This window comes from Sus scrofa, chromosome 12 (genome assembly GCF_054392235.1).
Source record: "Sus scrofa isolate SSC_HxYL_T2T_F1_AM1 chromosome 12, Sscrofa_HxYL_maternal_Yorkshire_Landrace_v2.0, whole genome shotgun sequence".
In the NCBI taxonomy this organism is placed as follows: Eukaryota; Metazoa; Chordata; class Mammalia; order Artiodactyla; family Suidae; genus Sus; species Sus scrofa.
The window spans coordinates 23,281,746-23,338,242 of record NC_139394.1 but is presented as its reverse complement, the minus strand read 5'-3'; the positions used below and the strand labels follow the sequence as shown (position 1 = coordinate 23,338,242).

The 56,497-nt window shown below is 54.8% G+C and overlaps 3 protein-coding genes and 1 pseudogene across 21 annotated transcripts; 2 read left to right on the top strand and 2 right to left on the bottom strand.

The window, feature by feature from the left end:
- Positions 1-319: 319 nt before the first annotated feature.
- On the bottom strand, positions 320-23,008 carry CACNB1 (calcium voltage-gated channel auxiliary subunit beta 1). Of its 12 annotated transcripts, none has more exons than XM_084984626.1 (15): positions 22,871-23,008; positions 22,335-22,465; positions 19,865-19,951; positions 16,744-16,863; positions 13,852-13,974; positions 13,141-13,277; positions 12,831-12,907; positions 12,273-12,427; positions 10,891-10,971; positions 10,382-10,440; positions 10,071-10,180; positions 9,756-9,907; positions 4,554-4,649; positions 3,939-4,124; positions 320-2,214 (listed from the first exon to the last, which is right to left on the bottom strand). In XM_084984626.1, the coding sequence occupies exons 2-15, from the start codon at positions 22,416-22,418 to the stop codon at positions 1,750-1,752; spliced, it is 1,932 nt and encodes a 643-aa protein (XP_084840752.1). In that variant the 5' UTR covers positions 22,419-22,465; positions 22,871-23,008; the 3' UTR covers positions 320-1,749. The 12 variants fall into 12 exon arrangements, with proteins under 12 accessions (XP_084840752.1, XP_084840755.1, XP_084840751.1 ...); XM_084984629.1 differs by lacking the exon at positions 12,273-12,427 and adding an exon at positions 11,237-11,256; XM_084984625.1 differs by having other exon boundaries at positions 22,878-23,008.
- Positions 23,009-26,585: 3,577 nt separating this feature from the next.
- On the top strand, positions 26,586-31,435 carry RPL19 (ribosomal protein L19). Of its 2 annotated transcripts, none has more exons than XM_003131509.6 (6): positions 26,586-26,623; positions 27,562-27,668; positions 28,985-29,107; positions 29,972-30,092; positions 30,897-31,007; positions 31,240-31,435. In XM_003131509.6, the coding sequence occupies exons 1-6, from the start codon at positions 26,619-26,621 to the stop codon at positions 31,361-31,363; spliced, it is 591 nt and encodes a 196-aa protein (XP_003131557.1). In that variant the 5' UTR covers positions 26,586-26,618; the 3' UTR covers positions 31,364-31,435. The 2 variants fall into 2 exon arrangements, with proteins under 2 accessions (XP_003131557.1, XP_084840811.1); XM_084984685.1 differs by having other exon boundaries at positions 26,586-26,752.
- Positions 31,436-38,062: 6,627 nt separating this feature from the next.
- Positions 38,063-43,075, top strand: LOC146398139 (uncharacterized; annotated as a pseudogene). Its single transcript, XR_014821170.1, has one exon. The product of XR_014821170.1 is annotated as an uncharacterized LOC146398139 (transcript).
- On the bottom strand, positions 38,606-56,021 carry STAC2 (SH3 and cysteine rich domain 2). 6 transcript variants are annotated; one of them, XM_013979853.3, is made up of 12 exons: positions 55,936-56,021; positions 55,626-55,764; positions 46,115-46,616; positions 45,109-45,206; positions 44,842-44,932; positions 42,529-42,641; positions 42,367-42,439; positions 42,212-42,273; positions 41,708-41,805; positions 41,266-41,317; positions 40,753-40,890; positions 38,606-40,193 (listed from the first exon to the last, which is right to left on the bottom strand). In XM_013979853.3, the coding sequence occupies exons 2-12, from the start codon at positions 55,713-55,715 to the stop codon at positions 40,089-40,091; spliced, it is 1,422 nt and encodes a 473-aa protein (XP_013835307.1). In that variant the 5' UTR covers positions 55,716-55,764; positions 55,936-56,021; the 3' UTR covers positions 38,606-40,088. The 6 variants fall into 6 exon arrangements, with proteins under 6 accessions (XP_013835307.1, XP_084840797.1, XP_013835310.1 ...); XM_084984671.1 differs by having other exon boundaries at positions 46,115-46,421; XM_013979856.3 differs by having other exon boundaries at positions 55,626-55,761.
- Between the last annotated feature and the right edge of the window lie 476 nt (positions 56,022-56,497).

Below are 56,497 nucleotides of genomic sequence, written 5' to 3'. Positions count from 1 at the left end.
GTGTACTAACTGGGTCTGGATCTCACCCATGGAGTGACGCCCAAGACACCCCACATCCCCGCCTCAGCTTCCTGCCTTCCCTGGCTTTTACCTACCTGGAAGAAGGGCCAGGCAGGGGGCTGGGGGCTGAGTGGAGCCGGGCCTGGCCAGCCAGCTCCTGTGGGGCTTGACCGTAAGGCATCAGAGAGCCGTGGCACAAGTGAGGGGCCATCTTCCTCCTGCGCCCACCCCTTCCCTCTGCCCCCTTCCTGTGGGCAGCTTCCACAGGCCTAGGCAGCCGTGTGGCCGGGAACAAAGAAGCAGGCTCAGAAGGCGGTCGCAAAGGACAGGACGGCAATTTTATATGTGGCAAAATACTTCTCCTAGGGGAGTACAGACAGACAGACAGACAGATGGGGGCACAGGACACCAGATGGGGAAGGGGAAGGGTTGGGCAGTGGTATCTTCTAACCAGTAAGTGGAAGCTGCACCCCACCCCCCAGGTGAGGGGGGGTGGGAGGGACAACATTGGCACAGGAGGTGGCGAGACAGGCATGAAGTGCCCATCCCTGAGGCGGGCAGCCGGGCAGGGCCCAGTCCTCGTTGGCACAATCGGCTCTCTCTGGCCCAGCTGGGTGCTGGGGGGGGGACGGGGGCAGGGCTGCTGGGCTATGGGGATGCCAGGCAGAAGGACACTCCAGGGCAGAGGAAGTACCAAGGCCTCTCCTTGGTGGGGGAGGGGGGGCATGGGTAAAGGACAGGATCACAAGAGGCAAATACAGAGCAGCAGCAGCAGCAGCAGCAGCCAAGCCCCCCAGGGGAGATCCGAGGTCCCGAGGTAACCTCTGTGGTGGCCATTACCTCTGGGGCACCAACGCACAGGGCCTCCCCCCTGGGGCCTCAGGGTGAGAGTGAAAGAGCAGGTGTTTTTTTGTGGTTTTTTTTTGGTTTCAAAATGAGGCGGATCGGAGTGTTCTATGGACTCCAAATCCAGGTGACAAGGGGATGGCGGGGGGCTCAGATGCAGAGAGGCCCCCTCTTCGGATGGCAGCAGGCAAGGGATACTGTAGGCGAAGCTCATTCCTGGGGGGAGGGGCAAAGCCTGAGGCATGGAGGTGATAGGGCAGGTAGCAGCATCTCTGGTTGTCCCCTCCTCAGGGTTCTAGGTCCTGGGCAGGTACAGGGCACTACATCAGATGCCTGCCAGCTTCTCTCCAAACCACTGCCCAGGACAAGCTCCGCAGATAGCTTCAATGCTGTGGCTTTCACCTCCCAGATAATGCTGCCAGGAAGCGGGGGGGGGGGGCACCGTGAGGGACCCTGGATCTGGGGTTTAGGGAAGAGAGCCCTCATGAGAAAGAGTTTGTGGTCTCCCTTCTCCAGGAAAAGCCCCCATACCCTTCCCAAATACTCCAGATTGGAAAAAGAAAGGGCCACCTCATTTGGAGCCCGGGGTAGTTCAGGAAGTGCACCTTTTCTCTGGGTGAGGGGAGAGAGCCCCCTGAGGTGGGGAAGGGGACACTGCAGAAAGGTGGGCATCCCCCCATCCATCCACAGTAGGTAGGTAAAAACCTACCCTTGAGGCTTGAGGGACTCCCAGGAGCTGGATGGGATGCTACCACCAAAGAAACCCCGAACATTGAGCAAAGGCATCTGAAGGGGGGAGACAGCGCCCCCTGGAGGCAAGACACAACCCCAGTGGTTGCGCCCCTCCGCCCCTCCCCTCTCCTGGGCTCAGAGCCCTTCCTCCCGCTGCGTGGCCCCTGCCTCTCAGCGGATGTAGACACCCCGCCCCCAGCCCTCCAGCTCATTCTTGTTGCGCCCCAGAACCGGACCCCCGCCCTCTGCGCAGTAGCGGGCCTTATTCCGGCCGCGGTTCCGGTTGTCGGGCAGCTCCTCTTCATAGTCTTCTTCCTCGTCCTCCCAGGATCCCTGTCGGGCTGGTGGGGTACTGCCCCCGGCAGGGTCTCCAAGCCCTGGCCCCTCGGAGGGATCAGTCTCCATGTCCACACACGAGTCTCCCGGCTCCGTGTAGGCAGAGTTTCGGTTGCCAGGAGTGTCAGCATCAAACGTGTCTTGGCGGGACAGTGCCCGCAGGGTGCCCGCCCGGCCTGGCGGGTGGCTGCTGGAGTAAAGGCCTGGGGGCTGGCCCAGCTCTCCCGGGTACTCGTGCACGCTGGCGTGCTCCCCGGTGGCCCGTTCCAGCGACTGGTCCCCGGAAGCAAGGTAGGGTCCCTGGTTAGCAGACAGACGGCACACACCATGCAGATCAGGCAGGGGTAAGAGAAACACAACAAAGCAAGGCAGGTTAGTGATGGCACCATGACACCCAGCCTGGCCGAAGGAGGGTGCTGGTCCTAGGGGGTGGGCAGCCAGCAAACGGGGACAGAACTCAAGGCATTTGCTCCTCCATGAGGACAGGGGGCGCCCAACCTTCCTAAGGTGTGAGGGGGTGTGGAACTCTCCTGCTAACCATGGCAGAGAGCCCATGAACAATCAGTCCTCACTTCCTCAAGGAAGTGAGTTAATGCGGTCTTGAGGTGAACTGTCATTAACAGCTCATTAGTACTGCCACTTGTTAGTGGTTGATTGGGTTAGCATTGCCTCAGTTTCCCAGATATACTAAGGGGGGATTTCAGCTCCTGTTCACTAATCCCAGCTCCTTCAGCCCAACCCTGATCACAAGCTTCCAGAACCCCACACTTCCCCCTACTCCATTCCCTAGTCAGGTGAGAGCCTCCGAGGTTGATGGGCTCCCTCCCCTGCCCCCAACAAAGACTCAACGCTGCAGGCTGGGGAAGGCTGATGGGTCACTCTGCCCCACTGGCAATGATGAGAGGGCCCAAGGTCCTCGGCACCAAACGCCATATGAAGGTGACCTGATGGTCACTGCCACCATGGAGGATGCCGGGTGGGGTGCAAAGAAGCCTGGGTTCTAGTCCCATCCTCTGCCACTTCAAGCTATGGGATCCTGAGCAAGTGACTCCCTTCTCTGTGGTGGTGTAATGGGGCTTTGACTAGAGCAGCAGTTGCCAAACTCTTCCCAGGCAGACAGGGCACAGAGTGCTCCAGGGGTCCCTGTGGAGGTGAAGTGGAGGCCAGGGCACTAGCTCCCTCTGAGCAGAGCAAGGATGCCTTGTCGACATACTGAGCTTCCACATAAGATTCAAGAAACAAATGGGCTCTGCTGCTGAAAACTAGTTTAAAAAGCAATGGTCTAGAATGATTTCACAGGTTTCTTCTGGCTCTCATGTAGAACCCAGTACTTAATGGTGTGACCTCAGAGACAGGCCATGGCTCCCACTGGAAGAGATCAAGACTGGGAGAGGCACCCACGGAAGGGTCTTTCCTAGAATCTGGTTTAACTGGGAGAAGGGCGGAAGGTTTTGCATCAACTCATACATGACTCATTTTGGGTCCCTTCCCAGAAGCCTCCTGGGACTGGGGCTCTGGAGGAAGGAGCAGTCTCTGGTTCTAATGGCCCTGCTCTGTGGATTCCATGGGCCTGAAGGCCCTTGTTCTGTCGCAACTAAAATGTGTGACCTATGTTGGGTCTAAAATGAGTGTAGAGTCTAGCGAATGAATATATCGGTCTTCCTCTGTTTCTTCCACTTATAAGGCCCCCAATCAGGCCTCATATCCAAAAGCCCCCAAGGCAGCAGATGTAAGCCTATGGAACTAGGCCCAGGGAGGCACCACCAGCCAGCCCCAATCCCATCAAAAACCACAGACACCAGAAGCTGCCACTCACCACATTTTTTACAAAATAAAACTCTTCCCTTCCTTCCCCATGTTCCCTGCGCTCCGGGGCTCCAGTTCTGAGCCCTGGGCGGGAGGGGGGTTGGGCGGGGCCCCTACATGGTGTGCTCCTGCTGCTGGGGCACCGCCCTGGCCCGCTGCGACGCCTCCAGCCCTCCCCAGAAGCTGAGATTCCTCCTGAGTGAGGTGAGCACCTGTACCTGGAGGTTGGAGACAGGGGCAGGGCTGGCAGCCAGGGCTGCAGTAGCCATGGTGCGGTTCAGCAGCGGATTGGGCGGAGTGCTGCTGGGCGGGTGTGTAGCCTTCCAATAGGCTTCCAAGTACTCGGCCAAGTGCTCGCAGGCATCCTCCAATTGGTTCTCGTCCAGGATGATGTCAAACATTTCCTGTGGAGGCGGGGTTAAGGGCGGGGCTGGGATGAGCTGGGCGTGGTCGGGGTGAGGGTGTGGCCTGGGGACAGTAGGTGGAGTCAAGGGGTTGAAGGACAAAGTTAAAAAGAAACCTCTGGAGGTTCAGGAAGTGGAGTGCTCTCAGATATATAAATTGACAGAATTACAAAAGGTCTTGGCACTCAGACAGTCCTACTCCCTCATTCTAGATATAAGGCAACCAAGACGTGGAAGGGGGCTAAACTCCCCACAGAGGAGATGGTGCTTCCAGGGCTTGAACTGCTTGTCCTGTATGCTTTTCCCGGAAAACCTGTCTGCACCTAAGGACCCGGGCCAGGTGTTCCTGGTCACTCTCTCATGCAGGCCAGAGGAAACCAGGAGAACCCAAACGTCCCCCCTTCCCTTCCCCCGGGTCTGAGCACTCACAGGGGGACACTGCGCCAGCTTCTCCGAGGCCGCTATTTGGACATTGAGGTGTTTGGACTGAGACTTCCCTCGAGACTTGATGAGCCTCTGAAGTACCTGGTTCGTGGGGGGAGAAGAGGAGCTAGAGGGACCCCACAATGCACCGAGCCAGAGAGCCATTGTGCAGAGACTGTCGCAGGGCCGGGGGATGTTCCAGGACCCTCAGCCCTGGCCACCTCTTCAGAGATGACCTCACCAGCCCTGTGTCCATGCTACACAGGGCCCCACTCTCTCCTGGGTCTCATGCCAGCCTGCCCTGGGAAGGTGTAGCAGGGGCTGCATGAAGGGCAGTGATTCTCCTTCCCAACCCCTCTAACCACCTTTATAGGCTTCATTCTCTGGGCCAACTTCCCCTCCATGTTAACAATAGCTGCCATCCTTTCCAGGGACACTTGCTATGATGTACTGCCACTATTCCGTGCTTTTTACACGCTCAATTCATTTAGTCCTGACAATAAGACCATTATACAGCCCCTATCCTTCTTCACATCTCAATAATAACATAATAATGATAATAATAGCTAAACATAAAGCCACAACCTTAACTCAGTGATCAAAGTCAACAGCACCAATGATACAATTAAGTGACATCCTATGTTCCCAGATGCAACGCATGCAGAAGGACACACAGCTATGGTGCTATTCCTACCCGAAACGCACAACCTAAATCTAGTCATGGGGAAACATCAGACAAACCCACACCAAGGAGCAATCCACAAAGTAAGTGATCTCTTTAAAAATGTCAGTGTCATGAAAATCCAAGAAAGGCTGAGGAACCGTTACAGCTTAAAGACTACCAAAGGAGGAGTTCCCATCGTGGCGCAGCAGTTAACGAATCTGACTAGGAACCATGAGGTTGCAGGTTCCATCCCTGGCCTTGCTTAGTGGGTTAGGGATCTGACGTTGCTGTGAGATGTGGTGTAGGCTGCAGACGTGGCTCGGATCCTGCATTGCTGCGGCTCTGGCGTACGCCGGTGGCTACAGCTCCGATTTGACCCCTAGCCTGGGAATCTCCATATGCCATGGGAGTGGCCTTAGAAAAGGCAAAAAGACAAAAAAATTAAAAATAAAAAAAAACAAAGACTACCAAAGGGATAAAAGAGGGAGTTCCCTGGTGGCCTAGTGGTTAAGGACTCGGCATTGTCACTGCTGGGGCTTGGGTTGCTGCTGTGGCTTAGGTTCAATCCCTGGCCTAAGAACTTCTGCTTGCTGTGGGCGCAGCCACATAAATAAATAAATAAACAAATAAGAGATATAACAACTAAATGCAACATGGGATCCTGGATTGAAGGGGAAGCTACAAGGGGCATTACTGGGACAAGTGGTAAAAACTGAAGATGGACTATATTTTAGATATGATTCCTTTTTTTTTTTTTTTTTTTTCTTTTTAGGGCCACACCTGAGGCACATGGATGGAAGTTCCTGGGCGAGGGGTTAAATCAGAGCTGCAGCTGCCAGCTTCTGCCACAGCCACAGCAACGCCAGATCCGAGCTGCTTCTGTGACCTACACCACAGCTCATGGCAACTCCAGATCCTTAATCCACTGAGTGAGGCCAGAGATGGAACCCACATCCTCATGGTTACTAATCAGATTCGGTGCTGCTGCGCCACGACAGGAAATCCCTAGATAAGATTTCTTGAATTTGACAACTGTACTGTGGTTACGTAAGTTAATGTCCTTGTTTTTTGTGTGTGGTTTTTTTGGGGGGTGGGGAGCCACACCCCAACATATGGGAGTTCCTGGGCCAGGGACAGAATCCAAGCTGCAGTTATGACCTTGTCCCACTGTGTCACAGCAGGAACTCCCAATGTCTTTGTTCTTAAGAAATACATATTGAGGAGTTTCTATGTGGCGCAGTGGTTAACAAATCCAACTAGGAACCATGAGGTTGTGGGTTCAATCCCTGCCCTTGCTCAGTGGGTTAATGATCCGGCGTTGCCGTGAGCTGTGGTGTAGGTTGCAGACGCAGCTTGGATCCCGAGTTGCTGTGGCTGTGGTGTAGGCCATGGGCTACAGCTCCGATTCGACCCCTGGCCTGGGAACCTCCATGTGCCACGGGAGCGGCCCAAGAAATGGCAAAAGGACACACACACAAAAAAAAAAAAAAAAAAAAAAAAGAAATACATGTTGAGGAGTTCCCGTCGTGGCACAGAGGAAACGAATCTGACTAGGAACCATGAGGCTGGGGGTCAGATCCCTGGCCTCGCTCGATGGGTTAAGGATCCAGCATTGCTGTGAGCTGTGGTGTAAGTCGCAGACGCAGCTCAGATCTGGCGTTGCTGTGGCTGTGGTGTAGGCCGGCAGCAACAGCTCCAATTAGACCCCCTAGCCTGGGAACCTCCATGTGCTGAGGTGGGGCCCTAAAAGAACAAAAGACAAAAAAAAAAAAAAAAAAAAGAAATATATGTTCAAACATTTAGGGATAAAGGCATATGATATCTACAAATGGTTCATGAAAAAATATACATATATATAAATACAAATATCCACAATAATACATAAAGTAAATGTAGCAAAATGCTCAAAATTAGTGAGTCTGAAATAAATTATGCATTTTAAATGGCTGAATTGAATGGCATATGAACTTTATTTCAATAAAGTTAAAAACATTAAAAAACATTAGTGAATCTGAGTGAAGGGTATTCAAAGACTGAGAGTCCTTTGTACAAATCTTGCAATTTTCTGTAAGTGAAATTCTTTCAAGATAAAAAATCTTTTTTTTTTCTTTTTTTGGGCTGCATCCGTGGCATATGGAAGTGCCCAGGCTAGGGGTTGAATTGGAGTTGCAGCTGCTGGCCTACCCCACAGCCACAGCAACCCAGCATCCAAGTTGTGTTTGCGACCTACACCACAGCTCACAGCCATGCTGGATCCCTAACCCACTGAGTGAAGCCAGGGATCAAACCCGCATTCTCGGAGTTCCCGTCGTGGCGCAGTGGTTAACGAATCCGACTAGGAACCATGAGGTTACGGGTTCGGTCCCTGCCCTTGCTCAGTGGGTTAACAGTCTGGCGTTGCCGTGAGCTGTGGTGTAGGTTGCAGAAGCGGCTCAGATCCCGTGTTGCTGTGGCTCTGGTGTAGGCTAGTGGCTACAGCTCTGATTCGACCCCTAGCCTGGGAACCTCCATATGCCGCGGTTTCGGCCCAAGAAATAGCAAAAAAAAAAAGACAAAAAAAAAACCCGCATTCTCATGGATACTAGTCGGGTTCGTTACCACTGAGCCACAACAGAACTCCCTAAGATAAAAATCTTAAAAAAAAATAGAATAGATATCGTGTTTCGTAGATGCCAGGCACTTTGCACGGTTAATTTGTTTATTTAGAAGTTCCTGTCATGGCGCAGCGGAAACGAATCTGACTAAGACAGTGAGGTTGTGGGTTTGATCCCTGGCCTTGTTCAGTGGGTTGAGGACCCAGCGTTGCCATAAGCTGTGGTGTAGACGGCAGACGAGGCTCAGATCTGGCATTGCTGTGGTGTGGGCTGGCAGCTGTAGCTCTGATTCGACCCCTAGTCTGGGAACTTCCACATGCCCTGGGTGCAGCCCTAAAAAGAAAAAAAAAAAAAATGTCTATTTAATCTTCACAAGCACCACTTGATGAGGATCCCTATTTTGCAAATGAGAAAATCAAGGCCTGGAGAAGTTAGGTGACTCGCCAGAGGTGCCCAGAGCTGGTAAGTGGCAGCACTGGTACATTACCTCAGGCCAGCTGGCTCCTGTCCCCACCCTGAGCCTCGGTGAGTGCTCAGGGAGGGAAATAGACGTGTCTGTTACTTTCTAGTTCGCAGAGTGTTTTGCATCCATTATCTCATCTGATCCTTTCCACCATCCCAGGAAGTACTTACATCCCGCCATCCTCTTTATGCTCATTAGAAACATAGGACTCAGAAAGGTGAAGGAATTGGATGCTCAGCCCATAGGGTGCTAGAGTGAGATGATAACAGTTACCAGCCCTGGTTGCTTTTGTGAACCAGACAAAACTGTGGGTTCTTTTTTTTTTGTCTTTTTGCCTTTTCTAGGGCCCATGGCATATGGAGGTTCCCAGGCTAGGGGTCTAATCGGAGCTGTAGCCACCTGCCTACGCCAGAGCCACAGCAACTCGGGATCCGAGCCGTGTCTGCGACCTCCACCACAGGTCACGGCAACACCAGATCCTTGACCCACTGAGCAAGAGCAGGGATCGAACCCGCAACCTCATGGTTCCTAGTCGGATTGGTTAACCACTGCGCCACGACAGGAACTCCAGAATTGTGGGTTCTTTACATTGTTACTTCCAATCTTCCCAATAATAACATAAAAGAGGGATTATAATTCCCATTTTGAAGGTGAAGAAACCGAGGTGCAAAAGCTAAATAATCTTCTCAAGATCCCAGCTTAATAAAATACAACCCAAAAAACCAACAAAGAAATTTAGTTAATTAAAAATAAGCCAATCAATCAGAGCTACGATTTGAACCCCATACGGTCTTTTTTTTTTGGTTGTTCCCACATGCAGAAGATCCCAGGCCATGGACTGAACCTGCACCACAGCAGTGGCAACTGCCAGCTCCTTAACCCACTGAGCCTCCAGGGAACTCCCCCATGCTGTCTTCTAACTTCAAATCCTTCACCTCAACTCCTCCTCCACGTTTCTCAAACCCCCACTAATGTCTCGGATGGAACACTGAAGACATAGCTGCTCTATGACGAACAAGCAAATCAGCCTTCCTACCAACTTCACCTTTACCAAGCCTTAAATGAGGACAATGCAGCAAAAACGGCTGAAATCAAAAAGACGAGAAAGGTCTATTCCCAAGTAGCTAGGTGAGACTGGGGAAAACAAAAACAAAACGAAACAAAAAGAACAGAATTCCTTCTGTTTTCTAGCCTCAGGTTGGGAAGCCAATCAAAGCAGAGACAGGGGACTACCCTGAATGACCCTAATAATTATATTTATAATAGTTAATACATGATGAGGTACGTGATCCCAGGCCCTCTGCTAAGTGCTAGGTGTTCCCATCAGGATGCCTCTTCCAATATCCATAACCATGGAGCGTGGCAGAGAAGGGGACTAAGGCTTGAAGGGATTGAGTCACACCATTAGGAAGGAGCACCTGGGGTTTAACCCAGGCAGCCCAGCCAGAGCGCGCCTGTCCGCCTTGGGGTCAGCCTCCTGCACCCACCTTGGGAGAGGTGATCTTGATGTAAACAATGATGGGGGCCAGTGAGGTCTTGGAGAGCTGGGCTGGGTGGTTGATGGTGTCGGCATCCAGAGCAACCAACTGAAGGGTCCGGGCCAGCTCGAAGATTCGCTCGATCTCGCTCTGAACCTCGGCTGCGGGAGCAGGAGCGGCGGCGTGGGGGAAGGGGGAAATGTAAGAGGGCCTCCGCGGAGGCGGCTGGGGAAAGAACCCTTCCGGAGATGCCCCCTCTCCTCCCTCCTTCCCACATCCGGCCCCAGAGCAGGGCTGGGCCACGGAGCTAAGGGGTGGGCTCACCCAGGCTGGAGCGTGTGTTGGAGCGCTCGATGATGATGTGTTTGCTGGGGTTGTTGAGGACCGAGCGCTTAGCCAGGGAAATGTCTGCCGTCACGCGAGTGATGGAGATCCTGGGGGTGGGGGAACGGGGGGGGGGAGAGTCAGGGGCCGGGAGGGGGGGGGCTAGAATGCCCTGTCTGTTCCCCAGGCTCCAGGCCTGCCCCCTTTTCCCTCAGTCCAGGTGTTCCAGGACTGTCGTTCCGGCCACCCTGCCCATCCTCGGCAGCAGCGAAACCCTGCTGGGCGTGGAGAGCCACCTCCCGGGGTCTTACCTGCCATCAAACCGATGCTTCAAGAAGTCAAATAAAGCTTTCTGCATCATGTCTGTAACCTGAGGTTGGGGGGTGGGGGGGGAGGAGTCAGGTGTTTAAAGCCCCTCGGGAAGGGTGGACTGCTGGGTATCTTCCCCCTGATGTTCCATTTGCTTCTTAAATCCCTGAGATGAATCGGTCCCTGTTGGGTGGAGGGGGCTCCATCTGATTCTGCGGGGCCTCCGCTGGGGTCTCTGATTCCAAAGGTCCTTTAAGGTGAGATCTCTGGGAGGACTTTTCGGGGGCAGCGGGGGAGGGGGGGGCAGGTGGGTTTGAGAGGACTAGACCCTTTTGAGTGGGTCTCCCTGTGGGTTGGGGCCCCCTGGGGGTCTCCGAAGGTCTGTAGCCCTCTGGGGAGGAAACCCTGAAGGGCCCTGCTGGGGGGTCTCTCTGGGACCCAAAGACATTTCTATGGAGTCTCTCTGGAGGTCTGGGCCCCCCTGAGTCCGCTCCCCTCTAGGGGCTCCTACCTCATAGCCCTTGAGCGACGGTCCCACCAGGATGATGGGCCTCATGGAAGGTACCACGTCATAGGGGGGTACATGCTCTGTCTGGGGGGGAAGCAGGGAGGGGAAACCCCAGAGTGGAGATGGCATTAGCCCTTCTTCCCCCACCTCCAGGCTCCCCCATGCATCCTTTCCTCCCCCTGGTCCCAAAGCCCAGATGTGGGGATCAGGGTGGTGGTGGGGAGCTACGGCGAAGGAGAACCAGGACGGGTGGGGGAAATAGGGGGCAGATAAGGGGATGGGTGTTAGAAGGTCCCCCTAGCTCATCCCGGGGGTGGGAGGGGGGGACACAGAAAGCTGTGATACTCACCGACTTCTGCTTCTGTTTGGCTGTGTCCAGAGATTGCCAAGAGGGGCGGGGGTTGGGGGGAGAAAAGGGAGGGTACCCAGGCCGGGGCAGAGGTCAAGGGAGGAGCCAGGACAAGAGGGGGAGGGAGAGCGGGCAGACGAGGAGAGATAACAGGGCATGCGTGTTAGTGACAGACAGAGCCAGAGAGAGGCGACGGGACCCCATGCCAAGGGGAGTCAGGGATGGCCCTGGATCAGGGCTGGGAGTGGGACTGAGAGCCAGTCCAGTGAACGTGGGACTATTCAGACTTCCTCTGCCCCCTTCCTGGGTCTTAGGAAAGAGCTGGGAGGAGTGACGGCCCCTAGGTTGGTGCCCATCTCCTGGCCCCAGTGCAAGCCAGCCTGCCCATTTTAAGGGTTCCCTTAACTGTCTTGCTCTGCAGCCAGGTGATCTCCATGTGCCCACCCTGGCCCCATGGAGTCTGTGAAGGGCAAAGAAGGGTCCCCATTCAGCTTTCCCCCTTCACCTGCGGGGGTGTGGGCACCCATGGTCTATCCCACTGGTAGTCAGGGAAAGGTCAGGTTGTGTCACCACCAGACCCTGCTTTCAGCTGGGGGGGCGGGAGCAGCCTTCCAAGAGAAGGGGTGCCTCCATCACAAGAACCAGCCCACCTGAGGAAGTTAGCCTGGTGGGGTTGTGTGTGGAGACAGATGTGCCCATTCTTTTTTTCTCTTATGGAGGTTCCCAGGATAGGGGTCCAATCGGAGCTACAGCTGCCAGCCTACACCACAGCCACAGCAACACCAGATCTTTAACCCACTGAGCCAAGTCAGGGATCAAACCCGCAACCCCATGGTTCCTAGTCGGATTCGTGTCTGCTGCGCCATAACGGGAACTCCCCAATGTGCCCGTTCTCAGTGCCACTCCTCGGAGGAAAGGCCTGATCCCCACCGAATCGGGCGGGTACCACATCTAAATCCATCCCAGCCCCCTAGTCCCACCCCGCCAAAGAGCTGGGCCCTGGCCTCCCCTCTTGCAAGAGCCCAGCGAGAATTACCTTCTTGAAGAAGGGGATGCGTGTGCCGTGGGGTGGCGGGGTGGTGACACTGCTAACACTAGTCTTGGCCGAGCCGCTCTGCTCGCCAAGCTCTGCTTCCTCATCCTCTAACTCTAGGGGGTCTAGTTCAAAGGCTAAGTTAGTCATTTCGTTACCTGGACCGGAGAGTCAGGATTGAGGGAGGAAGGAGGCGAGGTGGGGAGGAGTGAGATGGACATGGAGACACAAGTACAGAACGCAGGGGTGGGATGGGGAAAAAAGAAAGAAGAAGAGGTGAATGGAACAGGACTGGGAGAAATGAATGGGGGGTGGGGGGAGGGGAGGCAGGCAGAGAGATGGCACTACCAAAGAAATGGGGAGCAGAGTCATGAGCGAATGGGCGCTGCCAGGCCCAGCTTGTGGGGTGTCCTGCTCTTCAGGGAGGGGGGACCACTGGATGTGTTTGGAGGTCACAGGATCGGGGTGCTCCCTACCGCAGGGAAAGGAGGGGACAGGCCGTGGGGAGACCAGCCCGCCCAGGAGCTCCATCCCACCCCGTGGGGTGACGGCAGCTCTTACCACTGACAGGGGGCGTGGGGCGGCGGGTGCCAGTCACCACATCTCCCAGACTGGAGCTGGAGTTGTCACCTGATTTGCTGTGTGGGCAGAGAGGCAAATGGAGCCGTGAGCAGAGAGGTAGGCGGGAGGGTGGGGGCTCTGATTCTCTCTCCCGCCCCAGCCCCCAGCCCCACCCCAGGGATTCTCCAGCTCCACTGGTGATGCCACAGGCAGCTCTTTGTCCTCAGGGCAGCGGGTCAACCCTTGGGGCCCACTCCTGGCTAGACAGCCTCTCCCGGGGGTGGGGGCGCCCTGCCCCCCAGCCGGACACCTGGAGCTGAGGCGGTTCTGGCGCAGCTTCTGTTCCTGCAGCAGGCGCAGGCTGTCCAGTTTGACAGGGCTGGGGATGAAGCCGACCTCACAGCCCTCCTTCACCAGCCGCCCGATCCACCAGTCGTTATTGTATTTCTGCAAACAACAACAGCAGGTGGGGTGGGAGAGACCAAGAGGGACATGAGAGGTACCAGCCAGCAGCCAGCTTCAAGGGACCGCATCCCCCGCCTTGCCTACCCTGCCCAGGGGGTAGCACCCTCAAAGAGCCCAGGCCTGGCTCCAGCCTCTGAGTACAGCCCCCAATTCTCAGGCTCCTCTGGAACCAGCATCCTCGTGTGCCACGGACCACCCTGTCCCCAAGCACGTCCCTGCCCTGAGAGACCTTCCTCCCCACGTGTGCCAGCTCTACCCTGGAAAGGCAGGGAGAGAAGGAAATGCTGACACCTCCTTGTGCCTGGCACACTGCCACTCTGCTGACAGGTCTCGTCGCAATCCCTCCCAACAACCGGGCGACCTAGGCATCACCATCCTGTTCTACCAATGAAAAATCTGAAGCTCAGAGAGGTGGAAAGATTTGTCTAAGGTCACACAGCAGATTTAGCCCAGCTCTGCTTGGCTCAGAAGTCCTATTCCACCAGAGCTCTGGCTGCCCCTCTCCTAGCACCCACTACCCTGCTCTCCCCCCAGATGCCAAGTGGTCTCTCCCCACCTCTTTGATGTGCAGGAAGTCCTTGGGCTCGAAGGTGATGGCCACTCCCTGCACAGGCACCTCATCCCCTGGAGATGGGTTGTAGCCAACATTTGTCCTCACAGCAAATGCCACTGGCTTGGTCTGGAGGAGGACCACAACCAGAGGGTTAAATCACGACACGATGCACAACGTCCTGACTGGGGTGGTGATTATGGAGATGTTTGTTTGGTAACTTGCTTATTAAAACATATACTGTACACACTATCATACATAAAATAGATAGGACCTACTATACAGAACAAGAAACCATATTCAGGAGTCCCCGTCATGGCTCAATGGTTAACAAATCCGACTAGGAACCGTGAGGTTGCGGGTTCGATCCCTGGCCTTGCTCAGTGGGTTAAGGATCCGGCGTTGCCATGAGCTGTGGTGTAGGTTGCAGACACAGCTCGGATCCCTCGTTGCTGTGGCTCTAGTGTAGGCTGGGGGCTACAGCTCCGATTGGACTCCTAGCCTGGGAACCTCCATATGTCGCGGGAGCGGCCCAAGAAATGGCAAAAAAAAAAAAAAAAAAAAAAAAAAAAAGACCAAAAAAGAAACTATATTCAAAATCTTGTAATAGGAGTTCCCGTCGTGGCTCAGTGGTTAATGAACCTGACTAGCATTCATGAGGACATGGGTTCGATCCCTGGCCTCGCTCAGTGGGTTAAGGATCTGGCGTTGCTGTGAGCTGTGGTGTAGGTTGCAGACACAGCTCAGATCCCACGTTGCTATGGCTCTGGTGTAGGCCGGCAGCTACAGCTCCGATTAGACCCCTAGCCTAGGAACCTCCCATATGCCGCGGGAGCGGCCCAAGAAAAGGCAAAAAGACAAAAAATAAATAAATTTAAAAAGAAAAATTTTTGAAAGAAAAACATATACTGAATGGCTTTTTATGTGTATATTAAATTTCACAATTAAAAAAAGAAAGCAAAAAATTCCCATTGTGGTGCCATGGAAACAAACCAAACTAGCATCCATGAAGGTGCAGGTTCTATTCCTGCCCTCGCTCAGTGGATTAAGGACCCGGCGTTGCCATGAGCTGCCGTGTAGGTCGCAGACGCGGCTCGGATCTGATGTTGCTGTGGCTGTGGCTGTGGTGTAGGCTGGCAGCTCTGATTCGACCCCTAGCCTGGGAACCTCCATATGCCTCTGGTGCGGCCCTAAAAAAACAAAAAGAAAGCAAAAACTAGAACTCAGTCCTTTGAAGGTAGAGGAGGGCATCAGGGAATGATCAAGTACAGGGGGTGGAGGAGCCCAGAACGACACCAAGAAGGAAGAATAACAATACGAATAAATAACAGTAATAATAATGATAGCCGCTACTGTTTAGAGTGCCAGGTATTTTTTTTCAATGTGTATGTATATGTTCTTTTTTCTTCCTTTTTTTATTAGAGTATAGTCGATTTACAATGTTCTGTCAATTTCTGCTATATAGCAAGGTAACCCAATCATCCATATATATACATTCTTTTTCTCATATTATTTTCCATCATGTTCTATCACAAGTGATTGGATGTAGTTCCCTGGGCTGTACAGCAGGACCTCATTGCTTACCCATTCTACCAACCCCAAACTCCCCATCCATCCCACCCCCACCTCTCTCCCACTTTCGCAACCACGAGTCTGTTCTCTATGATAGGTTGTAGATAGGTTGATTTGTGCCATATTTTTTTTGATAGGCAAGAAATACATTTATTAAGATGAGATACTTATGAGAGATGCAAGCGGGCAGGCAAAAAGGCTGCCCTGAGGATTAGGTGGGCTACATTTTTACAATCCAAGGGAAATCCACTGTGCTATATTTTATTTTATTATTTATTTATTTATCTAGTCTTTTTGCCTTTTCTAGGGCCGCTTCCCATGGCATATGGAGGTTCCCAGGCTAGGGGTCGAATCGGATCTGCAGCCAACGGCCTACACCAGAGCCACAGCAATGCGGGATCCGAGCCGTGTCTGCGACCTCCACCACAGGTCACAGCAACACCAGATCCTTAACCCACTGAGCAAGGCCAGGGATCGAACCCACAACCTCATGGTTCCTAGTTGGATTCGTTAACCACTGCGCCACGACAGGAACTCCCCATTGTGGCATATTTTAGATTCTACATACAAGTGATATCTTATGGTATTTGTCTTTCTTTCTGACTTACTTCACTTAGAATGAGAATCTCTAGTTGCATCCATGTTGTGTGCCAGGTTTTATATGTTTCACATCCATTATCTCATTTATCTATCATCAAAACCCTATGAAGGGCTTCATTTTATTAATTAATTTATTTATTTAGTCTTTTTTAGGGCCACACCCACAGTATATGGAAGTTCTCAGGCTAGGGGTCAAATTCAAGCTGCAGCTACTGACCTACATCGCAGCCACAACAGCACCAGATCTGAGTCATGTCTGTGACCTACACCACAGCTCATGCACCACCGGATCCTTACCCTGCGTGAGGCCAGGGATCGAACCCGCATCCTCATAGATACTAGCCAGGTGCGTTGCCACTGAGGCATGATGGGAACTCCCACCATCTTCATTTTAATGAAGAGACTAGAGATCAGAAAGGTTAAGTGACTTGCCTAAGATCACACAGCTTAAGAGTCAGCCCAGAAGGAAAGTCTGACTCCAGGAATGAATGGGAAATTTTAGCTCCTAGTATGTGTAGAAACAGTATTAAGCACTTATTATGCTTTATAACGAGACAGGTATTAAAGCTCACATTTTACAGGTGAAAGATAGAGACACATTTGAGCCTATGGGTACACCAGCTAGGAAGTGGCTGGGCCAAGACGTGACCCTCGGTCTATCTGGGCTGCCTCTATGGCACGGGGTAAGGGAAATAATGCCAGCACAGCCCCTTTCATCTTTCTCACCTTGGCCTTTTCAAGCTGGGCTAATGCCTGGCGCTCTGCCTCCTTCCTTAAGGCCTCCCGGTCCTCCTCCAGAGACACATCGGAGTCCGACGGACGGCTGGTGTAGGACTCTGCTGAGCCCTGAAAACAGACAGGGCCAGCTCAGGGCCAAGGCTGCCTCCCCAGCTCCTGGGCCTCAGAAGGCACCCACCGTGGACACCTCAAGCCCCAGCCAGCCCAGAACAATGTCACAAGGGCTAGGAGAAGGCGGCACGAGCTGGGAAGAGCCAGAGAGTGAGGTCTGCAGGTCCCTCGGAAGACTGTGGCCCTAGGAAGGGTGACAGCGGCAAGCAGGGGATTATGGCAGGTCCAAGGACAGCTGCTGGGGGCCCAGGGAGGAGTGGGAACCTGATAGGGGCACAGCGCAGGGGAAGAGCGCCAGGGGCCGAGTCTCCACTGCCCGCTCCTTCTTCCCTCCCCTGCCCCCAGCACTGCCTGAGACAGACTCAGCAGAGGCCCAGGGAGTCCTCCCAGGGGCTGTAGCCACCAGCCTGGGCCTGGGCTTCTTGCACCGTTAGCAAGGGACTCCCTACGACAGGACCACACAAAATTTCACTCTCTTCTGCTCCAGGGTGAGGGAAGAGAGAATCCTACCGCCTCTGCCAGAAGTAGGGGAGCCCCAGCCCTCAGGCTTTCACCAGATACAGAAAAGAACCCAAGATTTCTGGGGTGGTACAGGCAGAAGAGGGGAGTTAAGAGAAGAACACAGCAGGCCTTTCCCCAATACTAGGGCGGCCAGCTGCCAGGGTTAAGGCAGACTCAGAAGTCCGACTGTGCCAGGAAGCTGGCCTCGACCACACCGACCAGCCCAGGGCACAAGGAACTCCCTCAGCGATGCAGGCACATGTGTAAGACACACAGAGCCTGTCCAGACCCATAGGGTGACAGCCCATGCTCATTCATGGATGTGCTTGGACGTGCCATTTCCACTGTGTGTGGCATGTCCTGGTGTGCCTGACTGAAGGCATACAGGGGGGCGCCCTCGGGGTCTGGGTCCCTGAGGGCACATGGGGGGCAGAAGCCAGGAGGTGTGGATTTGTGGGACCGTGAGGTGGGGAGGGGTCGCTACAAAGGGTAGGGGGTGACGTGAAGAAAGAACGAGCCTGCCAAGGTCGGGGGGGAGGTCTTTCTTGAGGACATGAAAGGGCCACCGGGCCAGGGATGCCCAAGGGCTTGGGGCGGCGGGAACCTGGGGAAGAGAGACAAGGCCCACTTTCCCAGAGCACCCAGTGAGCTAAGTGCAGCTGCCCATCCCCTTTGGGGCCAAATCATGAAAATGGAGGGGGAGGGGGGAGGGGGGTGGGCTGGCTCCTAGAAGCTGGAAAAGAGACACAAAGGAAAGAGAATGGAAAGCGGTTAATCGTCGCCTCCCCACCCCACCAGAAGGGAGCACTGAGAGTCAGGGAGGCGGACACTGGGAGAGCCAGAGAAACAGCCCCAGAGAAGGAGTGGCAGAGAGGCCCTTACTGACCCCAACACAGACACACACACACACACACACACACACACACAGAAATGGCGGGAGACAAGGAGACAGTGAAGAGGCAAGGAGATAGGCTGCAGTGAAGGCCCCCCACCAGCTTTCTGGAGGGGCCACCCCCCAACCCCTCCCCTGCCCCATGCCCTGCTCACCACTACGAGGGTCTGGTGGTGGGGCGCCTCCATCCCCGCGCCCTCAGTGCCTGGCCCTGCTGGCCTAGGGGGTGGCCCAAATGGGCCCGTTCCCCCAGGGGGCTCAGGTTACAAGCAGAGTTGCTACATGTGCAAACTGCTGGGGTATATTTAGCTCAGAGATGTGGCAAGGACTGCCCCCCCTCTCCCTGCCACCTCCTGGGGGTCAGAGCTGGGGAGCCGAGAGGAGGAAGGACTGGAGGCTGGGGCCTGATGCCCTGAGTTGGCAAACCCTGGAGGAATGAGGCACTTTTCCGTCCAGGGGGGCTCCGCTGAGCACAATTTCATTCTTCCTAGCCCTGGCCCAGGCCTGCAGCACGAGGGATGAGGGAACGGTCCAAGAAAGGACTTCCTGTTTGTTTGTGTACTTAGGAGATGCTGGGATGAACGGCCCCTTCCTGACACTCTCAAGTCAAGCTTGGGCTCACATGTGCCACGTGTTATGGAGACGGAAGAATTAACAAGAAGGGCCTCGTTCCAATCTGCCATGGATCAGCCTGACAGCACCTTCTCTCTCCTGGCCCCGGGGGGCTGACTTCCTTACTGTCCTCTTCCCTCACACGCCTGCCCATTTTTTGTTCTTCAATAGATGCCTTTCCTCATCTGATCCTAAGCCCCTCTCGCCTTTTTTGGGTACCAGGCTTTGTTGAGATGCTCCGTCGTCATAGCAACCACATGGCTCCCTCTCATTGCTTCTCCCTAAGCCTGAGATGGCCTGGGGTTGAGAGTTAGAACAGAGATGAGAATTGGCATCCTCCTGACTGAGAGCAAAAGACCCTAGAAAGCTACGCAGTTACCCCACCCCTGCCGCCGCCTTCCACCTTCCGTCAGGGGTGCTGGGCTAAAGTCCTCTCTAAAATCAACTTCCTCCAGTCCCCCTCTACCTCCCTCAACACACTTTCTCTCTGCATATTAAAGAACAGTCGCCTCTGGATGTGAGGAGGGTGTTGCCCTGATCCAGACCTACTCAGGGCTCCAGGCACCCAAAGGTCCTGGCTCCTCATGTCTTAGGACCTGCCTCTACCCTACGCTGTCACAGATCCTGGGGGAGGCTGTGGAAGGAGACAGCCGGCAGGGGGAGTGGGTGACAGCCCGAAGCAAGCTTAGAGGGAGGCAGGCCAGGCTGTCCCTGAATGAGATGACGCAGGCAGGCAGGCAGGCAGGCAGGCAGGCAGGCAGCAGGGGCTGGTGCCCGGTGCTGGGGGAGGGGCTGGGCGGGGGCTGAGGGAGTGGGTGCAGCTGACAGTATATGCAGAGGAGGTCATGGGGTGGAAGGAGGATGGGGCGGGGTTCCTAGCAGGTGACAAACGACATGGGGGAGGGTGCCTGGAGAAAGCTTCAGACCCAGCTCACCAATCCTGGTCTCCACCAACCAGCCACCTCCCTCCTCGCAGCCCAGTCGCCCCGTTACCTGGCGGACAAAGCTGTTGGATGTTGTGTCCGAGGACGTGCTCCCATCCGACCTTTTGAACCGCCCTTTCCTCTTGCTGTATTTGCCCTGGAGATGCCGGGAAGGGACAAGAGTAGAATCAGAAAGGCCCTTTCCCAACCCTCAGCCCATCAGGCCCAGAACCACAGCCAAGCCTTGGAAATATCATTCCCTGATCTGAACAGGCCGCCCCTCCACCTTCTTCCAGAGATGGTACAGCCCGAGGGGGAGGGAGGGCCCAGACCACAGCCATGGGGTGGGGGGCAGTGCAAGAGAACCCTAGGAAGCGCACAAGAAACCCCCAAACCGAGCCAGAGAGGTTGGGAAGGGGGAGGCGCTGAGAAGCTGGAGGCTCATTAGGCAGCAAAGCTAATTAAGATGCTGGGCAGGCTGCAGAGGCCTCAGGGGGAAGGGAGAGGCTGCCTGCAGTGCTGGGGGTGCGGAGGGAGCCCAGGGAAAGTCCCCCCCCACCTCAGCTGGAGCAGAGGGGGGCTGAGCGTGCCTGTGGCCCCAGAGAGAAGAGGAATCACCAACCCAGGCCCAGTGTGCCTTTCCCCAGGGCCCAACTCTTGCCTTGTTTTTTGCAGAGTGGGGAGGGGAGTTGGCGCTCTCAGCTCTTGGAGACCCCAGACTGGATTCCCAGGGGGAGGGGAGGGAGTGTGGAACTGTATTTGGAAAGTAAACATCTAACCCCAATCCTGAGCCAGTGGGGTGGATTTAGCCCCCCACCCATGGTGACAGGAGTTTTTCTCAGCCCCCTTTCTCACAATCACAGTGATCATACCTCTTCCCAAGAGGGCATGATGGATCAAGCCCTCTAACCCCCCAGCCCCTGCCCACATCCTGACCCCATGATATCCACCTCAATACCAATCTAAATGCCTCTAGGCCCTGCCCCCGAAATGAGCCTAGGACCCGGCCCCCACAGGCCCTCAGGGAAGCCTGGCTCAGTCCTACTGGCTGAGCACCTCACTTGTGTAGAGTGGACATGCCCGGACCTCTCAAGCAGGCACAGAGTCAGATGTTTCCAAGCCTCCTATAAAGGGGGCTGCATCTTTGCCCTCCCCAACCCACATATCCACAACTGGCCCCCAGCCAATCTGGAGTAGGGCTCAGGCCCTCCAAGCCCCAGTCCCCACCTTCCATCCTAGAGTTTCTTTGCCAAAGAAGCTGACCCGACTAGAGGCTCTGGTTCCTTGGGCCTGAGTACACGAAGGAGGATGGACAGATGGGAGAGAAGGGCATTTGGGAACCTTTCAAGGGTCCTCTCTCCCAGCACCTTCTCTCGAACCACACATCCAACCACCCTCTAGGACTGAGGATCCCAACAAATGTAAGAGGATCCCCCAGCAAGCCCCAGACTCTCTTTCACACCACCACCACCATCCCAGGCTAGGAAAAGGGAGTGGCACCCAGAGGGACAAGGGACAGCTGAAAGGAAGGCCCCAGTCAGCTGCCTCCCAGGCTCCAAGGGGCCTAGGGTGGAAAAAGGAGGTATTTTTAGGTCTGACCTGACCCCCCCCACCCCACGTGCCCATCAACCACATTATCATGGTGGCTACAGCTGCTCCAGGCTGGCCACAGCAAGAAAAGAGTTAATGCTCTCCTAGCCTTGGGGTGTTGCCAGATTGGAAAAGGACGGTGTCCTAGAGAAATCCCCTGGCAAGACCACTCTAGCCCCTGCTGGTCACTCCACCGGCACCCACCACACCCAGGAATACCCCTTCCAGGGGGTAACTCAGGAGCATAGGAAAAGTGAGTGGGGGGGGGCGGCAGACACCACCCCCCATTCCCCCAGGTAACACAGTTTCTTCCCTCCAGGACAGTGAGTTGGCATCCATCCAACTTTCCAAACTTTGGAGGCGTTTTCCGGGGCTGGGGGGATGGGGTGGAGGAGGGAGAACGTGAGTGTTGGGGGAGGGAAGCCAATCTAGCTGTGGAGCAGAAGTGGCTGGAACGGGGGCCTGGCCTTATCCTCAAGGGCCAGTGTCTGCGGCTCTGAAGGCCTGTTGGCACCGCCCTCTGACCACCGCCTCGGCCATCTCCCAGTGCCACCCCCGCCCCACCCACACCCGCCCGGCGCCCCTGAGCGTGCTCTGCGTCGCCCCCTTTGCCGGAGCTAGTCTCTCTCAACTCAACCCCCGGAGCCCCTCGCCAGCACCACACTCTCAACCCACTGGAGCCGGTACCCAAGCAGCAGAGACCCTGACGCGGGGGAGACGAGGAGGCAAGGGTGACAGGCGGTCCAACTGTCCCCTCCCTGCTCCGCAAGACCGCAGCACAACTCCGGGCCAAGCGCCCATCAATCATTCACCTGCAGGAATGGGGGGCGCGCAGCCCTCTCCCCTCCACACCAGGCGTATAACCCCTTGCTCCCCGGCCCGCCTCGATCCGACCCCGCAAGGTCCCCCAGAGCGGCCCCCTTCCCTCGAGCCCGGCCACCACGCCTCACCTGTGGGCTGGGGTCGAAGACCTCCATGGGGATCTCCTGGGAGGATGGGTAAGGGCCCCGGGACATGCTGGTCTTCTGGACCATGGAGAGGAGCCTCCCCTCCGGCCGCTGGCCCGGCCCAGCCGGGCGCCCTCAACGCATGAGAGAGGCCGTCGGAACCGAGAGCAGCGCAGCGCAGCCGGCACCCGGTCCAGCCACCTGGCCCGGCCTTCGGTTGCCCTCTTCCTGCCTTCTCTCCCTCCTCCCGCTCTCTCCTCTGCCGCCGCCGCCTCCTCCGCCCCTGAAGGCTCAGCATCTCCCCCCGCCCCCTCCGCTCCCACCCGCCCCTCCCTTCCCCCCTCCCTCCGCCGGCCCCGGCCCCGCCCCTCGCAGCCCCTCCGCCGGCTCCGCGCAGACAATGGGAGGGCGGCGGGAGGATCGCACGGCTCGCCGGCGAGCGCTGGCCTCCGAGCGGCCTAGGGCGAGGGTGGTCCATTCTGGGGGGGTTGGGAGGGGGAGGATTAGAAACCCGCTCAGGGGCTGCGGGCGGGGGGTACGGTTTACCCGTGGATGCCTAGCGCGGATGGAGCCGAAGCGCGGATGAGCATGGCTGGCACCGCCCCCCCTTGCGTCCCAAACCGCTCTTCCTAGCGGGTCTCCCCATTCCACTCTCAGCTTGGGCTACCGGAACTTCCCCGCCCTGGTGATCCTGGGACCTGGCTTTAACTCCTTTCTCCCCATCGTGGTCTCAGGCCGCCTTGAAACCAAACAGAAAGGCCCCTCCCTCGCCAACATGGTGGTGCAGGCCGGCTGGAAGCAGACGCTGGGTCGGGATTGCAAAGGGAGTCTCAGTAGAGACAGAGCAGATACCAGGGACCCCAGGAGTCCTATTACTCTAGCGCTAATGTCCCCACAGGCCCTTCCAAAAGGCCAGGGCTGGGCCCGAGTGAGGTCTGTGTTCCTCGGAAGAGAGCAAAGAGTAGGAAGGCATGTGGAGCTGAGAGACAAGGCGGGCGAAAAATCACTTCTAATGACCTTTGACCTAGAACTGCTCCTGCTTCATCCTTCCCCCTCCCACTTCATCCTTGATCTGGGGACAGATGTCCAAAGCCTGGACCCACTTCCCATGATTTGTGGAGAGAAAAGGAGTAGGGGATTCTGGCAAGAGACCTTAGTAACAATTTGGCTGAGGTGCTTTCCAGGGGCGTGGGCCTGGGCAAATGAGCACACCTCTGTAAAATGGGTTTGCTGGTACTTTGTCGCTTGGGATTATTGGGAGGAAGGAGAATGAAATTAAATGATGAGTTGCTGGGATGTTTGGAGACGCTGTAAGGTGCTGTGCAGCTGTCAGTCATAACAGGAGGACCTGTTACCTCCCTACTCTACCCTTTCCCCTGCTCCGCAAGAGGAGAGATGAGTAGAAGAGAGAATTGCCTAGGTTCAGGGAACCTAAAACAAACCAACCTGCTGTCTTCTGCTGGAGGGGAGGCTGTGGAATACTCTGACTACTCCTCACCCTGGGTTCTGCAACAAGTGATGGCCAGCCTTAGTCGTTTCTCTGGTCACATCACCTTGACCTAGAGTGAAGATGAAGCATATTAGCATTGTTCCATGAACAGATCCATCTCTGAGCAGGGCTCCCATCTTCCCCTGTGCACAAGCAAGCCTGGCATGAAAGAACTCATGGGGTTTTTAATCAGAAGGACCTGGGAGTTCCCGTCGTGGCGCAGTGGTTAACGAATCCGACTAGGAACCATGAGGTTGTGGGTTCGGTCCCTGCCCTGCTCAGTGGGTTAACGATCCGGCGTTGCCGTGACCTGTGGTGTAGGTCGCAGACGCGGCTCGGATCTCGCGTTGCTGTGGCTCTGGCGTAAGCCGGGGACTACAGCTCCGATTGGACCCCTAGCCGGGGAACCTCCATATGCCGCGGGAGCGGCCCAAGAAATAGCAAAACAAAAAAAAAAGACAAAAAAAAAAAAAAAAAAGAAGGACCTGAATTTTCAATCTCTGCTACTTCAGTCAGCTGTAAAATGACCATGACACTAATTGCGTTGTTGTGAGAAAGGGGCATAAATTTTGCTTTCCTTCCCTCTCTTTGATCTTCTAAGCTCTATTTAGCAGCCAGGAAAGTTCAGATGATAGATACGGGGTTATCAGCTGAAGCAAAGCAAGGAGATGGAGGCAGAACTCAGATCTGTGTTTCTTGAGCCCCAGAATATTCTTAGTTTTTTTAAAAAATATATATAGTTGATACAATGTTTTGCCAGTTTCTGCTGTACTCAGCAAAGTGACTCTGTCATACATATTACACATTTTTAAATATTATTTTACCCTAGAAAAACAAAACAAAAAGGGCGTCCCCATGGCGCAGTGGAAATGAATCTGACTGGAACTATAAGGTTTCCGGTTCCATCCTTGGCCCCTCTCAGTTAGTTAAGGATCTGGCGTTGCTGTGAGCTGTGGTGTAGGTCACAGACATGGCTGGGATCCTGCATTGCTGTGGCCGTGGCGTAGGTCCACAGCTACAGCTCCGATTAGACCCCTAGCCTGGGAATCTCCATATGCCATGGGTGCGGCCCTAGAAAGATAAATAATATATATATGTATATATATTATTTTTCATAGTGGTCTATCCCAGGAGATTGAATATAGTTGCCTGTGCTATACAATAAGACCTTGTTTATCCATTCTTTTTTTTTTTTTTTTTTTTGTCTTTTAGGGCTGCATCCGCAGCATATGGAGGTTCTCAGGCTAGGGATCCAATCAGAATTGAAGCGGGGGGCCTACACCACAGCCTCAGCAATGCAAGATCTGATCCGCAGTTCACAGTAATGCCAGATGGATCCTTAACCCACTGAGCGAGTCTAGGGATGGAACCTGCATCCTCATGGATACTAGTCAGATTCGTTTCTTCTGAGCCAAGACGGAAACGCCTTGTTTATCCATTCTAAATGCCATGGTTTGCATCTACTAATTCCAAACTCCTAGTCCATTCCCCCCACCCCCCGCCCCGTGGCAACCACAAGTCTGTTTTCTGTGAGTCTCTGTTTTGTAGATAGATTCATTTGCACTATATTTTATTTATTTATTTTGCTTTTTTTATGGTCTCTACCTGTGGCATGTGGAGATTCCCAGGCTCCGGTGGAATCTGAGCTGCAGCTGCCACCAGTCTACATCACAGCTACAGCAACACCAGATCTGAGCGCGGACTGGGACCTACACCACAGCTCTCGGCAACACTGTATCCCTAACCCACTGAGTGAGGCCAGGGATCTAACCAGCGTCCCCATGGATACTGAGCCACAATGGGGATCTCCCATTTGTGCCATATTTTAGATTCCACATATGAGTGATATTATAAGGTTTTTGTCTTTCTGACTTAGTACGATAATCTCTAGTTGCACTTCCTTAGGTTTTTGCATTGGGAACTCCAGAGCAAGAGGAAAGAACTATGAGAGGTTCTAGCAACCAGGTTTAAGACTTTCACAGCTATTCATTCGCTCCTTATTTCTCAAGTGCTTACTATGTGCAAAGCTCCATGGCTGCCGGCATACAGTATGAGCCAAACAAAAGACTGGTTCCTGTCATAAGGAGCATGCCTTTTTACTTATTTATTTTTAAAGAGGAGCTGGTCTTAATGCCTGCCTTCGCAAGCTGCAAACGTTAACTCATGCGATTTTCACAACTGAACAACGGATATATCACGTACACTATACGGAGAAGGAAACTGAGGCACTAAGAGATCAAGGACCATAGGGGTGCAAAAACATCAGCTAGTATCTTTGGTGGTTTATTCTGACCTCCAGGGTCTCCCAATAATTAAGAGAGTGAATACAGGGCTGCTTTTGTCTGAAATCCGCCCTCATTATTCCCTCTTGCTTCACCTTCCACACCCGCCCCGCGCCAATAAAACACCCAAAGAACCCAACGCGACTGCGAGAAACGGGCCACTCTAGCAAAATTCCCTCAACCCGCCTGCGCAACCCAGCTGACTTCCGGCTTCCGCCATCCACGTGACCAGACACCCTTGCCACGCATGCCTAATAGGAAGTCGGACTATACCACTTTGCCATGCCGAAGGGGTATATTTTCTATGTTTTTAAGTTTAAAACCGATTTCTGATATTAGGCTTCGAGTATCCCGGATCTTTACAGAAGATATAAGTACGTTTATGGTGGCAGAAGATGAAAAGACTGGAGGGGAATACGGGCGAAAGCGGAGCCAGGGATGAGCTCTCCCCTGCACAGATAATGGGAGGAGCCTGGCGAGAGCAAGTTCTTTCCTTTCGCCGCTGCGGCAGCAGCCATGAGGTAAGGGCTCCAGGGTCTCCGATTTTGGTTGATTCCGGCTGCCAGGGCACTCGACGGCTCGATACCTCAGCCCCTGGTGGGAGAGTTGAGGTGGAGACGGCCCTGAAGCGGCCGGCCTTGGAGCTTAGGGTAGGCCGGAGCACACTAGCTCTTGGCCTGGAGAGGATGGGGGTGGGAGAGCGTCCTGGGCACTCTTACGCAGGAGGAAGGGCGAGCCCTGCGCCCCACACGTGTCCGAGGCTACTCCTGCGGGCAGAAGAGAGGCGGTGGCGGGAACCGGGCTATGGCTTCCTTACTCGCTGGGTCAATCTGTGGCTCCGAGCCCATGTCTGCTTGCATGTGACGTAGGACGGGGCCTCGCGTAGGTCTCGAGCCTCCGACTGTCCGGGATGAAGCAATCCCTGGTTCTTTGATGCCTTTTATTCGGTGGAGCCATCATAAGAAAATCCTTAAGGCTAGTATATTACTGTGATAAGATGAGAAAAACGAGCCCAGGAATCAGAAGACTGACTAGCGAATCGGCTCCGCTGGCCTCAGATTCTTCGCGTTAAATAAATTCATTTTCACTGGTGCATGTCAGAGTATTAGCTCCCTCTATAAATTTCAATTTCATCCGTTCATCTTATTTTCCAGAGGAGAAAACTGAGGCGCAAATACGTCAAGATATAGCTTGGGCTTTGTCTACATTATGGGATGGGTAGTTGCCAAGGCATTAACAAAAATCTGGATACAGGGGAGATTTTTAATTTGGAGGTGCCATTGTGGGTGGCAAAAGCCTGGGGCGGGAGAGACATGTTTGTCCTTAGTACTAAATGCACATACATCCATATCCTGTGGTATATTTCACATTAGAAGGCTTTGGAGGGCAGGTCTTGCTGGGGATGCTCCTTGCCCAGGAATGGTTTCCAGGGCCTGATAGTGTTTTCTGTTTGTTACAGTATGCTCAGGCTTCAGAAGAGGCTTGCCTCCAGTGTCCTCCGCTGTGGCAAAAAGAAAGTCTGGTTGGACCCCAATGAGACTAATGAAATCGCCAACGCCAACTCCCGTGAGTTCTTGGGTTCTGCGACCTTTCTTTGCCCTATCACCTGCTCAACCCTTGAGGGATGAAAGGTGGCACAATTGTGTTAACTTGAATGTGCAGATTTAGGAGAGCTCATAAGTCGGACATTGGGGGGTGGGCATCCTTAGGAAATGGAAGGAATCAAAGAAATAGGAAATGCCAGGGGTTCTTCTCTTCCTGCCATTTGCCAGAATGAGAGAATGGAGGTTAATGGAACTACCCAGTGTTATATTAGTAAATACGGTTAGAATGGATGTTCTGTTGTATAGCTATATGAAGGGTTTGTGAAGAAGCAAACTGGAGTACTGGGGGTTAGGGATGAATTGGGAAGGCCTGGGCCTCAGAACAGAGGCATGTTTGTACATAATTACTCAAAGTAGTTAGACAGTGTCAGTCCTGCAGATAACATTAGCATACCACAGTACTTCCATAAATAGGGTTCCTGCTGTAGCACAGCGGGTCTTAACCCGCATTGCCACAGCTATGCCATAAGTTACAGCTGCGGCTCAGGTTTGGTCTCTGGCCCGGGAACTTCCATATGCCATGGGAGCAGCCATATTTGGGGGGGGGGGGGGATGATGGCAAGGCAGATTTTATTCAGGACCATTGAAATAGTTCTCCGGGGACCAGTGCAGTGGGATTTTACAGTGAGGGGGAGAGATTGGGCTCAAATCAGAAGGTAGCATGAGCAACTAGGGATTGACAGCCAAGGAGCACAGTGTAGGGGTCAGTGGGAGGAAAATTACTATGAAGAAACAGGTAAGGGGGATTCTGACTAAACTGACCTAAAAAAAAGGATTCTTCCTGAAATCACGATAGGGGTTTCTGGTTAACTAACTTAAGCGGGGTTCTTTCCAAAATGAGAATTTACAAGGAACTGTAAGGATGGGCCTAGAAGGCTTGGAAACCTGACAAAGGTTGGGTCAAGCAGGAATCTTTGTCACCATCAGAGAAATTTTTAACCTGTTTGGGTTTGTGGTGGTGTAATGGGTGTTCAAAACTTCCTCACCTTATTTTAGGCTGGTAGCTAACAGCTGAGACAGGATTTGAAGGACTAGGCTGTATTTGTATACTATTTTAATCACCCCTCCCCAAATATAGAGAGAGTTTGCTATAAAATACTCTCGATGGATGAAATTCTTACGTATTTTAAGAAACAGAGGTTCCCCTATTTCTACTGCTTTTGAAACCAGGGATGTGAGTGGTATCTCTGGCCTCTTGTTTGTGCCCTGGCTTGTGACTGCTGTGCTTGAGGCCAGGCAGCCCCCAGGTGACTGACCAGATACATTGTGGTTTCCCAGGTCAGCAGATCCGGAAGCTGATCAAAGATGGGCTGATCATCCGGAAGCCTGTGACTGTCCATTCCCGGGCTCGATGCCGGAAAAACACCCTGGCCCGCCGGAAGGGCAGGCATATGGGCATCGGTAAGTGCGTTCTTCCCTTTACTTAGACTCAGGAATGATAGAAGATTAAGTCTCGATTTCCCATTCTGACTCATTTTGAGCGTTTTCTTACTCTGATACTTGGTGTTTCTCTGTCTGCAAAGCAGAAAGTTGACAACTGGTGTTGGTGTCGAAAGTATTGGTAGAAAGAGGTCACCTTTATCTGCCAAGGATTCTTCTGGATACTTGGAAAATGTTGTCCAATAAATCCTAAAAGCCCTTTCTTGGCTCAGGGTGATTGATCGAGGAAGATGAAAGTCATACACACCACCCTTTTTTTTACTTTTTACTTTTTTTTTTCCTAAGGGCCGTACCCACGGCATATGGAGGTTCCCAGGCTACGGGTCGAATCAGCTGTAGCCGCTGGTGTACGCCAGAGCCACAGCAATGCCAGATCTAAGCCACGTTTGTGATCTACACCACAGCTCTTGCAGCAACGCCATTTCCTTAACCTACTGAGTGTCGCCAGGGATCGAACATGTGTCCTCATGGGTGCTAGTCAGATTTGTTTCAGCTGTGCCGTGACAGGAAGTCATACCACCTTTTGAGTCTTGGTTTACCACACTGCCTTGATACCTACCCTGTCATCCACATTCTGTGCAAAGTGACTGAGGAATAATTGCCTTATTTGTGGTTTCTTAAAAATTGAGTAAATGAAAGAAATTAGATACTTGGAATCATCATGTGTAAAATGGAAATAATGCTCCTTAAAATGAGGTACAGCTCTTGGCACATGACCCATTGAGTTATAAAGTATCCCAGAGAATTGGTAGCCATCCCTGGGACTCTCAGCTGGCTCTGGTCACCCAGATGCACTAGAGTGGGCCTGACTCACCTTCCTTGTAGGTAAGCGGAAGGGTACTGCCAATGCTCGAATGCCTGAGAAGGTAACTTGGATGAGGAGGATGAGAATTCTGCGCCGGCTGCTCAGAAGATACCGTGAATCTAAGAAGATTGACCGCCACATGTGAGTACTTTGCCTTGAGCTTTGATGGCTTGTTCTTCCGCAGGGATGCAAGCTCCGTCTCATTGGCCTTGGGAGGGAGCGCTCTGTCTCTTAGGCTTTTCCATTCTGTCCTGGTTTTCCTCACCTGTTCACCATCAGGATAGCCCAAGCGGAGTTCCCATCGTGGCTCAGTGGTCTTGTCTTGCTTTGTGTAGTTCAAGGCATTTTTATAACCCATGGAATATTAAATAATTGTTTTTTTCTATCTTTATTACACCATAACATTCACAGAAGAGTGAATGTTGTGTTTTTTTCTTTATTATAATATGGTCAACTTCTAGGATAATGATTAGCAATGAGAAGGTGGTAGAATTTCCCTGTTAACAAATCAGTGGTTAACAAATCTGATTAGGAACCATGAGGTTGTGGGTTCGAGCCCTGGCCTTGCTCGGTTAAGGTTCCAGCATTGCCGTGAGCTGCGGTGTAGGTCACAGACGCAGCTCCGGATTCCACGTTGCTGTGGCTCTGGCGTAGGCCGGCGGCTACAGCTCCAATTCGACCCCTAGCCTGGGAACCTCCATATGCTGCAGGAGCGGCCCAAGAAATGGCAAAAAGACCGGAAAAAAAAAAAGGATAGCCCAAGAATCGAGTCTCTGCAGGCCAGCTCTTCTGTCTAAAAACTGCACCAAAAGTCTTGGGAGAAAGGCGTCCCTGCAACAAGAGGAGAGGAAAGGGACCCTCGGTGCCTTGTGTAGAGAGCAGATCCCAGGGGCCAGTCTGTGTTGATCCAATTGCTGAGCAGAACCCCATCCTTGCACCCGGCAGGTATCACAGTCTGTACCTGAAAGTGAAGGGGAATGTGTTCAAAAACAAGCGGATTCTCATGGAGCACATCCACAAGCTGAAGGCGGACAAGGCTCGCAAGAAGCTTCTGGCGTAAGTTTCTTCAGCAATTGGCCCCTGTGTTCTTTGCGTCAGGTTCTGAGACCCTGAAAACGTCCAATTGGACGCAGTCTGTCCGGAGTACAGCTGTGTGATCCTCCTGCTGTACCCACACCCGAACACCGCCTGCTGCTCCCGGTTGGGGGTCAGGTAGCGTGAGGTTATTTGAAGCAGGAGCTCTTGGTGTCCCCAGCAGCTCACCCGTCTTCTGTCTTTCATTACCCAGGGACCAGGCTGAGGCCCGCAGGTCTAAGACCAAGGAAGCACGCAAGCGCCGTGAAGAGCGGCTCCAGGCCAAGAAGGAGGAAATCATCAAGACTCTGTCCAAGGAGGAAGAGACCAAGAAATAAAGTTCTCCCCCTCCTCTCTGTACATAGTGGCCTTGGCAGTTACATAGATTCAATAAAAATGAGCCTTGGGAATTCTGTGGTGGTCTAGTGTCTAGGACTAGGCGCTTTCACCACTGCGGCCCGGGTTCAATCTCTGGGTCTGGGAGCAGAGATCCCACATCAAGCCAGTGCACACTGCGGCCAGAAAAACAATCAAGAGTTCCCGTCGTGGCTCAGTGGTTAACAAATCCGACTAAGAACTACGAGGTTGCAGGTTTGATCCCTGGCCTCGGTCAGTGGCTTAAGGATCCACTTAAGCTGCCGTGAGCTGTGGTGTAGGTTGCAGACGCGGCTCAGATCTGGCGTTGCTGTGGCTTTGGCGGAGGGCGGAGGCCAGCGGCTACAGCTCCGATTTGACCCTGGCCTGGGAACCTCCATATGCCACCGGAGCAGCCTTAGAAGAGACAAAAACAAAAAGTCAAACCTTCATCTGCCTACCTCTTACAAAGTTTCTGGCTGCTTGGTGGGTCTTCACTGTTTACACGGCCAGAGCCAAACCCGGTTAGAGGCCTTTCCCTGGGTTCCTGTTTCATTGCTTTCTTGGCTTCTGGCCAGGCTCATACCCCCTCCGTCTCGAGGATATGGGGCCTGTTTGGAGAAGGGGCGGATGGCTTCTACCCAAACCTAAAATACTGTGCTTCAAAATTGCCCCTTGGGGCAGAGCGTGAGTGGTCTCAGATGTGCAGTAGTTGCTATGTAAGTTGTCCCATTGTTTAAAGACAGCAGAAAATAGTATGTTTATACTTCTCAGTTGCAAGCTTGAGGTTCAAGGTGAAGGTCTACCCCCTTGGAACTCCAGGACGCTGGGGGTTTGAACCACCACCAGTCCAGGAGCAGTGGTGCCTGGACTTCAACTGCAGACTGCTGCCTAAGCTGTCTTTGTTTTTTTTCTCTTCTTTTGGCCTTTCCTTGGCATATGGAGTTCCTGGGCCAGGGTTCAGATTTGAACTGCAGTTGTGATCTACTGGCAACACCAAATCCTTAACCCACTGAGCAAGGCCAAGCATCAAACCTTCGTCTTTGTGGACAAAGTGGTTCATTACCACTGTGCCACAACGGGAACTCCCTAAACCTTTTTTCTTTCTGATCCTAGTAAGACTTGTTTTTTTATTTATACCCATAGAAAATGACTCAGAGGAGGGAGTTCCCTAGTGGTTTAGCTGGTGAAGAATCCAGCAGCTGTTAGTGCTGTGGTGTGGGTTTGACCTGCCATGTGCCTTGGGAGCAGCCAACAAAAAAGATGGCTTTCTCAGCAGAAACTGGAATAAAGGCACATAACAGTTGTCAAAGCCATTCTGGGTTAATAACTCTTTTACAAACGGGTAATGGGTTTTATTTTGCCACTTGTAGTAACCAGCACATTTACTGAAAAATTATCCTCTCTAGGCCCAGTACTGTAAGGCACTTTTTGCCTTGACTTACATTGATTTTCTAATCTTTACAACATTGTAAGGCAGGATATTAGCCTCTACATTTTATAGATGAGAAAACGGTGTAGGGACGTTGGGTTCACCTGTTCAGCCCTAACTAATGCATCATTGGGAGTGGGAAAAGTGAATTCTAGATGAAGTAAAATAGTTCCTATTGTGGCTCAGCGGGAGTGAACCTGACTAATATCCATGAGGATGCAGGTTTGCTCCGTGGCCCCACTCAGTGGGTTAGGGATCTCGTGTTGCTCTGGCTGTGGTGTAGGCTGGCAGCTGCAGCTCCAGTTTGTCCCCAGAACTTCTATATGCTGTGGGTGTGGCTCTAAAAAGAAAAGATGAGTTTGGGAACAGCCATAACAGGCGTGCTTGTCCTGGTCCCCTCCCTGCCCTCCACCCATCTTAGGAACACTTGTTTGGGGCAGAGGAGTGATATGAAAGCCAATGAGAGGTCTTCAGGGTATGTGCTGGGCAGGCTCAGGCATTCTTAGGGGCCGCAGACCTTCCCAGCTCTGCCTGTAGCGTCCTTGTCCAGTCTGGACAGGGTGGGTAGGTGGGTAGCCCAAGGCAGTGAAGGCCAGACAGAATTTTCCAGACGGCCTCCACCACCACCCATGTGCACCAGAGCCCAGGCTGAGAGGTCCTCTGTGGCCACCAGAGTGGCTTGTGCATAATGTACCCTCAGCCTTGCTCTAACTCTTTCAAGTAGGGATGCTGTGGCCTGAAAGGGGAAGGGCCTTGGCCAAGCTACTTGGAGATGCCTTCTTCCCAGGCCTGGACCGGAGGAGGAGGGGCCCTGAAGGCCGTCCACCTCCACCTCCTCCTCCTCCTGGCTGACAGGAGGGAGAGTAAGGAGCTTCCCTGGGGTTCCCAAGGCTGCAGCATAGAAAACCATTTCCACCATAGACCAGGAGATGGTGCTGTTCTCCCACAGGTCACTGAAGGTGTAGGATGCTGATTCGGGGGAGGTTTGGGGTGGTGGGAGGTTGGGGTGTGAGGGAAGAGTTAGGTTGTAGGAGCCTATCTCTTGGGAAGCTTTGAGTTTAGTCCCTTCTCTCTCCCCGCCTTTGTTTTTCTTTTTGTCTTTTTAGGGCCAAACCTGCAGCGTAGGGAGGTTCCCAAGCTAGGGGTCTAATCCGAGCTACAGCTGCCAGCCTACACCACTGCCACAGCAATGCCAGATCTGAGCTGCATCTGTGACCTTCACCACAGCTCAGGGCAACGCCGGATCCTTAACCCACTGAGCAAGGCCAGGGATCAAACCCGCAACCTCTTGGTTCCTAGTCAGATTTGTTCCCGCTGTGCCATGACGGGAACTCCAAGTTTAGTCCCTTCTTTCTGAAGCTCACCCCAGGCCTAAGTTTATCTCTTTCCACCTTGGGCTTCTAACCCCTTCCTTTGGCAGTGCCTGGGAGGGCCCCCTTGGCAGGCAGATCCTCTAGCAGAACCACTGGGTCTCTTCCAGGCCCTGGAGTCTTGTGAAATGCTGATGACAACATATGTCCATTCTCTCAAGCGCTTGCAACTGGTCCCATCACATACTTTTGCATACCTTTAAAGGGGTTCATGGCCCCCAGGTAAAGACTCCCCAGGCAAATCCGACTCTATTTCTAGAGGAGGAAACTGGTCTCGAAGCACCAGTGACTCCCCAGAACCTCAGCATGGCATGAACACTAGCGCCCGCCTTGGATTCCCCCAGATGTGGGAAGATGTGTGACTCAGAGTGGGCAGCCGAGGAGAGGTACAGAGCACAGCTGCTGTGCAGGGCCGTGAGCTGGGGAAGGGGTACAGGGTCCTTGGCCTCCTTCCTGGTCCTCTCTCTAAGGCTAAGAGGTGGGCCACCCAGGCTGGCTCCCCGAAAGCACAGAGAGGGCTGAGGCTGGAAGAACATGTTGCCTTTCTCATACCCTGCAGCAGGTGCCCCGAGCCTGTCCTAAGCACTGGGGACAGGCTGTTAAGAATTCGGAGTGGGGAGTTCCTGTTATGGCTCAGTGGTTAACAAACCCAACTAGTAGCCATGAGGACTCGGGTTCAATCCCTAGCCTTGCTCAGTGGGTTAAGGATCCGGCATTGCCGTGGGCTGTGGTGTAGATGGCAGACATGGCTTGGATCCCACGTTGCTGTTGCTGTGGCTGTGGTGTAGGCCGGTGGCTACGGCTCTGATCCGACCCCTAACCTGGGAACCTCCATATGCTGCAGGTTCGACCCTAAAAATAAATAAATAAATAAAAAGAATTGGGAGGGGGGAGGAGTTCCCATCATGGCTCAGTGGAAACAAATCTGACTAGCATCCATGAGGACACAGGTTTGCTCCCTGGCCTCCTTCAGTGGGTTAAGGATCCAGCGTCGCCATGATCTGTGGTGTAGGTAGATCCAACGCAGCTTGGATCCTGCATTGCTGTGGCTGTAGCATAGGCCGGCAGCTACAGATCTGATATGTCCCCCTGGCCTGGGAGCCTCCATATGCCGCAGGTGTGGCCCTAAAAAAAAAAAAGGATACTAACAAGCACCTACTGGAGTTACCATTGCGGCTCAGTGGGTTAAGAACCCGACATAGTCTCCATGAAGATGAGGGTTTGATCCCTGGCCTTGCTCAGTGGATGAAGGACCCAGTGCTGAGCTAGGGAGTAAGTTGTAGATGCATCTTGGATCTGGCGGTGCTGCGGCTGTGGCGTAGGCCAGCAGCGGCAGCTGCAGTTCAACCCCTAGCCTGGGAACTTCCACATGTCAAAGATTTGGCCATAAAAAGGAAAAAGAAAAAAAGGGAAATAAAAGGGACCTTCTGGAGTTCCCATCGTGGCGCAGTGGTTAACGAATCCGACTAGGAACCACGAGGTTGCGGGTTCGGTCCCTGCCCTTGCTCGGTGGGTTAACGATCCGGCGTTGCCGTGAGCTGTGGTGTAGGTTGCAGACGCGGCTCGGATCCCGCGTTGCTGTGGCTCTGGCCTAGGCCGGTGGCTACAGCTCCGATTCAACCCCTAGCCTGGAAACCTCCATATGCCGTGGGAGCGGCCCAAGAAATAGCAACAACAACAACAACAACAACAAAAAGACAAAAGACAAAAAAAAAAAAAAAAAAGAAATAGCAACAACAACAACAAAAAGACAAAAAAAAAAAAAAAAGGGGGGACCTTCTGTATAGCACAAGGCAATCTGTAATAACCTATATGGGAAAAGAATTGGAAAAAGAATGGATATCTGTATATGTATAACTGATTCACTTTGCTTTACCCCTGAATTAACACAACTTTGTAAATCAACTATACTCCAGGAAAATTAAAAATTAAATTAAATGAGTAAATTATCAAATGGCAAAAAAAAAAAAAACAAACAAACCCACAGGATTGGGAGGAGCAGGTAAAGAAGGCTGAAAAGGTCAGAGAAAGTGGGGCTAGCAAGGTGGGTGCTGTAGGAGTTCCCTGGTGGCCTAGTAGTTAAGGATCCTACAGCTGTCACTGTTGTGGCGCTGGTGTGATCCTGGGCTTGGGAACTTCCTCAAGCCAAGGGTATGGCCAAAAAAAAAAAAAAAAAATGGGGAGTTCCCACTGTGGTGCAGCAGAAACAAATCCGACTAGTGGGTTCCATCCCTGGCCTCAATCCGTGGGTTGGGGATCTGGCGTTGCTGTGAACTGTGGTGTAGGTCACAGACGAGGCTCGGATCCCAAGTTGCTGTGATTGTGGCCGGAAGCTGCAGCTCTGATTTGACCCCTAGACTGGGAACTTCCATGTGCCCCAAATGCGGCCCTAAAAAGCAAAAAAAAAAAAAAAAAAAAGGGATGGGATTGCAGAGAGGGGCTCATCCTGTGTCTTCCCCCAACCCCCACCTCTGGTATCCATCTCTGCCATTTTAGGCCTCTTGTCTGGCCCCCAGACCCCCCCTTTTGGCATCACCCCCAAGCCTAGGTAACCTTAACCCTCACAGAGTACCTGCCAGCTTAAGCTCAGGCTGAGATGGGGGCAGAGAGGGCGCGTGTGGTCAAACGACAGAACCAAATGGTGGGTTGGAACCACCAGCAGGTTACTGGGCATCCTCTGCTCCAGGCCAGTGGTGTTGCAGGTGCTGCCACCCCCGGAGTAGCGCAGAGGAGGGCAGAGGCTAGAGTGGGGGCACCAGCTGTTCTCAGCCCCCAGGCTGCGAGCCTGCTGTCAGTGGTTCAGCCACCCGAAAAAGCCGCTGTGCTCAGCAGTGCGGCAAATGAGCTGAGGAGGAGGCGGGGGTCCAGGCCAGCTGTGGCTGGTGCAAACACAAGCAAGTGTGCAGGAGGTTCTGCTGAAAGGCTCTCACTGTATTCAGGGGAGTGGGGTCTTGATCCCTGGAGCCTCAGCATCTCAAGGTGTCTCTGTGTCTGCCTTGCTGGTGTAGGGCACTGAGGGACCCAGCGTCAGGTGCAGGAAGAGCCAAACTGGGAGGCACGAAATGTAATTTCTGAGACCAGCTTGACCATTAATTTGCTGGGTGACCTTGGGCAAGTTACTAGCCTACTCTGGGCCTCAGGTGTTCTGTGTATAAAAGGGGCACGGTTGGGCTGGACAATGTGTGACTGTGAACAAGCCACCTAATATCTCTGTGCCTCAGTTTCATCAGCTGTGAAAAGGGGACACCGACACTTTCCTCACTGGGTTCTAGAGGATAAAACAAGATTAAGTTCCTGGGTTGGTGCCCTGGGCACGGGGGGGAGCCTATCTGCCTGACTTTCCCTCTTTTTAAGCCTTTGGACTGGGTTCCTGATCCCTTTATCCATTCCCACCATCAGGGGTCCTGGGGGGTGGGGAGGTCACCCTCCTTCTCCTGCCCCCGCCCACCTCCCCAAGCTCCAGGATCCTCCCTGGAGAAAAGGGTCCCAAAGAAAGCGGGCAGGAGACCTAGGGTCTGGTCCCCCCTGGCCTACCTTGTTTTGGGGGTGGTGGGGTGGGAGGCAGAATCAGAAGGGTGCCCATCTAGAGGAGCAGGCCCCCACCCCCTCTGCATTCTGGCAGCTCGGCTTTGCCCTGGCACCCCCGCAGCCCGCCTCTCTCTTGCTCCCTGCTCCCCTCGGCCTATAAATAGCATAGGACGTGCTCGCCTGGGCGATGACGTGGCCGGCATATCGAGGGGAAAGAGGCAGCTCTGCCGCTCTGCCGGAGCAGGTGGGCGGGTGGGCACGGCTGCGCTGCGGGAGGGGCGCCACCGCGGCCCTCTGGTGCCAGGCTCCCGATGACGGGCGCGATTGAGTCATCTCAGGGCCCCACTGTCCGCGACTGTCCTCGCCGCCGCCGCCGCCGGCGTATCTGCCTCGGGCTTAGGGGACTGTGGGGGCGAGGCTGAGCTCGGGTGGGTAATGAGCCCCCCTGGGTACGGCTGGTCTCCGACGGCACCTCTGGGTGGGCGGGAACGGTCCAGACGCGGAGGTGTGTGCCCGCCCCCTGCGCGAGGCAGGTGCGCGGCAAACCAGAAACTGACCTCAGCCCCACCCTCTCTCCCTCCAGCGTCCCCCAAACCTCCTTCCTCGCTGCCTCGGGGCCTTTCCACGTCCACCCCCCACCCTGACCCCCACCCCCGCTGGCTCTCCCCAGCCCGTTCTCTCAAACGCTTCCCCAGATCTCCCCGGGGCTCAGGCTGCTTGGGTGGAAGGGAGGGAAGAGGCCTGGGGACCCTGTATGGTCAGGGCCAGCCCAGCCCCAACGCCCCCCACATTCTCCCACCTTCAGCCTGTCCCCTTTTAGTACCTCCAGCCCCCGCCCCACTCCTTGCCCCTTCCCTTCCTCTCGCCCAAGCTGAAAGATACACGGAGCAGACAGGTTGGGAGAAGAAACGTTTAATTGGGGGTCTGGGGGCTCAGCAAGGCCCCAGCAGACCCATCATGCAGCCTCATGTACAGTGGGCATCGGGCCCGCCCCTGGGATATTGCTGGGGGGGGCCTCATGGCAGCAAACAGGGCAGTGTGGCTTGACTCCCCCACCCACTGCGAGGGAGAAGTGGGCAGGGGTCAGTGGGTAGGAGGATGTGGCCCTCCCACTGATGGGAGGGTGTGACTGTGCCCAGGATGGGGGGGTGGCATTGGCTGGCATGATCAAGGGCACAAGAGGAGGCTCCGAGCTGGGGGAAAGAGGGAGGTTGGCACCAGAGAAAAGCAGTCTGCAAAGGAAGGGTCCTCTTTCTGTGTCCCCCCACCCCCCTGACCCAACCCCCAGGGTGCCTACCCCCTTCCTTATCTGGTAGCCAAACAGAATTCTCCCACTCCCTCTTCCGGCTGGGGCTCTTTGTCCGGGACCAGGGAGCAGATACAGCCGGAACAAGGGATCCCTGCAAAGGCAGCCCTGTCCTGGCAGAGCAGGGGCCCCTGTGAGGTCCCCACAGGGAGGTAGGACCTGAGGGGGGTGTTTCCTGGGGTGGGCCTGGCAGGGCTGGGACAGGAACTAAATTCAGCCTCCCCTGGTGGGTCAGTCCTGCAACTGGGGGCTTTTAGAGTCCTGACAGTGACATGGGGGTGGTTTGACCAAGCCTGGGCCAGTCTTTGGATCTCCATCGGGTTTCGGCACTCAGGCTGCTCTTGGGAGAGTGAGGCCGCTCTGTGATGACTGTCCTCCTTGAGGGGACAGTCTCTGATTTGCCACCTCCTCCCTCGACCTCAGCCCTCCCCCTTCCTCTGTCCACCCAGGGTTTCAAGTAATGGGAGAGAGAACCGCAGAACTTTCCTGAGAATTGATGGAGTGACAGAGGTGGGGAGACCAGGAGGTGAATCAGGACCCCCCTGCAGCCCTGAATTCCCTCCCCGCCCAGAGCGGAGGGCGGAGGGAGCCGGGAAGGCACCTCCCACGACCCCACTTCCAAAGGGGCAGCTGCAGGGTCACGCACACAGAGACCCAAGCAGAGGCTCTGTGAGGAGAGGGGTGGTCCGGCATGCAGAGGTGCTGGCATGGGAAGGGGCTCTGGAGGACGCAGCAAGAAAGTTCCGCCAGGAACTTCCTCTCAGGGCTGGACTCCGCATGGCAGCTGGCCTGGGGGTGGCTGGGCTCCGGGGTGGACCCACCTGGAACTTTCTCCCTCCCACTTTCTCCTCCTCCCCACCCCCAAGTCTCAGAGCAGCAACCTCCTCAGGGCACCTCAGGCCCCAAGGAAAAAAAAAAACCTTCCTCAAAGTGCAAAAGGCTCCCAAGCTGTGGTGACTGGTCCCTAGGAGAGAGGCGGAGGGAGAGTGTGGGCAGATGCCTGCTCCCCTCCTGGGGCCTGAAGCGAGGGGCTGGGCACAGGCAGGGTGGCTTCTGGGTGCTCTTGGCTCCTCTCAGATCTCGGTCAGGGCGTCGGCTGGCACCAGGCCCCGCTTCTTGCCGCTGCTGACGCGGATGAAGCCGTCAGCATCCTTGGTCCTGCCCACGCCCACGCAGATCTGAGCAGGAGAGGCACGAAGCTGAGGCCTGGCACTGCCTGCATAACTGGCCCAGAGTCCTGCTGACGGCTCCCAGGGGATGCATCCCAGAGGATGACGGGACTAGCTTCAGATGTGGTTGGAGCCGGGGTCATGGGAGCAGATCCCAGGAGGGTACAGGGCGCAGCAACCAGACCAGACGCCATCAGCAGACACTGAGCAACTGACCCTTGAGAGGGGCTCGTCCAACGCCCCTGCCAAACTCCCATTTCGCAGAGGTTACCAGGAAAAGGACAGCCACCCAGAGGCGGAGCCGGCATTCAAACCCAGGCCTCTGGGCTCCCAATCCAGGGCTTCCCCAACTGTTTCTAACATAATTCAGCCCCCATCTGTGTTGACCACCAGCCCCCCATTCCCAGCAGGGATGACAGGAGGGCCCTGCCCTCAGTCCTGCTGCTTCTAACCTGCCTTCCCTCCGGGCTGCCAGGCTGCAAGCAGCCTCCTCCAGGGCACTCGCCCTCACTCCTGCTGCTTCTCTCCCAGGCCCACCGCTCCAGCCAGGCAGGGCCCGGGCCCTCACCTGGTTCTCCTTGAGGCTCATGTAGCCCTGCTCCTTGTTCCCAGAGAAGGGTTGGCAGCAGCGCCAGACGTTCTCGCCCGGCCTCACCCGCTGCACAAAATTGGCTGGGAAGAAGCCAACCCGGTCGCCGATCTTGCCCTGGGAATGAGGCCGGCAATGAGCCCCAGGCCACCCTGCCCCCCACTGCTTTCTCTAGACCTAATGCCCACTCAGAGCCGGTGCCGTCATCCTCCAGATCTTGGGGGTCTCTGTATTCGAGCCCCTGGTCAGGTGGCTTCTGGGCTGGGAAAGGCACAAGGTGGGCAGGGGGCAGGGGGAGGGGGACAAGGCTGGTGCACAGAGGGGCAAAGTGAGAGCAAGGCCTGAGGGTGGGCGAGGGCCTGTCTGGGGCCAGCAGAGGAAGGAGGGGAGGTCTTTGGGGCTGGAGAGAAGGTGGGGCAGGGCCCTCTGAGGGTGGGGGCTAGCAAAGGTGCTGCCACTCCCCAGCCTCAGCTCCCCCCTCTGCCAAGTCACCTTCCACCAGTCCTCGTTCGAGTCATCCACCAGCATGATCCGGTCTCCAGGCCTGGGAGGAGAGAGGTGGTGGTTGGCATATAGAGGGGTCTGCGTCCCAGCAGTCCTAGGCCCCCAGGTCCCCTGCACACCCTCGACAGCTGGGGGAGGGTTCTCAATGCGCTCAGTACACTCGTGACCCAAGGTACAGCGGCCGCTGTCCAGGGCAGAGGCTGGGCAGGGAGCAGGAGACATGGCATCAGCACCAATCCCTCTTGGACTCTGGCACCTCTGCCTCTTCTTCGGGCTCAGTAGCCCCAAGCATGCCAGGAGAAAGTTCCTGAAGGTCCCCCTCACACTCATGTTCCAAGGTCTGGGAGCACAGAGCCCTGAGGCTGGAGCCAGGCAGCTGCCCAGTCGGTGGGGGCTGGGGGGCGGGTGGCAGGGCCGCAGGAGGACTTACTGCAGAGCCAGGTCATTGTTCTCCTGGGGCAGAAACTTGTAGAGCGCGACGTAGGAGTACATGGGCCCCACATCCTTCCGCAGGGGGAGTCTGGGGGGCTGAGGAAAGGCTCTGGGTCATGGATGGGAGGGTGACACCTTTCTCAGTCCACAGTGGCCCCTGGGTCAATGACAGACTCTCCTCTCTGCTGTGCTCGCACCCCCTGCAGGGACTGGGCCAGGGATGGAGAAGGGGGATCCTCCTCTGTCTGCTGCACCCTGGAACTGCCCACCCTTGGAGGGGGTAGGAGTGGACACAGTGGGCATTGGGTCAGAGGTGGGAGGGGTAACAGTCCTGCCTCCCGCACCTGCTCACCTGCCACGGTCCACCCCTGTGGACTGAGGATAAATTATGGGACAATGATACCCCCACCCGCCACACTCTTGCACACTTGGGATCAGTGACAAGGAAAAGAACATCCCTTCCCACCACACCTGCCGGGGCTCAGCATCAGCACAGCCTCACCTGCTGTCCGGGGCTCTTCTCCTCCGGTCCTGACCCTTCACTCTCGGCGGGGGCTGTGAATACTGGAGATGCCAGGGCGGGGCCAGGGTGTGAGGCAGCAGGCAGTGCACTGCACTGGTGCTCCATTCCTGCCCCCGGTCCCCAGTCCCACTCACCACTGTCACCAGCGCCATCCTCGGAGCTGCGGATGCTGCCTTCCCCATCCTCGGTCAGCTCATCCCGCTCGCTCTGGGGATGTGGCGGGGGGGCCTTAGCTCCTGGACCCCCAACCTCCGAGACCCCTGCCTCCAAGAACCACCCCCCAATGTCCCCCATACCAGACTCTGTGTGGGAGACTCAGAGGTGCTGCTGAAGCTGGAGCGGTTCATCAGGGCCAAGGACGTGCCATAGCGCAGAGTCTCATAGACAGGGTCCACCTTCCCGATGGCCCCTGCCGAGGAGCCACAGTCAAGGCCAGGCACCCAGCTGCCAGTCTGGCTCTGCCCTGAAGCCCTGTATCTCAGCCCTGGCTGCCCTGCAGGCTCCTCTGCTCAGTCTGCCCTAAGCTGAACTCTGCATGTCCCCTCACCTGCCCCCCCCTCCCCGGGTCTCCTCATGGCAGCGAGAGCTCCACATCCTCCCACGGTGCCCAGGCAGAGACTGGGAGCATCCTGGACCCCTCGCTGCCCATCCTCACTCCATCCCCTCATCCTACCTCCCAAGCACTTCTAGAATCTGCTCACTTCTTTCCATCTCCACTGCCACCAGCCTGGTCCATGCTACCAAACTCCTTCCTGGCAACTCCTTCCCAACCGGTCTCCCCACTTCTGCCCGGGTCCTTCCAATCAGCACAGTAGCCAGAATACTCTTGTAAAAACACAAAAATTAACCTTAGAATAAAGTCCAAAGGACATTCCTAAAATGGGCCCTAAGACACCCCCTCGCCTTGGTCCGTTTCTTGTTTGTTTGGTTTTTGGCCGCCCTGTGGCACCCGGAGTTCCCAGGCCAGGGATCAGATCCTCAGATCCAAGCCGCAGTTGTGGCAATGCTGGATCCTTAAACCCCTATGGACGGCAGGGGGAATCAAACCTGCATCCAGAGACACCACCTATCCCATTGGGCCAGAGGGGGAACTCTTCGTTATCCTTTATGTTATCCTTTTACTCTCTGCCTCTTCCTGCCTCTGGCCTGCCTTCTGCTCACACTGGTCTTCCAGTGTGATCCTCAGATCCTCGGGCTAATTCCCCATCCTGCAAGTCTCCCACAGGCATTGTCTCTGTGGATGAAGTAGGTGCCAGCGTTATCATTTCCTCTCTCTCTCTCTCTCTCTCTCTCTCTCTCTCTCTCTCTCTCTCTCTCTCTTTTTTTTTTTTTTTTTTTTTTTTTTTGTCTTTTTGCTATTTCTAGGGCTGCTCCCGCAGCATATGGAGGTTCCCAGGCTAGGGGTCGAATCGGAGCTGTAGCCACCAGCCTATGCCAGAGCCACAGCAACGCGGGATCCAAGCCGCGTCTGCAACCTACACCACAGCTCACGGCAAATGCCGGATCGTTAACCCACTGAGGGAGGCCAGAGATCGAACCTGCAACCTCATGGTTCCTAGTCGAATTCGTTAACCACTGTGCCACTACGGGAACTCCTCTCCCTTTTTTTTTTTTTTTTTTTTTTGTGTGTGTGTCTTTAGGGCTGCACCTGAAGCATATGAAAGTTCCCAGGCTAGGAATCAAATTGGAGCTCCAGCTGCTGGCCTAGACCACAGCAACACAGGATCCAAGCCGCACCTGTGACCTATACTGCAGCTCACGTAACATCGGATCCCTGATGCACTGAGCAAGGCCAGGGATCCAACCTACATCCTCATGGATACTAGTGGGATTCATTTCTACTGCGCCACAACAGGAACTCCATTTTTTTTGGGGGGGGGGGTCTTTTTAGGCCTACACCCACAACATATGGAGGTTTCCAGGTTAGGGGTGGAATCCATGCTGTAGCTGCTGGCCACAGCCACAGCCACAGCAACATGGGATCTGAGCCAAGTCTGAGACCTACACCACAGCTCACAACAATGCTGGGTCCTTAACCCACTGAGTAGGGCCAGGAATCAAACCTGAGTCCTCGTGGATACTAGTCAAATTCGTTTCTGCTGAGCCACACACGATAGGAACTCCAGGAACTCCATTTTTTTTTTTTTAATCCTCTCTTTTTTCCCTATCCTTCTGTTTCAGGTGTTCACCCAATGGTGATTAACCAATGGTTTGCATCATTATCTATTTCATGTCTGGCTCCCTGACTTAGACAAGAGCTCCACCTTCTTCAGGGAGGTGTCCCCATGTCTAGCACAATGCCTGGCACTTAGTAGCTGCTCAGTAAAGTGTTTGTTGAAGGATGGATGCATGGATGCATGGACGGACTGGTAAATGGATGGATGGATGGATGGACAGGTAAATGGATGGATAGATGGATGGACAGTTGGATGGATGGATGGATAGTTGGTTGGATGGATGGATAGACCCTACATTCAGGACAGCAGTATATAAAGAAGGGAAGTGGTAGCAGTGCCAAGAACAGGCAGTGCCAGGGTAACTCCCATCTGAGGAATGTGTGGGTCTCTCATCACACCACAGTGGGATCAGGGGCAACGGTGGACACTCACCGGTGGGTGGAGACTCTCGGCTCGTGGCACAGGCTGGTGGAGGCTCATGTACCAGGAGAGGGGAGCTGAAGTTGCGGCGGAAGGAGGAGGACTGTGGCGTGAGGGGCAGAGAGAGGGCATGGGGAGGTCACGGCCCCGGGGAGCTTGGCCTGCCACAGTCCCAAGGATTCCCCCTCCCACGAGGAGGCAGCCTTGAAGGGCATTCATTCCCGTACATGCCAGTCCTGGGAGCACTGGGCCAGCCATCTCCACCTGGTGCCCACTCACCGTCTTGCCTGGGCATTGCTGGTGGGAGATCTCCTCAGAGCACCAGAGGTGGACGCTGACTTTGCATGTCTTACACCGCAAGGCCTGCTTGGAGTTTCCTGGGGAGAATTTGGGTTTGGCAGGAGAGGATGGTCAAAAGAGGCTATATTGGAGTTCCCGTCATGGCTCAGTGGTTAACAAATCCAACTAGGAACCACGAGGTTGCAGGTTTGATCCCTGGCCTCACTCAGTGGATTGGGGATCCGGCGTTGCCATGAGCTGTCGTGTAGGTTGCAGATGCGGCTGGGATCTGGCGTTGCTGTGGCTATGGTGTAGGCCAGTGGCTACAGCTCTGATTAGACCCCTAGCCTGGGAACCTCCTCATGCCATGGGTGCAGCCCTAGAAAAGACAGAAAGATTAAAAAAAAAAAAAGGCTATAGCCATGGTCCAGGAGCAGAGGAGGCAGGTTACAGCCTGAGGGAGCAAGGGGTGGGGCATCGTCGGGCCAGCCTGGGGCCAAGCACTCATTCCTACCAGGTGAGGGTGTGAGCTGGCTCTGATGCCTGAGTTGTCAGTGAACACAGCAGCACTGGGCCACCACCCACCCCTAAGGGTGCTTACATGTCCACCCAGGGAGAGGGGCACAATTAGGACTGGGGGCCTGGGAGTTCCCGGCATGCCTCAGTAGTTAGCGAATCCGACTAGGAACCATGAGGTTGCGGGTTCGACCCCTGGCTTTGCCCAGTGGGTTAAGGATTCGGCATTGCCCTGAGCTGTGGTGTAGGTTGCAGACTCGGCTCGGATCCCTCGTTGCTGTGGCTCTGGCGTAGGGCGGCAGCTACAGCTCCTATTAGACCCCTAGCCTGGGAACCTCTATATGCTGCAGGAGCAGCCCTAGAAAAGGCAAAAAGACCAAAGAAAAAAAGAAAAAAAGGACTGGGGCCTGAATAGCAGAAGCCCGACATCAGGCAGTCAGCTCCACAGACCCACTCCCCACACCCCCTCCTGAGGCCACTAGGCACCTACCCACAATGAGCTGGTGGCACAGCTCACAGGGACTGGCTCGCTTGAAGACGTGTTCCTGGAAGCTGTGCAGTCTCACCGGCTTGACTGGTGCCAGGGGTCGTGGGATTGGGCAGGGGGACGGAGCCGGGGTGGACAGGCCCCCGTCTGTGGATGTGGGTGGGGGGGAGGGAGGTGGCAGCGGGGTCGGGGGCGTCAGCAGCACCTCAGTGGGGCACTTGAGCTCGGAGCCTGAGCGGAGGAAGAAGTTCTCCATGCTTTTACTTCGGAGGATGGTTTTGAGGGACAGGGAGCGCTTGAACCGCTGGAGCTGAGAGAGGAAGAGGGGCTGTGAGCGGGAGCCAGGTGGGGGCTGGCTCCCTGGTTTCTTTCCTTGGCCAGTGGCAGCCTGAAGGCTGAGAGCCAGAGGTGAGACGTGCTGCGAGAGAGGCTGCCAAGTTCCAGAAGGTAGGTCATCCTCCCAGAGGCGCACAGGAGCCAGGGAACCTCCTCCAGCAAAGGCGTTCTGGCGGGACAGGCACCTCATTAGGAGTGGTGAGGACTGTGGCAAACTGGATGGCCAGCGAGCGGCCGCTGGTCTCTAGCTAACTGAGGCTAGTCCATGTGGACAACCCAGCATGGCGAGACGTCCCAATATTTATTTTACTTTTCGTTTTAATGAATGAATTAGTTCGTTCATATTAGGGCCACACCCACGACATATGGAAGTTCCTAGGCTAGGCGTCAAATGGAGCTGGAGCTGCCAGCCTACGCCACAACCACAGCACCGCCAGCTCCGCGCTGGGTCTGCAGCCTACATCACAGCTCATGGCAATGCCAGATCCCTAACCCACTGAGCGGAGCCAGGGATCAAACCAGCATCCTCATGGACACTAGTTGGGTTTGTTACCGCTCCGCCACAACAGGAACTCCCTGTGTTTTTTTTTGTTTGTTTGTTTGGCTGCGCCAGGGACTGAACCAAGGCAGCGACTTGACCCACGGCACTGACAACGCTGGATCCTTAACCTACTAGTCCATCAGGGAACTCCAGGTTTCCCAGTTTTTAAAAAGAAATCAAGACTTTTATGTGAAATTGGATAGAAACAAACTCAAGAGTTTTTCTTTTTTTCTTCGCATAAAAGGTAGTATACCACTTCTCCTGTGCCTTGCTTTTTTCACTTAACAGTAAATCCTGGAAATCATTCCATACCAATATACAGTTTTATCATTATTTCTTTTTCTTTTTCTTTCTTTTTTTTTCTTTCTTTTTTTTTTTTTTTTTTTTTTTTTTTTTGCTTTTCAGGGCTGCAGCTGCAGCATATGGAGGTTCCCAGGCTAGGGGTCAAATCAGAGCTGCAGCTGCCAGCCTACACCACAGCCGACAACCATGCAGCATCCAAGTTGTGCCGGCCTACGCCACAGCCACAGGAAGGCCAGATATGAGCCGCGTCTGCGACCTACACCACAGCTCACACAATGCCAGATCCTTAACCCACTGAGCAAGGTGAGGGATGGAAGCCCCAACCTCACGGTTCCTAGTCGGATTCGTTTCTGCTGCACCACAATGGGAACTCTTCATCATTCTTTCTTTACAGCTGCTCAGAAATTTCTTTGAATGGGTGTACTGTTTCCTGGAGTTAAACAAATAATACTTTGGGGAGTTCCTGTCATGGCACAGCAGAAATGAATCCGACTAGGAACCCATGAGCTAGTGGGTTCGATCCCTGGCCTCGTTCAGTGGGTTAAGGGTCCAGCATTGCCATGAGCTGTGGTGTAGGTTGGGGACACAGCTCGGATCTGGCCTGGCTATGGATGTGGTGTAGGCCGGCAGCTGTAGATCTGACTGGACCCCTAGCCTGGGAACCTCCATATGCTGTGGGTGCAGCCCAAAGAAGCAAAATAATAATAATAATTATTATTATTATAATAATACTTTGGGAGTTCCCATTGTGGCTCAGCAGTAACAAATCTGACTAGTATCCTTAAGGACTTGGGTTCAATCCCTGGCCTCGTTCAGTAGGTTAAGGATCTGGGGTTGCCATGAACTGTGGTGTAGGTCACAGACATGGCTCAAATCTGGTGTTGCTGTGGCTGTGGTGTAGGCCGGGAGCTGCAGCTCCAATTCAAGCTTTAGCCTGAGAACTTCCACATGCGGCAGGTGCACCCCCCAAAAGACCCCCCCAAAATACTTTGGGGGCCAAACACATCAGGTCCCCATTTCTTGAACAGGGAGTGAGGGAGTGGCCGCCTTGGACCTTCATCCTCAGGGCTGTTTCTTCCTCCAAAATATCTCTCCAGTCCATCCCCTGCAACACCTCAGCACACCCACAGCCTTGCCCTAGTTCAGGCTCCAGCCGCCTCAGTCCCGCAGCTCCTTGCTTCCACCTTGACCCTCCACCCCCAGCCCCCGCTCTCCATGCAACTGCTGGGGAGGTGACCCTGACCCAGCTAAAACCTCTCACGGCTCCTCAGGACCACCCAGCCAAGGCCCCTGTCCCAGCCGGGAAACTGCTACTTGGCCAAAGCTGTCCTTCCACCCTATGCCTCCACCTGAGCCCAGATGTGAGGACTTGAACTCATCCATGTTTTATGCCTCTGCGTTTTGACATATTTGTCCTCTTCTCTGCTTCATCCAATTATTTCCCGATTTCTCTTTCAGGGTTTCCTGTGACTCTTCCTCCTCTGGGAAGCCATCTCTTCCGCAGAAATTCCATTCAGTGGGCCCCCTCCCTCCTCCTGCTGGCTGCACCTGCATGTTGTCATTTACTGCTCACTCCTCGGGGAGGCTCTGAGCTCCAGGAGGGCAGAGAAGATCGCTTCAAATCCCCATTATGGGATCAGCCTAAACACTAGTAGGTGCTCCGTCACTCTTTGTTTTGGGGGTTTTGTTTTTCTTTTTCTTTTTCGGTCTTTTTAGGGTTGCACCCATGGCATATGGAAGTTCCCAGCTAGGGGTCAAATCAGAGCTACAGCTGCCAGCCCACACCACAGCCACAGCCACATGGGATCCGAGCCACGTCTGTGACCTACACAGCAGTTCATGGCAACGCCGGGTCCTTAACCCACTCTGCAAGGCCAAGGATTGAACCTGCATCCTCATGGATACTAGTCGGGTTCGTTACTGCTGAGCCATGATGGGAACTCGGGGGCTTTGTTTTTCTTTAGGGCTGCACATTCGGTATATGGAAGTTCCCAGGCTAAGGGTCAAATCCAGGCTGCAGCTGCTGGCCTACACCCCAGCCACAGCAACTCAGGATCTGAGCCGAGGCTGCAACCTACACTACAGCTCACGGCAACCCACTGAGTGGTGCCCAGGATTGAACCTACATTCTCATGGATACTAGCTGGGTTCTTAACTGATGAGCCACAACGGGAACTCCCTGTTTGTTTTTGTTTGTTTTTTTTTCTCTTTTTTTTTTGGCCACCCCGCTGCATATGGAGTTCCCAGGCCAGGGATCAGATCCAAGCCGCAGTTGCCACAGCTGCGGGAACACAGGATCCTTAATCAAACCTGCATCCTGTTGGTGCAGAAGCTGCTGATCCTGTTTTGCCACAGCAGGAACCTCAAATCTTTGTTGAATAAATGATGAGCAAGTGGCTGGAATCCTAAATGGTGCCTCTGTTCTGGAGGGAGGGGTGGATTCTGCGGTGAGGCCAGAGGTACTTTCACGGCTCACCCCAACACACGCTTATTATACCCAGGGCGAGATCTGGACCTCTCCACCCGGACCCCTGCCCCACTCTCCTCCTGGTGAGAGTCCTTCGTCCTGCCCACTCCTTTCCACCAATGATGGAAAAGGGGGAGTTCCCATTGTGGCTCAGCAGAAATGAATCCAACTAGTCTCCATGAGGATGCAGGTTCGATCCCTGGCCTCACTCCATGGGTTAAGCAAGGATTTGGCGTTGCTGTGAGCCGTGGCATAGGTTGCAGACGAGGCTCAGATCGACCCCTAGCCTGGGAACCTCCATGTGCTGAGGGTGCGGCCCTAAAAAGATGCAAAAAGGAAATAAGGGTAGAGGGTGGTGGGCAGAGGCCTGGCTCCAGGTGGGGACACCAGGCAGCCTGTGTGCCATGGCTGCCAGCTTGTAACCATGCCAAGGGAGAGGGAAGTGGTGGCCCTTCTAGCCCTGGGGAGCCAAGACCACGGGGGAAGTGGGGAGAGAAATGTTTGGGCACAAGGCAGCCCGGCATGCCAGCTGAAAGGCCAGAGCCCCGGGGTGACGGGCATGCTGAGTTGCCCAGCTCCTCCCAAACCCAGCTTCCTGGATGGCACTGTGGGTTTCTTTGTGTTTCTCATGGAAGGAGGGCCCCAGGCCCCAGATGCCTGGGCGATGGGGCAGAGATGGAGGCCCAGAGGGATGATTAATTAGAACACAAATGTGTTCTCCGAGCCAAATGCAGCTCTGGAGGCTCTGACAGGCCCAGAGGGGCAGGTGAACCGCCCACTGCTCTGCCCAGGGGCCGTGGGCACAGAGCCCATGAGGTCTCTGGGAGGATGTGCTGGGGTGGGTGGCAAAACCAAACCTGCCGCCTGAAGGCAAGTCTCTTCCCTTCCTCTCTCTGAACCTCAGTTTCCCTACATCCAAGAGGAAGGAGTCCAGGCTAGATGCTCTCTAAGCAACACAGGCTCAAGTCCCAAAAGCAAAAACCTAAATCTAGAAACATAATGACAGGCTGTTCTTGTCAGAGTCCTAGAATTGAGCTAGCACTTTACATGCTGCATGTCGTTAACCCTGGCACTAGCCCTCGTGGTGACAATTTTTTTTTTGCCTTTTTTTTTTTTTTTCTTTAGATCCGCACCTGTAGCACATGGAGGTTCCCAGGCTAGGGGTCCAATCGGAGCTGCAGCTGCCGGACTTCACCACAGCCACAGCAACGCAATATGCAAGCCACATCTTCGACCTACACCACAGTTCACGGCAACAACGGATCCTTAACACACTGAGCGAGGCCAGGAATTGAACTCACATCCTCATGGATACCAGTCGGGTTTTTCACCCACTGAGCCACAATGGGAACTCCAATGGTGACAATTATTGTCCCATTTTTCAGATGAGGAACTGAGGCTCCTAGGGGTTGAAACCACTCACTCCTCATGAGTCCTCAACTGGTAAGCAGCAGAGCCAGGACTTGAACCAGTGGCTTTGGCTCTTGAGTATCTTTGGGGCTCCTGGCCCTGCCTTGGCCCTCACCTCTGCCTCTCAATTATGCGATGGGCTTGTCATGAAATTTAAGGTCAGAAGGGACTTGAAGACTGGCCACCTAGGAGTTCCCGTTGCGCCACAGCGGCAACACATCCGACTAGGAACCATGAGGTTATGGGTTCAATCCCTGGCCTCACTCTGTGGGTCAAGGATCTAGTGCTGCCCTGAGCTGTGGTGTAGGCCAGCACCTCTGATTTGACCCCTAGCCTAGGAATCACCATATGCTGAGGGTGCAGCCCTAAGAAGCAAAAAAAAAAAAAAAACCAGACTGGCCACCTAGAGCAGTCCCCACCACACACTACCCTGGCCACGTCCCCTCTGAATCATTGTCAGACTTTCGGACTCTGTTGGTCACCTCTTGTGACAGGAAGCACACCCTCTCTTGGGACAGTCATTCCATCTTTGGGCAGCTGCATTCACTGGAAAGTGCTTCCCTATATAGAGCTGAAACCTGCCTCCCTGCCTATCAGCCCTTGTTCTTCCCTTGGCTCCAGAGAGGGCTACTCCCTCTTACACCCATCAGTCCTTCAAATATTTGAAGACATCAATCAGGTCCCCCATTCCCACCCCCAGCCACCTCCTGAGGCCATTATTTCCAAAGTAATGCTCACAGGATGAGATTTCAAACCTCTCTGCTCTCCAGCCTGGCCCTTTCCTGGTCCCCGCTGGCCTCAGTGCCAAGAGCCATCTCTGCAGGGTACCAGAGGCCTCTGGAACAGAATGTTCTTCAGCACCAGGGCTGCCCTGACTCTGCCCCAGATCCCAGGAGGGTGGGAGAGGCAGGAAGGAATGCGGCCTGAAGTGGCTGGCAGGTGTGAAGGGCTGTGGCTGGAGGGCAGGATGGGGGTACCTCTGCCAAATGGCTTAATGCCTGCTCGCTCCAGAGACATTTGGCTTGGCTACTCAAACCTCATTTTTGCTCAACCTGGCCAGGTATTCCCACACCTGGGACTCCTGTTTCTCAGAGAAGACCTTTCTCTACCTTCCTATCAGCTATTTTTTTGGTGTCTCCACTGGGCCAGGACCCATCCCCTGGCATAGGGAAAACCTGCTGTGTATGTACCCTGGCAAGTTGGCCCACCTGGATCCCATTCCCTCCCAAGCACTAGGAGCTTGTCTGGCTTGGAGCCTGGACCACCAGGCCTGTTATTACGAATTCCCTTCTGGAAGGTGTTTTTTGTTTGTTTGTTTTTTTGTTTGTTTGTTTGGTCTTTTCTAGGGCCGCACCCGCAGCATATGGAGGTTCCCAGGCTAGGGGTCTAATCTGAGCTGTAGCCGCCGGCCTCCGCCAGAGCCACAGCAATGTGGGATTCAATCTGTGATCTGCACCACAGCTCATGGCAACGCTGGATCCTTAACCCACTGAGCAAGGCCAGGGATCGAACCCGCAACCTCATGGTTCCTAGTCGGATTCGTTAACCACTGCACCATGACAGGAACTTCTGAATCCCCTTTTAGAAGCAGAGCCTCACCTGCCTGCCTCCTCCTCACCTCTCCACACCCTGGACTATCCCTTTTTCCCTCAATTCCCACCAGCTCCTGAAAGGACACTAGGCAGTTGGTAGAGAGTGGTGGCAGATGTGACACAAGCTGACCTAGATGGCCAAGCTGGCATGGCAGGGTCTTCCCAAGGATGGCATCAAAGGGAATGATGGCAGGCCCTGTGTGGTAGGTTGGGGTGGGGACCCAGAGAGCGTGATGCTGACACTGAGTGTGTGGGGGGGGGCACTGAGTAGCTTGGGCTCAGCAGGAGTGATACCCAACCTTCGGTTGGGCAGGAGGCTGGGCTTGGCCTGGCAAGAAATGCCCAGGGGGCCCCCAACACTGATGAATATGTCTGGAATGTTGACTTCACTGCCTAACAGGCACCAGCCTCCTCTTTTTTTTTTTTTTTTTTTGTCTTTTCTAGGGCTGCACCCTGGGCATATGGAGGTTCCCAGGCTAGGGTTCTAATTGGAGCCGAAGCCGCCGGCCTACGCCAGAGCCACAGCAACGCTGGATTGTTAACCCACTGAGCAAGGCCAGGGATCAAACCCACAACCTCGTGGTTCCTAGTCGGATTCGTTTACCACTGTGCCATGACGGGAACTCCACCAGCCACCTCTGTTGAACCTGCCTCAAACTGAGCTGGGTGAGCAGCTACCAATCCTCTCCCTTCCTTCTCCTCCATCCCTATAGTCTGAAGACAGAAGTTTTTTCGGGACAAGGGGGGACGGAAGGACACTGAGTCCTGAATTCCCTCTCTGCCCACTTCTGCCCTCCTGAGTACCTTCCCCCAAGACCCGCAGCCCAACTTCTGTTATGACTGAGTCCTTCTTAAATGAGGTGCAGGGGAGGGGGCAGAGGGGCAAGGCTCCAACTGGCCTGGCACAGAGGGAGCAGGGAAGGGAGAGGACCCAGAGGAATGGCATGGGATGATCCTTGTGCTGGGAGGAGGGAGGCACAGACCTGCCAAGCCCTGGTCACCCCCTCCCCACGCAGCTAAACTTGCAGCCTGATGGTTGCTGAGGCAGCACTGCCTAGCGCTCCTGTCCACTTTTGGAGAGTTCTGTAAGGAGGGAGCTGAGTGGCCAGGCTGTGGTGTGGACTTCAGGGCAGGACCTGGGAGGGCCCCAATCCCCTGGAAAGCAAGGAGGGGGGTTGTATGTGTCTGTCCAATGTGCATAGGATGCCCCCGAGAAGGTCAGGGACACTGGAACTCAGCATGGGGCTCAGTTCCTGGGACCCTCTGCTTGAAAGAAGCTGTCACAAATATTCCTCCCACCCCAGCACCTCATTCCTTTCCCAGTAGACTTGGCTCTCCCAGGGAGAGTGAACTCTGTGGTCTGATAGCCCAAGGTCTAGTTCTCAGAAGGGAGCAGGAGAAGGTCAAGTGTGAATCTGAAGACTTGGACATGGAGACCCACTGTGTCCCTCTGGTTTAGGGCTGGGGGCCTATTTGGGGTGCCTCAGCCAGCCTCCATTCACTCTGGCCCTACTCATCTTCCCCTGGTCACTCTCTTGATGACCTTGACCTTGAATTACCTCATATTCGGGGAGGGGGGGTGTCAAGCAGAATTACAAGGAAGATGGACTGGAAAGAGCTATAGGTAAGCGAGTGATACCAGGGGGAGCCAAAGAAAGACCCCACCCATTTCTGGTCCTGGCTGCCCCTTTCCCCAGAGTAACAGGAGCCAGGTGGGAACAATTTACCAGGGTGGCAGGGAGAGGGGAGTCTTGGCCTGAAGTCTGGGGAGCAGGCAGAGAGAGCACTGCCCCTTCTTCTCTCCCCATCCCCAGCCACCCCTGCTCAGGTTCCTTTCCCTCAGAATTTCTGGCAGGTCAGCACCTAGAACTTGGGGAGGGAGCAGACAGATTAGCGGTTGGGAGGGTTGAATGTGCGCCGCATTCTCCCCGCCCCGCCCCGCCCCCTTCACTGCCGGGAGTCTGGGCTCCGCCTGACTTCATTGGGGAATAATTTATTCATTGTGACTCCCGCAGGAGTAACAATCATACATAATTAGGGTTAATTATGACATTCATTAATTGCGATGACTTCCCTTTTGCTTCCTCCCCCCACCGCAGCCCCCGTCCCGCTGGCGGAGTAGGGGGTGGGGCTGCCTGTCTTTCTGCTCGCGAGCCGCAACAACAGTCCCCTGGTCCCCGCCGGTGAGGGCCCGCGCTGCCGCAGCCCCCAGCGCCAACTCGGAAGCTGCGCACCCCCGGACCGCGTCCTCACACGTCCCCAAGCCTAACCCGGTTGGGAGGGGTGGAATGCAGGACTGCGGCGGGGCAGAGAGAGACAGCTAGAGAGACTCAGAGATAAACACACGGAGACGCCGAGAGAATCCGGGAGAGACGCACACGGAGAGATACCAAGACAGAGACAAACAGGTTGTAGAGACATTTTCAGAGAGACACAGGCAAAGAGAGAGGGACAGGCTGAGCTACAGACAAGAGACCTGGCGGACTCCGGAGGGGTGCGCCTCGCACTACACTCGGGCGCGCACACCGGCCCCCAGCCGCTACACACAGCTACACACTTCCTCCGCCTTCCCTGCGCCGACTCCCTCCAACAAAGCCGAGTTACAACCTCCCTGGAGGGTCGCGGTGGCGCGTCCGCCCATCACGCGCGCAAGGGCGTGTCGTGCTTGTGTGATAGGGGCTCCTTGGGTACCTCATCACGAACCTACTGCCCTCAGATCGCTGCGCGGAGCCTTAGGAACCATTCGGGCCCCCCTACTGCGACCCCAGGGCATCCGAGGCCACAGTGGCGACTGCGTCGGGAGGAGGACGCACCGGGCCGGGGGCGCACCGGTCAGGGGTCCAGGCCTCGCTCCTCCCGAGTTACCTTGGTTTCCTGGAGGGCAGAGACGGTCCCCGGGTGTGTGTGTGTGGCCGCGTCATCCGGTTCGTTCTCCTTCTCGCTCATTTCGGTCATCGTTAGGGGAAAGGGGAAGAGAGGGTGCAGAGACCCGACGGCAGCCCTGCTGGAGGCAGGCTGAGGATGGCGGGCGTCTCTCTTGGACCCTAAAGCCCTTCTCTGGAGACTGCCCCCCCGCAGTGAACCCCAGGAGAAACCCGCCCAGGCAAAGCAATCCCTCACTCCCAGGTACGGGCGGAGAAAGTTCCCGGGTTGGTGGGTGAGAGGTGGTAATTACACGGAGCCGCGGAATCCGGAGGACCCCAAGAGTGAGGACCCAGGGTCTGTAGAGGATGCTGCTCGGAGCGAGGGGAGGAGGGAAGTGGGGACTCGGGAGATGAGCCGAGGGAGGGAGCTGCCGGTGTCCGGCCAGCTCAGCTGTCCTCTGAGCCCGCCCCCACCCCTCCCCCTCCCCCCGCGGGCCCCAGTCGGGCACCCAGCGGGCCCCTACGCCCAGTCCTCGCCTCCCAACTTTGATTTAGGAGGTCGCCTAGTCCCTCCCCCCCTTCCCTCCGCGGCTCCCCCTCGCCTCTATGCAAATTAGCTTTTCAGCTATTGGCTGCCGCTGTGGCCAGGAGGCTGAGCTGGGCGGAGCGGGGGGGTGGGGCTCGACAAGACGGGGAGGGGCTTGGAGGGTAAGGAAGTGGAGGGGGCAGTTTTACACTGAAAAACCCGGAATGGAGTAGGGGTGGGGGGCGTGACAAGGTTGAAGATGGTCTGGATGGGGTCGAGGGGGAATAGAAATAGGTTGCATCTGCAGGTTAGCTGAGACTGAGATGAAGGTAGGACTTGCTGATTGT

What these genes read in the sequence shown, in the direction of transcription:
- CACNB1 (XM_084984626.1), bottom strand. Translation starts at nt 22,418, where the DNA reads ATGGTCCAGAAGACCAGCATGTCCCGGGGCCCTTACCCATCCTCCCAG. An exon ending in GCATCCCCTTCTTCAAGAAG is followed by an intron (nt 10,972 to 12,272) that starts GTAATTCTCGCT and finishes CTTCCCCCCCAG; the next exon opens with ACAGAGCATGTACCCCCCTA. An exon ending in AAGCATCGGTTTGATGGCAG is followed by an intron (nt 10,181 to 10,381) that starts GTAAGACCCCGG and finishes CCCCACCCCCAG; the next exon opens with GATCTCCATCACTCGCGTGA.
- RPL19 (XM_003131509.6), top strand. An exon ending in AAGAAGATTGACCGCCACAT is followed by an intron (nt 30,093 to 30,896) that starts GTGAGTACTTTG and finishes TGCACCCGGCAG; the next exon opens with GTATCACAGTCTGTACCTGA. An exon ending in GCTCGCAAGAAGCTTCTGGC is followed by an intron (nt 31,008 to 31,239) that starts GTAAGTTTCTTC and finishes TTCATTACCCAG; the next exon opens with GGACCAGGCTGAGGCCCGCA.
- STAC2 (XM_013979853.3), bottom strand. Translation starts at nt 55,715, where the DNA reads ATGACCGAAATGAGCGAGAAGGAGAACGAACCGGATGACGCGGCCACA. An exon ending in GTGCCACCAGCTCATTGTGG is followed by an intron (nt 45,207 to 46,114) that starts GTAGGTGCCTAG and finishes AATTCTCCCCAG; the next exon opens with GAAACTCCAAGCAGGCCTTG. An exon ending in GGATGGCGCTGGTGACAGTG is followed by an intron (nt 42,274 to 42,366) that starts GTGAGTGGGACT and finishes TGGCATCTCCAG; the next exon opens with TATTCACAGCCCCCGCCGAG.